The 72089-nt window shown below is 39.4% G+C and overlaps 2 long non-coding RNA genes across 6 annotated transcripts in view; one reads left to right on the top strand and one right to left on the bottom strand.

Annotated features, from left to right (window-relative positions):
* LOC137636990 (uncharacterized) overlaps positions 1-8601 on the top strand; it is a 32700-nt gene extending 24099 nt beyond the window's left edge. For all 5 annotated transcript variants that reach the window (XR_011043332.1, XR_011043336.1, XR_011043335.1 and 2 more), the window contains exon 4: positions 4588-8601. This is a non-coding gene — a long non-coding RNA (uncharacterized lncRNA). The remainder of the gene's footprint in view (positions 1-4587) is intronic.
* A 19310-nt stretch (positions 8602-27911) lies between these two features.
* LOC137636995 (uncharacterized) lies at positions 27912-71243 on the bottom strand. The gene is made up of 3 exons (XR_011043341.1): positions 71104-71243; positions 56721-56890; positions 27912-49164 (listed from the first exon to the last, which is right to left on the bottom strand). It is a non-coding gene; the product is annotated as an uncharacterized lncRNA (long non-coding RNA).
* Positions 71244-72089: the final 846 nt, after the last annotated feature.

Here is a 72089-nt window from a genome sequence, read left to right as displayed (position 1 = left end):
CGAAGTGGGAAGTCTTCCGAAACTGGTGCAAGTCAGTATCTGTATCCTCGACCAGTACCTCTGTAACTCAAATAGCTGACTTCCTTTTATACCTGAGGAAAGAACGATCTCTTTCAGCTCCCACTATCAAGGGTTACAGAAGCATGTTGGCATCAGTCTTCCGTCACAGAGGCTTAGATCTTTCCAACAATAAAGATCTACAGGACCTCCTTAAGTCTTTTGAGACCACGAAGGAGCGTCGTTTGGCTACACCTGGTTGGAATTTAGACGTGGTACTAAGATTCCTCATGTCAGAAAGGTTCGAGCCGCTACAATCAGCCTCCCTTAAAGATCTCACCTTAAAGACTCTTTTCCTGGTTTGCTTAGCCACAGCTAAAAGAGTCAGTGAGATTCACGCCTTCAGCAGGAACATCGGATTTTCATCTGAAACGGCTACATGTTCTCTACAACTTGGTTTTCTAGCCAAAAACGAGCTACCTTCTCGTCCTTGGCCGAAATCGTTCGATATTCCAAGCCTATCGAATATGGTTGGAAATGAACTAGAAAGAGTCTTATGCCCTGTGAGAGCTCTTAAGTTCTATTTAAGACGAACTAAACCTTTACGAGGACAGTCAGAAGCTTTATGGTGTTCAGTTAAGAAACCATCTTTGCCTATGTCAAAGAATGCTTTATCCTATTTTATCAGACTGTTAATACGAGAAGCTCATTCACATCTGAGTGAGGAAGACCAAGCTTTGCTGAAGGTAAGGACACATGAAGTTAGAGCTGTCGCAACTTCCGTGGCCTTTAAACAAAATAGATCTCTGCGAAGTATAATGGACGCAACCTATTGGAGAAGCAAGTCAGTGTTCGCGTCTTTTTATCTTAAGGATGTCCAGTCTCTTTACGAGGACTGCTACACTCTGGGACCATTTGTAGCAGCGAGTGCAGTAGTGGGTGAGGGCTCAACCACTACAAACGCCAGGCAGAGATGTTATCACTCAGGCCACAGCACTTTTGGTCTGTAACTTTAGTTTTGAGTACAGATTATCCCATTCATGCTTTCTTTTGGATTTCTTTGTAATGTGAATGTCACGAATTTCATAGGTTGTGTAGTGATAGGCAACAGTTTTTTTTATCCCTTTTTCTCTCTTTCCATATGGGGAAAACTATAAGGATATTTTTTCTTACCATTAATACATGTAACATAGTTTCTGTTATCATCACCAGGGTCATACAGTGAGAGTACATGTTCACACGGAGCCAATGATACTGTTCCATGGAATAGGAAGCCCTTAAGTAGAAAATTGAAACCTTTGGAATTGTAACTTATTAGAAAACTACAGATAGGAAGGTAAACAGATCATCTTGTGGCAATATGGATTCTTGGACAGTTGATAAACAGGGTTAAACATATGGGGATTATAGTTTGAGGGCCTTGAAACAAGCAGTTGCGTCTTAAATTTATGAAGCGCTTCGGGTTCTACGTCTTAACGGAAATCTTGTACACACTTGTGGCGTATTTAATAGAGGACCTTCGTCAATGGGCTGGTTTTTATCTTAATACCTTTTTAGAATAAAAATGGTGATGGTCTTCAAGAAAAAAAGAACACTAATTCCTAAATAGGTTCCATAGGTGATATGGAAATTCTGTTTTGTAGTACTTTATGACTTTAGAGAGAGTGGAAGTGGTTATATCCAAGTGCAGGTCAATTTTATAATGTGATATTATACATACATATACCAAGGCACTTCCCCCAATTTTGGGGGGTAGCCGACATCAAACAAGTGAAACAGAAAAGGGGACCTCTCCTCTCTACGTTCCTCCCATCCTGACAAGGGACTCAATCGAGTTCGGCTGGTACTGATATTATAACAAAAGGAATCCCACTTCGCACAGCTGTTTGTAAATGAAATGCCAGCTCAGTTTTCGTAGTTGTCTGAGGAAGGAATACCAGAATTGCTTTTTAAACTGTTTATAGAAGGAACATCAGAATTGACCCATTGCTCATAGAATGTATTACAAAATGATCACTGTTGTTTGGCTAATCCCAAAACACTGTCCTTTGTTGACCAGATATTCAGCTAAAAGGAAACAGAGAATGAACATTTGAAGGAAATGTGTCTTCCTCAAACCATGAGATGTCCTAGGGGATCCCTGATACATAGGGATAGAAGATCCATTGTCCGTTTGTAACTCCCTGATTGCTATATGAACTTTTCTAGACCTTGCATCCTGGGCGGTAGAAATTCAGTGTTGGATACCTTTGGAATTAGCAGGTATTAAGTATGAATACAGAGGAAACCATTGATGAGATTACAGTTGTGCTTGTTTAACTTGGGCAATCATATCGCAGGGGAAATTTTGATTCACTGATACTCAATTACATCTTTAAGAAAACAGAAAAAGAGTAGCAGGTTTTGATACAGTTAGCCACAACAACTGTTTCTCTACCCTTAGAAATAGTAAATGATAGATGATGGTATGAGGAGCAAGGATTCACCTTATTCCAAAATCTATCAATTAAATTTGATGGATCTTCATGCATGAATATGACAATCTTTCTCGAGGTGCTTATGTTACCGGGATATGAAGATACAGAATTTAATTGCTACAACCTCGGTTTTCCTTGAGAGTGTTGGTTACATGTGGTGATAGGTCATATGAGGTGAAGATAACAGAAGATTGTAGAAGGGATGTCATTGTGGATATTTTTCAAAACCTTTCAGTAGTCGTACCTCTGTCATTGGAAGCGAGATGAACAAATATTTGCCATACTACGAGGAAGGTCCCATGAGTGCATGATGGTGTATGGAATTAGGATGGGTCATAACTAGAAATGACACAGAAATAACCATGAATTCATAAGAGCATAAAATGGCTGGAAGTTCTCCACGATATGAACTCGAGGAAACTGGAATGCTAGCTTCTGGTTTGAGGAATCGGTTGCAATTGTGGGGAATAAATAGATTATTAAGTCTTTCTGTAAGGTATTAATGAAGATTTGTGTTAGGTAAATGCAACATAGTTTCCCATATCTTCAGTAGGGATAGACAAGGCCTTCCTCCAAGTGATCGCTTCACCAAAGTCCATACATTTCAAAATTGTAAAGGTCTTGTTAGATCTTGTCATGAGTGTCATTATACGGAAGCCTTTAGTATTATGCTCACTCTTCTGAACCCTACAGGATAGAGCAAGTTTCCCTCTTTCTTTAACCCTTTTACCCCCAGGCTATTTGGAAATTTCCAACCCTTAACGCCCAGGGGGTTATATTTTTTCAAGCACATTTTGCAGTACTGTATATATTTTTTGAATTGCTCTAACAGCCTTAATTTTCGTCATAGAGAGGTCAGGTTGGTCTCATTCTCTTGGAAAATGCCTGAGGTTTCTCAAAAAATTGTCAAATATTTGCAAAAAAAAATTTAAATAGCAGTTTTTTGCAAGGACGTACCGGTACGTCCATGGGGGTAAAGGGATGAGTTTTGTGAAACGTACCAGTACGTCCTTTGGGGGTAAAAGGGTTAAAAGTTTGCCGTCTATTATGTCTCCGTTCACTCACAATTAATAACAACCACCAAACACGAATGCACAGACTGCGATAGATCCGACACCCACTGCTATTGGTAAATCGGAGCAACTTGGGTGTGTACGCTAAGATGTATCTAACAGTATGCATAAAGCCCCAGGAGCCAGCCAGACCAAACCTATTCTGACTTCGAAAATAAACGGGCCGATGAGGAACAAGCAATAGTTTTCTAACAATGACATAACCAACATACAACGAGTAGATAAGGGTGCGAATGAGCAACCCTAACATCGTCGTTGCAACGTTTCGCTACAAAAAAGTTGTTGATTTAATTTTCATGTCTATATTTCCGATAGGGAACTCCCACAGTGATTCATTCTCCTTAGTCAGACCCACTACAGATTGGTACCTCTGCAGCTCTTCAATTTTTGAAGTGTGTATTCACGCCTTGGTTATACTTATCCCAATTTATTTCGTTATTTATTGGCTGGGAAATTCTGTCATGTGGCTTCATTTCTAAATACATGAAGAAAATTATGGCTTGTATACTATGAAACACTGATTCATTACCAAGGTGTAACTATTGTGGTCCGCATTTAATTTAAACCTTTAGGATTTGAATCTAGATTATGGTTATCATATCCAAGATACAAAAGGGCGTAATGTAATTCATTGTACAGTACCGTACGTTATTGCCTTTTGAATGGAGAGTGTAATGCTTATCCCAGAATGTTAGAATTTTCAGTTATTATTATTCTGGACTTTACAACTTACATGATAGATTTCATATGAAATAAAGATGAATTGGCAGACAAGTTAAACTTTAAATAATTAAATGACCTGTTTGTATAAAGATTGATGTATTCAAAAGTTCAGAATTATGTAAATAGACTCAGAATTATTAAGGTATTATTAAAAATATGCAAGTTTAGTAATGTATATTGCTTTTAAATGTATGAAAAAGTCCACTTGTTGAATGGAATTTGAAATATATATAAAATGCTTATTTTAAAATCTCTCCACATCTGTATTATTTTAGAACATTCTTAAAAGCACTAGAATAATTTATTTTCTTTTCCAGATTATCGACGTGCGTAGGAAGTTGAAGACCGACATCACCGAAGATTAATCTTTCAAGAAACAATAGACGGTGCTGCTACATGACCAGTATCTTCTTCTTTCCCACTTCTATGTGGGGTCGATGTTTCTGGCCAGCGTTCTCCATCTACTTCTGTCCCATACTTCATCACCGGTTAATCCCTTTGATCGAAAGTCATCATTATAAATCTTTTATATTAATTCACTATGCGCATGAGTAATGCATGATGGCCCTAACGTTTGGTAATTCAATGGTAATTCTCAAGTTATTTTGAGAAAATGAGTTCTTACTTGCATGGAAGTTGTCCGTATTCTGCTCAATGACCGAGTGGTTATATTGCATGAACTATGATTGATTATAGGTATTCATTTATTCATTATTGATTGGTTTGTCCTTTCCTAGGATCCAGGTCTTTTAACCTAAAGTGTTCTGTTACTATCTCTAGTAATTTCTATCTATGTGTTCAAGTTGAAGAAGGATCCTTTTTGAGATTTTAAAAATGGCTTCCCCGGGTCCGTTTAGCTTTTTACTTTTAATATTTCCTGAGCCATACACAGATACTCGTCAGCTTATGACCGTGACTACAACTAGTATGTCTGGCAATGTTGTTACGACATTGGTGAAAACGAGAAATTCAGAGCTTTAAATTGAGCTTTAAATCGCCAAATAGAGCATAATGTTAAAAAGCGCAAGTCAAAACACTTGAAAATTAGCATTTGAAATTGGCAGAAAATAATGTACAGTATTAAAATATTGGCAAAAAACACGAATCAAGACGTAAAATTTTGAGTTCCAAATGGCCAAATAAAACACGAATCGAGACGTAAAATTTTGAGTTCCAAATGGCCAAATAAAACACGAATCAAGACGTAAAATTTCTGAGTTCCAAATGGCCAAATAAAACACGAACCAAGACGTAGAAGTTTGTCGACTAAATCTAGAGACCGGTTGACAAAATCGAATGACGTGTTTCATCCGCGGCCTATGATCGAACGTAGATTTAAGCAAAGTACGAGTTTATTTTGAATGTAGCATTTGATAGATACTTTGCAAGGAAACAAAGATTTCTGTTCCTTCTGCTTTACAGTATATACTATATGTATTGTAAAGCACCTCTGAGAGAGAGAGAGAGAGAGAGAGAGAGAGAGAGAGAGAGAGAGAGAGAGAAACATTTTATCTCTCTCTCTCTCTCTCTCTCTCTCTCTCTCTCAGACGTGCCCCATGTGTCAAATAATTACCTATAATAGTTATAAAGGAACTATATGAAAACTATGGAATGCTATAACATATTGATGCTAAAGTAATATTCATTATGAAGATATTTTGAATACATTAAGATATTATATAAACAATACTCTGTTATCCGTATGTGCGCATTTTTAAGAATGCGATAATGTTGTCTGCTAAAACTAGAAATCAGCTGAGGAAATCGCAGTGCTGTATTTTAAACCTTAGTCTATAATAACTACAAACAAACTTTATTGTTATTATTATCATCATTACTAGCTAAGCTACAATCCTAGTTGGAAAAGCACGAAGCTATAAGCACAAGGAAAAATAGCCTAGAAAGGAAATAAACTACAAGAGAAGTAATGAACAATTGAAATTAAATATTTTAAGAACAGTAACAACATTTGAAAATAGATCTTTCATGAATAAACTATAAAAAGAGACTTATGTCAGCCTGTTCAACAAAAAAAGCCTTCCTTGCAAGTTTGAACTTTTGAAGTTCCACCGATTTGAGAACAGTACCCGATTAGGAAGATCATTCCACAACATGGTCACAGCTGGAATAAAACTGTGACAACACTGCGTATATTGAACCTTATGATGGAGAACGCATCACGATTAGAATTAACTTCATATCTAGTAGTACGAACAGGATGGTGCTGTCAGGAAGATCTGAATGCAAATGATGGTCAGAATTATGAAAAATCTTATGCAACGATGGTGCCAGAGATTAATATATAGATAAGAAAAAAAGAATTTGATAGATTGTAAGTTCCTGTCCATTAAGTTAAGATTGGATTCAGCACCTGAAGACCAGACAGGAAAACAGTACTTGAAAAATTTAAAATGAAAGAATTAAAACACGCTTCAGAATCGATTGATCACCGAAAATCTTGAAAGACTTCCTCAGTAAGCTAATTTTTTGTGTAACTGAAGAAGAGACAGACCTAATGTGGTTCTCAGATGTAAATTTACTATTAAGAATCACCTAAAATTTTAAGCCTTACAGAGTTAAGAAACTCATTAACAGTGCTGAGATCCAGATGTTGAGGAGCCACTGTCCTAAACCTACTTACAATCATACTTTGAGTTTTGTTACGGTTCAACTTCATGTCCCATAATTTGCACCATGAACTAATTTTGGCTATAACTCTATTAAGGGATTCATTAACCCCAGATCTACATTCTTGAGATGGAATTTATACAAAGAGAGTAGCATCATCTGCATATGCAATGAGCTTGTTTTCTAGGCCAAACATGTGTATATAGTATTAAAAGTTATGGACCAAGAACACTACCATGAGGAACACCAGATATTACATTCCTATACTTGCTATGGTGTCCATCATAAAAAACTTTGCTATCTATTACTTAAAGATTCAATAATGATGGTAAGGAAAGACCCACCGTCTCCCAACTGTTTGAATTTGAAAACATTGGCTTGATTAATACGGCTAAAGGCAGCATTAAAATCAAGGCCAATCATAAGAACTTCCTGACCACAATCAAGACATTTCTTCACAGCATTGTGGATTGTAAGAAAGCCATCACGTACTCCAAGACATTTACGGAAGCCAAATTGCAAACTAGGGAACAGATGATTACCTTCAGCAAACCTTTTCATGTTTTACCAAAAGACATTCAAGATCTTTAGATAATATGGGAGTTATGGAAATTGGGCAGTAATCATGTGGTCTTGAGCTACCACAAACACATTTACATAATGGCATAACATTACCAATTCTCCAACAAGTGTTGAAAGAAAGAACATCTTGCTAACTTGCAGAAAATGATAAATGAAGTTAAACTAGTTAGTTTAGCCTCTGGAAAATAAGAATGAGGAAGATCAAGTTTCAAATTACAATGCTTACTGTCTAAAATTTCAGTCAAGAGAATTGACTTTTCCTTTAGAGAGGGAGTGACAGCCATCTGGTTTAAGTAAAGGAGGAATTGCTACGTCTACACCAAATATTGCAGATTTAAGGGTACCCCACCGCTTATGTTCCTGCATTGTACAGGAAAGTATTTCTTTTATAGCTAAATTGTATTCCTTTTCAGTTGAAGCATAAACACTGAGGAAAAGCTCTAAAGTTAGTATAGTTATTCCAAGTCAAAGCTGATCTGTTACCTTTCTAAAGATGATAGGCTTCCTGCTTCTCCAAATAAGCACGCCAACAATCATCATTGAACTAGATAAATGATGTAGTAAAAACTGCTGGCTATCATCTTAGAAAAATTGCTTTTATAAAGAAGTACCTGGATGAACTTTCTGTAAGGAAACTAGTGAAACTGTGTTATTACCAGGATTGACTAATGTAACTCGATTTACTACAATTTACCAAAAGTGCAACTTAAGAAATTACAAAACATAAGTAGAGGAGGAAAATTGATAAAAGGTGCCCCACCCCGAGAAAGGATCACTCCTACACTAATTGATTTACATGGGCTCAATTAAAGCAAGAATTGAATTTAAGATATGTATAATAAACCCACCAAGTTATCAGAACCAGACATCCTAAATATCTAAGAGAATTGCTACATATTGTGCAGCCAATAAATCGTGTTAACGGGAGAAAAGTTACAGATGGTTTCAAATTATTGGAGTGTCTACTGTAGGCTCTAGAGCCTTTAAATATGCAGCCCCGAGACTATACAGTAAGCTTCCACTAGACATCCGAAAGACTGAAGATATTAAGGCTTTGAGAGAAAACTGAAGACTTTCCTTTTCTCTCCAAGTGCTTCGATAATGTGGATTTGATAATAAGCGAGCAATATTTGGTGTGAAATGCTGAATGCCTTGGAATGCACGTGATATAATGACTGTGAAGGTCCTGTAGAGAGTAGGGTTCCCCTGCTATATAGGACCAGAAAAGCAGCCTTTGAAGTAAATTAAAGTGACCAGGTTTTGTCTTTTACACGGAAAGGGATATGCCTATCAATTATGTTGACCAGATAGTCATTCAAAAGAACAGCAGGCTCAGCATTATTATGCAACTGTGACCAATTCAGTTAGAAATAGTAAATGCCATTCCAGTCTGCTTGAGATTCTATATCAATCTTACATGAATATGATACATCAGATAGGCTGCTCAGTCTTTACAACTAGTGAAATTAAGGCATGATCAGATGTCCCGACTGGAGAACCAGCCGTACTTGGTATAACGTCAAGGGAGTCGGTGTATACTAGGTTCAAGTAGTTATCAGACCTATGAATAGCTCGATTTAGAGGCAAAGTCCAATGCTCTAAAGCCATGGTGATCAGTAGGAGAAACATGATTTAACCACTCCCTATGGTGAGCATTAAAAGTACCAACAAAAGCAACATAGGCATTTTTATCATCTTTATCTTAGCCATAAGGGTAAGAAAAGACAATTGAAGATAGAATCATCTGTCTGGATTCCGGTAGATTAACACAAGTAGAAGTTGTTATGCCTGCCACAAACTTTCATTACTTGAATATCATATCAATCACATTCGTAGCAGGACTTATGTGAAGCAGGGTACTCAGTCCTAGTATACACTTTCATTTCCCTTGCCCTAGGAATGGCATCCCGTTTCAAAATTATTGGCATCTTAAAACCAGTTATAAGGAGCTCAGATGAGTGCCTCGTTTGAGAAAGTTTATGAGCATGAAAGAATATCATACTGTCTGGATGCAACTGTAAGGTTTTTAATATTGGCATGCAGACCTTGAATACAAGGGGGGACCCAAAAGTAATCGGAATTGTGTCATAGAATTTTATTCAACTATTGTTACATGTTTATAGTCTTATCACCTTCAAAGTACTCTCCATTTGAAGCAATGCACCGGTCCAGACGTGTTTTCCACTGTTGAAAGCAGTTCTGGAACTCTTGTGAAGTTATTCTTTTTAATGACTCCGTCGTTTTCTTCTTAACCTCTTCGACGTCTGCAAAACGTTTTCGTTTGAGGACTTTCTTCATTCGGGGGAACTAAAAAACGTAACAGGGAGCAAGATCGGGTGAATAGGGAGGGTGGGTAAGTAGGGTCATGCCATTTTTGGTCAGAAACTGTCTCACGCTCAAGGCGGTGTGCGCTGTGGCAAAGTGGAGGGTGGTGACTTCATCACGACAATGCACCAGCGCACACCGCCTTGAGTGTGAGACAGTTTCTGACCAAGAATGGCATGACCCTACTTACCCACCCTCCCTATTCACCCGATCTTGCTCCCTGTGACTTTTTTTTTGTTCCCCCGAATGAAGAAAGTCCTCAAAAGGAAAATGTTTTGCAGACGTCGAAGAGGTTAAGAAGAAAACGACGGAGTCGTTAAAAAGAATAACTTCACAAGAGTTCCAGAACTGCTTTCAACATTGGAAAACACGTCTGGACCGGTGCATTGCTTCAAATGGAGAGTACTTTGAAGGTGATAAGACTATAAACATGTAACAATAGCTGAGTAAAATTCTATGACACAATTCTGGTTCCTTTGGGTCCCCCCTCGTATTGCAATGCAATAGATGACACTGGAAAAGTCTTGGATGTATTGGTTCTGGGTTTCGCTCGATGTCTCCAGAAAGGATAAGAAATAAAAGCAATAAAAAAGATTCTTCATACATAAAACTAACTTAATAATGATAACAGAAACAATATGTACTGAAATATATGTAAAGTGATTGATACCATCCATAGAGTTGAGATAAAAAGTTGGATAAAATAGGTCAACATGGCTGAGCCAACACACCACGCAAGGCTAATTACCCTCCAGAATAGGTACTTCAGCTGAAGGGAGGACACTAAGGATGGCTTTGAAAGTGAATACTTGTGAGGTAGATAAAGAAACAGATGAGGCAAAGACAGCCTCTTGATAAACAAGAGGCTGTCTTTGCCTCATCCGTGGCTCTCCTATTAAGCCTACCCAACACACCATTTCAAAGAAAAGAGGAAGAGGAAACATAGAATAGTGTGCCTGAGCGTACCCTTAAAGAGGAAAACTACCCCAAGACAGTGGAAGCAATGGCCAAGAGTCTTTTCTTCCCTTTCTAAGAGGAAAGTAGCCACTGAACAATGACAGTGCAGTAGTTAACCCCTTGAGTGAAGAAGTATAGTTTGGTAATCACAATATCAGATGTATAAGGATAGAGGAGAATGTGGAAAGTATAGGCCAGGCTATTCGTTGTATGTGTAGGCAAAGTAAAAATGAGCCATGACCAGAGAGAGGGATTTAATGTCGTACTGTCTAGCCAGTCAGAGGACCCAATAACTCTTCAGCGTTAGTATCCGTGATTTGCTAGAACATATTTGTAATGATGTAATATTCGTTATGAAGATTTTTAAATAAGTTTAGGAGTTATATAAATGTTACTCTTTGTTATTCGTATTTGCGCATATCCTCGATACAGTAGTATAGCTTGAGATCAGCTAATCACAGCCAATAGTTAAAAAAGTCAGTACTGTAGTTGTTGATTGCTAAAATACTACCAAAATTGAAAAAAAAGAAGACAAAAAGAGTTTAATAAAGAACAATTAACATTTTAAAAATCATGATTTTTAAGAATGTGACAATGTTCTTTGCTAAAACTAGAGATTAGCTGACGAAATTGAATGACGTGTTCCAAGCCCAGCCTACGATCGAACAAAGATTTATGCAGAGTACAAGTTTTATTTTATGTGTAGTATTTAATAGATACATTGTAAGGAAACAACAATAGAGAGAGAGAGAGAGAGAGAGAGAGAGAGAGACTTTTCGTTATTGGTATGTGCCTATGTTCTCAATACATTATTGTTGGCTTGAGATCACCTGATCATAACCATAATGGATTTATAGATCTAAATTTATTGTGTCATATAATTGACAATTTTTTTTTTTAAGGAAACAGATTTTTTTTTGATAAACCATTTACTATAAGATGATTACAGCATCATGACACAGTATAACGTACTTATGGTAATTTAACAAATGTTGACTTACAGGCAGATTGGATTGTGACCTGTTTGTTGGAACCAAACACAGTCATATGTCGACGAGTATCTGTACACTTTTATTAGTTTTTTATGTTCAACCTTTCTTGAAGGAATATTATAAGATTTTACGCATGTCTTCCCAGGTCCATTTAGTTATTTTACTAGGTCATATACACTTTCATTAGATTTTGTGTTCAAGGCTTTGCTGAAGGACCGTTATAAGATTAAAAGCGCCCCCAAAAATCAACCGAACTGTAGCCATCAGCTGCGTCCGAAGGAATGGGAAGCAGGAATGTATAGGTGCACTCGAAGGTGATAGGAGGTGTAGCGGCTCCTTACTTATCCTTCCCCTTAGTGGATTAGACTGGGTAAGGTCTGTTTGGGGTGCAGATATCTATGGTTGTCTTAGGATACGTCCCTGATTATACACGATATCCTCGGATAGTCGTTTCCGGGGGTTAGAACCCCGTGATACCTGACAGTAATTCTCTCGTAATATCAATCGCAGAAATATTATACTGTAGAAGTTGCCAGAAGGAACTTCCATCAGGACGACATGGCTCGAACCCAAAGATAGATTTTTCCTACATCAAAATCCCTTAAAAATTTATGCAGGACCAATTAGCTTTTTTCTTTAATAATATCCTGAGCTATAAACATTACTTGCTATTCCCAATCAGTTACCTTAGAATGCTGTTTTGTGTAGATTATACTCATCTAGTTACCAGTAAATAATTTTAATTTCTAAGGCATACAGGTATTAGATTATTTTTCAATGAGCTTAATGTCTATTTACTGTCTAGTTTCACACCAATCTTTTTTTATTAGTAGGGAAATGGGGTTTTGATAGAATAAGAAGAGGCAGATTTGGCTGAAAGTATTTTAGGTCATAAAATGGATTTTTACTTAGGAAAAATCTATTTTTAGACTCGAGCCATGTCGTCATGATGGAAGTTCCTTCCGGCAGCTTCTTACTGTATAATATTTTTGCGAATGATATTACAAGAGAATTACCGTCGGGTATCACGGGGTCCTAACCCCCGGAACGACTATCCTAAGATATCGTGTATAATCAGGGACGTATCCGTTGATAACCATAGATATCTGCAGCCCAAACAGACTTAACCCAATCTAGGAATCTAAGGAGGAGGATAGGCGAGGAGCCGTTACAAAGAATTGAATAAAGAAAAATGTAAGAGGAAAGGAATTCTTTGGTGCCAGTAAGCTGAGATTGTACTTATGATTATATCTATGGTTGAATTTCTTGTGAAAGATTGGAATGATAGAATCCGTGTAATTCATGAGAAGTTTTTCAAAATTTATGTGGTTCTTGTTTCATAATTTTTCCATTTGGTAACAATATTACTGGTTGAGTAATTGTAATATTTTAAAGGTTTAGAGATGCCAGCGAGTTTAATTAAAGATTTTTGTTGATTTGAATGGATTAAGTAATTTTTCATGTTAATTGTACGTTTACGATTATGAATATTTCCTATTTATAAGTTACTGAAAATTATTCAAAGTACAGTATATTAATTTATATTGAATTAGGGTATGTTTTGATTAATTTTGGATAAATACAGACAATTATTTTTTGTGAGCTCTCATAGAAAAAGCAATCAGGATACCATAAAATTTGATTTTTAAGATCAGCAGGTTACAATTAATTTCACACTATTCTTGCAGTTTTGTAGTTCTTAGAAAGAGAAGAAGCACATTCATAGTTTTGATTTTCAAAATTAGGTAAAAAAATTTCACAAGACTTAGGTTTGCCTCGAAGAAACACTCATAAGCACTTGGCAAAATCAATTTTAGAGATTGCTGTGGCCTGATTGGTAACATCTCTGCCTGGTGTTTGCCAGTTGCGGGTTCGAGTCCCACTCAGACTCGTTAGTGCCATTAGTGTCTGCAACCTTACCATACTTGTGAGCTAAGGTTGGGGGCGTTTAGGGGAGCGTATAGGTCTATCTGCTGAGTCATCAGCAGCTGCTCCCTGGCCCTCCCTGGTCCAAGCTTGGGTGGAGAGGGGGCTTGGGTGCTGATCATATGATATATGGTCAGTCTCTAGGGCATTGTCCTGATGGCTTGGGTAATATCACTATCCCTTGCCTGTGCCATTCATGAGCGGCCTTTAAACCTTTAAATATGACAAATATGGAAATTTGTATTTTGCCTAACTATACAGACCTGAAGTTCTTTACTGGGAGTCAGTTCGTGCTGTATCTATTCGTAGTAAATCACCAGGACTTGTATTTTGTGTCGGAACACTTTTATAACAACACAAGCAGCAAAACACAGTCAGAAAGTATTTTGTATTAAAGAATGTCATATGATATATGAAGTTAGGACTTCATAACGCCAGTGTTCTTTACTACAAATTTAATAAGTTTACTTATTTTTTTACATTCTGCATTTAGAGCACACCCTATTACAGTTCATTTCTTGTTTAAAACAGTTTATTTCTTTTTTTCATTGTCAATCTGGATTTCAAAAGCACCTCTGTATGTTGAGAATTTCAAGGTATGTTCATACTCATATACTACTAAGCACTCTTTTATTAATTTACCATTTTTAATGATGTTTTATAAAAGCTAAGTTGATAGGGAACATTATTATGAGTGCAAAATTTAAGTCTGTAATCCCTTTCTTTTGGCCACTGTTAAAAGTTCACTGGTATTCTCTGTACATTTTAAGTCTGTTGTTTTTTTTTATGTTTAGCTTTTTTATTATTATCAGACAGAGCACATATTGCTTTGCCAAAAAGTTTGTTTGTTTATGAAGCATAGATTCAATTTCAAATTAAATTTGATTGCTTTAAAGTTACGAAAAAGAATCCTTCAAGTTGGCAAGATGCATCTATGAAGGAAGTCAATATTTTTTTGCAGGATATATTTATCATGAATAGCTTAACCAGAGTTCTTAATCAAATATCTAGGCTATTTATTATTCAGTCTAGAGTAGGGAAATAGTTATATGATATGGATAATCCAATACTGCTGAAGGGAAGTCTGGAAGTGTCATTATTAACCAGTTTTAATTGAGACTAGTTTGATTAGCGGTTCGAATGATCTGCGACTTTGCAGTCTTCATTTTTTACTTTCAAAATCCTTTTTAAACATTTTTGACATGGTTCCCTTACCTATTTTTTGGGAATAGAAAGAGTATTCATCCTTTGTTAGGTATTACAAATGTGCTCTGCCTGTTAATAATCATAGTAGAATTTTATATACATAAGATGTTCTGTAGTATCTCATTGCAGCTTTGGCCAAATCCTTGAATTCTATTGAAAAATGTTGGTGGTTTCATGGCTGTGAGCATTTTTATCTTCACGCAGACCACAAGAGGAACTTTTTTCTTCTTTTAGTCGGAAAAGGAAATGATAGGTGACAATGAAAGTCAGAAATTCTAACTTCTTGCGATCGAATTTCCAAGTGGGAATGACATCAAGGAGAGCAACCTCTTAGTGTTGATGAATTTGCCTAATGAGTCTAATGATCTGTATAGGTTTGTTTGATTTTTGCTAGATATCAAAGCAGATTCAAGTCAGTTTAACGACGTGTTAATTGCTGAAGCATAGTCTGTGCCAATGGGTCTTTTTATATATTTTGCCATCCATCAGAATGACGTATTAGTTTGGGCGATACTTTAATTTAATTTTGATTAAACGTTCAAGATGTTTTTGTATAGATAAGGTTCTGTCACCATGCTTGAAAATTATGAACATCTTGGTTGTTTCTGTATAGATAAGGTTCTGTCACCATGCTTGAAAATTATGAACATTTCGGTCTGTTTAGACAGAAAACGACATCATTAGCACAATAGTTTGATCTGAATATATTTGGCAAAAGTATTACTGTACTTACCTGAATCTTTCATATCAATTTGTTTTAACCCTTTTACCCCCAAAGGACGTACTGGTACGTTTCACAAAACTCATCCCTTTACCCCCATGGACGTACCGGTACGTCCTTGCAAAAAAATGCTATAACAATTTTTTTTTTCATATTTTTAATAGTTTTTTGAAAAAATTCAGGCATTTTCCAAGAGAATGAGACCAACCTGACCTCTCTATGGCAAAAATTAAGGCTGTTAGAGCAATATAAAAAAAATATATACTGCAAAATGTGCTGGGGAAAAAATAACCCCTTGGGGGTTAAGGGTTGGAAATTTCCAAAGAGCCTGGGGGTAAAAGGGTTAATGGATATTGTGTAGTAGTGTAGAGTTTAGAAAAATATTTTTTTAGGAGTTTTAGAGTAAAATACTGAGGTTCGAAACCATTTCAGGGAATTTCTTGCCTACTGGCTAGTTGTAGTTTATGTTCCGAATGCTTAGACTTAATAACGGTTTGATGATTATGTATAGTTCATGTCGGCTACCCCCCAAAATTGGGGGAAGTGCTTTGGTATATGGATGGACAGTCTGAAAGCCTCTGTACAGTAAATAGATTTGGTCATTGCTGCTGTATGGGTCTGTAGATATATATAAACTGTATATTATTGTATATATCAAATGATTTTGTGACATAATTTGATTATTGTTAAAGAGAACTTTCATGTTTACAGTCAGTTATTATGTTTTGAAATTGACGTTGTAATTTCTTTTGATATAAGACTGGGTTTCTAAATTTAGTTTAAATTGAGGATTATTTTTCATAGACTTCTATGATGGGATAGACTTAGGAACAGTATCTAAAAAAATAAGTAGACATGAAGGTAGCATAAGTGAAAAGACCCAGAAGAATATGGATCGAGAGAGCAGATGGATACTTGAATCTATTCACATCTAGCACAAAAATTCGATTATGAAGGAAGGAAAACGTTATTTGATAAATTCTCATTTGACTTGTATTGATGAAGGTTTAGTTTACAATATGCAATTGTAATAGTAATGATTAGTTAGGTAAGAATTATGCATATAGGTGTCCAATGTTGAATTTGTGTTCCTAGTTCAGAGTAAGCATTCCTGAAAATATTTCTGTTGGTCAGTTTTGTGGATGTTTATAGAATAAGACCGAGGTGAACGTTTGTAAATGCTTTAGACCAGTGGTTCCCAAACTGGGTGGCGCGCCCCACTAGGGGGGCGTGAGGACGATACAAGGGGGGCGTGTTCAAACTTTTTTTCGCTCACTTTGAACCAAATGTTTCGTTTTTAGTTACTGGAATGTACTATTATTTGTTTGAGTGGCTTTCATTATTAAAATGTAATACAAACAGAAATCTGTTTTCCTGTACAATGCTAAGAAATAAATGTAAGAATCATTTCATATAAAAAAAAAGAGGAGTGGGGGCGTATGGGTCTACTGGAAGCAAAAAGGGGGCGTCAGGTAAGATAGTTTGGGAACCACTGCTTTTGACAGTTAGGGCGTAAGGTTCTGAAATATAATAAGTAAAGGTACAGCGGATTAATCATACCACCGTTTGATAAGTTCACTTTGCAAATTGATGAAATGTCTCACCATCGTTCGAGTTAAACACGATTCCAGTCTTATAGTCAAAAGAAAGTCTTTTTATGTAACTGACATTGCCATTGTATCGAAACTAAGGATGAAGTTCTCTTCCAGGTGTAGATGTAGTTGAAATTTGGAACGAATAAAGGCATACTGTGCCCACACCTGAAGGGGCTGACCTACAAAACTGCCGGGGTGCTACTTACGACGTCCCTCCCTGCTTGCCGGAGGCCATACAGTCGTCAAACTTTCCCAGAGCTACTCCCATTGCAGATGTGGTATATGTGTTTTTTGGATTGGAAAATTATTTGACAACTGTTTGTACACTGGGAGCATTCTTTCACTTTGTCGTCTTCCAGTTGATTAGTATTTGCTGTAATGGATTATCTTTATTAAGTTTGATAAGAATGTAAAGTTATAGCTTAAGATTATGCTGAAGTTTTTATCCTTTCGATAAAGTTTACTTAGATACGATTGTAAAAGGTGTTCTTCAAATGTCCTAGGAACAGAGGTAATCTTGAACTCCGAAGGACTTGATAATTTTGAGTCACAACTGTAATTTGCCCAACTGTCAGAGTTTATAAGTTCCATTTCACTAACATGAAGCAAAGTTGCTTTTTGAAATTATGACTGGTTGAATAATTGGATTTATATTTTCTTTAGACTTTCATTGAACAGAGACCATCTATGGCAATGCTGTTTTGTATTACTCTTTATGAAGTTAGACCAGTCTTATTAATTCCATACTTGTATAATGATGGACTTAAAGAAATACAGTACCTGGAAGGTATGTAAATATGAGTACAGTAGCTGGGTTTCTTTGCCATAGAAGTGAGGGGTTCTTCCTTATCAGATATCCTCTGGGGGTGGTTGAGTTTTGCTGTATAACCTGATTTCTATATTGATTATATAAATTAGATTGTAAGTCCATCTTTTATGAAAATAGTCTTCTGAAAGCTAAAGAATTAGCCTTTGGGCTTCCACGTTACTTTTAGAATGAAAACACTGGGATGAACTTTAGATATTCCGCTATTAAGATGCTGATTTGCTAAAATATCATTGTTTCAAATATGACTTTATTTGTCGAGCAATTAGCCCTGTATGTATAAGTAAATGGATTACAGTAATTACAAATGATTATTTTACTGCTTTTTTTGTGAGAATTGTCTAAATATAAACAGTGTGTGCATAATTGAACTTGAGAATTCTGGAATGTAGTGTGACTTTTAGGCGAAAACGTAATAGTTAACCTATTCAATTTTTTTACCATTGCATTTGAAGAAACAAAAAGCACGAAGGATGTGAATTAAAGAGTTGTTAATTCAAGGGGCTTTTTGATTTACGAAGGACACAGAGGAGTTCAGGCACAGTTTTCTCTATAAGGTTTTAAAAACTAACTGGAAAGGAGACCGGTATCACCTTGTACACGATCGTTTTTCACCGCATGCGTTGTTCCTCTGTGGGCGATCGAGTGAGGGAAAGTGAACAAGCATCTTTGTTGCGTCATTTCATCCCGAGGTGATGCAATTACTTTACATTTATGAAATTATCTTTATATATTTTGTTATTCCCTGTTAATGTTTATGCTAATTTTGAGTAGACTCATTGTTCCGAAGGAAGTGGTTGTTTTTTCGTTTCCTGGAAGCGGCTTGGAAATTGTGGTCCTGTGAAATACCACGAAAGCTTAATATGACATCATTGTCATGTGCTGGAGTATCTCTGTCGGTATCTCTGTTGTGTAGTGAGAGCTTTTCAAAAGGCAGTTTGTGTTTTTTCTTGAAAATTTTCATAGTAATGTTCCCTGAAAGATTGGTTTTATCCAGCCCGCTTTGGTTGTAGATTTTTTATGCGCTTGTATATCTGCATAGAATATGGAGGGAATATGATCATCCTTAATATGGCATTGTTTTTTTGGTAGTCAATATTAGAGATTTTTTCGTCCCATGTTTCCCGAAATTGGTAAACGGGAAAGTCTGATGCTTTGGGAGATCGAGTTAATCCATGGTTCTACCAAATAATAAAATGTATTGGAATCCCGTAAGTTTGGCCATACCAAAAAGTGTAGATTCATTTTGATTTTCTTTTCATAAAACTATAAAAAAATTTCAGTATGATTAGAATGAAATTCACAGTTTATTAATGGCTAATTTCATCTTATGGCATAAGGGCTTGAACCTAATGGTAAAGGATTCCAAAATACACCTTTTGCTTTACTATTGAAATGAAGATCGTATTGAGAGCATGAAAGATTGTTGAAACTAAAAAAAGATTCTGTAAATTGTGCAATGTTCTGCGTAGAGTATCTGTTGAGAAGTTTTGTGTGGTAATGCTGAACTTATTCCTCTTTAGGAAAGCTCCTTGTTGATTCATTTTCTTAGTCACTAAATTAAGAATCAAAACTGATATTTGAGGCTACTTTTGGGAGACCGTGATGGAAAACATATCTTCTCATTATCCATGGGCGCTGTATTTCAAATGTCAGCCCTTGCTCAGGGATTTTGTATTAACATCTGCCCTTTATGGGTTGTCTTGTCTTAGAATCCAAAGGTTGTACAGCAATGATTCCTCTCCTTATTTCCAAGAATATTTTCTTAGTTTCACAAATTATAAAACTGTTTTCGCAGGGTTCACTGTCTCCAACGACGACCTGGAGTTTCTTGCTTACATTGCATTTCTAACTCTGTTCAATGCTTTGAAAGGTTTAGTGAGCCCTTTAGTGACGCAGTTCCGGTAGGCCCTGCTGCTTCCTCCGGTGCCTTGGATTGACCCCAGAGGTAGCAGCAGTAGTAGGGGATTCAGCGTTATGAAGCTTCATCTGTGGTGGATAACGGGGGAGGGTGGAGGAGGGTGGGCTGTGCCACCCTAGCAGTACCAGCCGAACTCGGTTGAGTGAGGCTGGGAGGAACGTAGAGAGGAGAGGTCCCCTTTTTTGTTTCATTTGTTTGATGTTGGCTACCCCCCAAAATTTGGGGAAGTGCCTTGGTTATATGTATGTGTTCTTTCCTAAATTCACCCTGTATTATATCTTTCTGAGGTTGTCTGCAGCCTCTCTTAACTGGATTTATACTCTCATTTTACTGCTTTTTTCAGTTAAAACAATGTGTTTATTGCTAAATCTATTCTAAACTTCTTTCCCATTTATTTGATTAATTTCCTTTGCACGTATTTCCTGGTCTTATTCCACTCCGGTCTGGGGAATTTATTTTTTATTCAGTTCTCACAGCTGATTTTGATTTTCTTATAAAGGTTTCATTTTGTGTTCTATGATCCTTTGTCCAGTATGAAAGGTTCATTACACCATAGCTTTCTTTTTGTAAAGTATTTATTTTTTGGTTCTAATAAATCCATGATGTATTTTACTCTGTAAAATATGTGGATGCTCCTTGCAATGATGTATCACTGCTAAATTTCTTTCTGGCAGATCTAAGAAATTTACCTTATGTTTCCATTAGAAAAGTGGCCAAAGATGACTTAAATGTATCTTGATAAGCTTTTTTTTTAAGACATGTTTAATCTTTCTATACTCATGTCTTGTCTGTCTGCTCTGATGTAAATGCTGCCTGTGTTGGATGGTCTTATTTCTCTGGAAGATTTCTTTCCTCTCACATGTCATTTTTAAAGCTTCTCATCTTATCAGTTGCCTCTTTTGTTTTTTTAATGGAAAGCAAAGCTTAATTCGCTTCCATCTGATGTCACTTCCTTTGGGCATTCGTCTTTTAACTGTTCACCCGAGCCACTTTTGGAGTCTGTGTTATTTCTTGATGTTTGGTCCCTCCGTATAATGAAGGAAACTATTATTTTACAAACTTCTAATTTCACTCTCAGGAAATCTTATTTCCCATGTCTTTAGTGTCCATTATTTCTCATAAATTCCAGTGCTTCTTTCTTATCTGGAAATACTTTTTGCTTTCCGTACATATCAAAAGGTGTTTTCTACCTGTGTTGGATCAAAACATAGCAGCACTTAATTTTCAATGTGTTTGTTTGTACTTGATTTGTAATTGACTGTATGAAAGGCTTGCACTTTTGGTCAGTGTTTGGAACCGACTGGTTTCTGTTATAAGATCAAGGTTGTCTTCTAGTATTGACTCCTGAGTAGCTCATATGCTCCGACTTAAGCATTGCTTTTGGATTGGGTGGGTAGCTGGTTGAGCTCTCCAACTCCCTCGTACATTCTTGTATAAACTTCATAGCTATGAGTCCTGGCTGAAGTTTGATGATATAGAAAGGGGATTTTTATTGCTGTGAAATACTCTATAACACAATGAGACAGGTGACAGGAAGTTCTTTTCTTCTGGATAACTGATCAAGAAGTTTCATATGTTGTAGGAATAGTAGATGGGTTAAGCCTTTCTCATTTGGAGTCAATCAGGAGGAAGAAAAGCCAAAATTTTCCCATAGAAGTATTTTATACATAGCTCCTTTACAGTTATTGATTGTCATTGTAAATGTAATGGATGGCGTTGACTTTGGTATGCAGTTTTAGAATGATGTAGAATGCTGTCTTTGGTGCTATTACTATAAGACAAAAGGTGTCAGGTCACTGGAGTGGCGTTTAGTTAATTTTTCCTGTTGCTGGTTTTTTATGGATTTATTTTATCCTAATTTTTCAGTTAATCCATAGCTGGTTACCTTTGATCGAAATCTAAGTATGTTTCTTGTGTCTATAGTTGAATAGCTTATGCCTCTTTAACACTTGGCAAATATCGTAACAGGTACTGCCATATTGCACTTTTGTCTTTCAAGTAAAGGATAAAAGTAAAGATCTTTATCTATTTGCAATGATAAAGTTGACTTTGTTGTTAAGTGACGCCCAGTGTAGGTCAGGTTCATAGCTTTTTGTTATTCCCTTAGGCCTTAGAATCAAATCTGTTTTCAACCTTTCTGTCAAGTATGTTGATTATTTGAGCCCTGTTTTTTTTCAGTGAATATATTATTCATATTCTCTGCTATGAAAAAGCTATTCAGTTTCCTTTTCTTTGAATAGGCTATTCATTTCCTTTTCTTTGAATAGGCTATTCAGTTTCCTTTTTTTTTAATAGGCTATTCATTTCCTTTTCTTTGAATAGAGTATTCATTTCCTTTCTTTGAATAGGCTATTCATTTCCTTTTCTTTGAATAGGCTTTTCAGTTCCCTTTTTTTTTAATAGGCTATGCATATCCTTTTCTTTGAATAGGCTATTCATTTCCTTTTCTTTGAATAGGCTATTCATTTCCTTTTCTTTGAATAGGCTATTCATTTCCTTTTCTTTGAATAGGCTATTCATTTCCTTTTCTTTGAATAGGCTATTCGTTTCCTTTTCTTTGAATAGGCTATTCATTTCCTTTTCTTTGAATAGGCTTTTCAGTTCCCCTTTTTTTTAATAGGCTATGCATTTCCTTTTCTTTGAATAGGCTATTCATTTCCTTTTCTTTGAATAGGCTATTCATTTCACGTTCCCCGAATAAGTTATTGAATTTCTCTGCCTTGAGTATGATACTCATTTTCTGTTCGGTGGAAATCACATTTCCATTACCCCTACAATGAGAGGTCAGTTGCGTTGCATCGGGCGCTGTTTCACAGGGTTTTTACTTCATGCCTTTGCAGTTATCAACCATAGTTATAGGCAGTGGGTCAAGTTGAATTAATAGTCCAACTGCAAACCTGTAGTTTCCACTCATTGGCAGTGGTCATAGCTTTTTGGTAAGAAGCAAGACTGTAGGGCAGCAGCTGTCCTTTTCATAATTTTCTACGGAACACAGGACGTACAGTGGTGGCATTCTTACACCTCTACCATGGAAATTTCTCTTTCCTGAAAATGCTATTCATTAATTCTGTCTTAGGTCTAGTTTGTGAGTCATTGTACTAATTCCAGGTTGTTGTGTATGTCTTATCGATAATAGATTCCTCTATTAGTCTCGTGGTTGTTACTGGGTGCGTATTTGTCTGCAGCCATTTTGTTTCATAGAATTAAAAGGAAAGAAACTGCTGCAACATCATACATTATATCTTATCGCACCATTCTTCTACCCATTGAGTGCTGTATCGTTTCCTGTTCTTAGATCCATGTCCGAACAGGTCGGCCCCTCTTGATGTTATTCCTTGTCCTACCAGTTTTTGTTCTTCATGGTAAGGGAGGATCCATAACCTACGTCTTCACTAGGGTTAGGGAGGGCATTGTTAGTTGGTCTGACTGTCACTCGCTCTCCATTTATACAGTCTATATTTTGATAGGGCTGAGGTCTCGAGTTCTTTCACTGTCATGAAACTCTTCCGTGATTTCAGACGTCTTGTTTTATGATAGTTGTAGAGTGGGAGCCTGTGATCATTTTCTTGTTTGGTCTTCTCCCATCTAGATAGGGCATCTCGACGGATGCCAGGTGGCGTGATGTTGGCTAGTCTGTGCAAAGCTGGTAGGGTTATTGCTATTAGTGTACTAGTGATTAGTCTACAAGCTTTCATTAGATTAGTATTCAGTCTTTTAGTGTGACTTGATCTTTCGCACACAGGCGCACAATATTCTGCTGTGGAGTAACTTAGCGCTAAGGCTGTTCGCTTTAAAGTTTTTGCATCAGCTGAGGAGGTTATTTCTGGTGGCCACTTTTTTCTTGAGCTTGTTAACATGCTCCTGAAAAGTCGGTGTTTTATCAAGAATGACACCAAGTCCACCGGATGTGGGTGGTTTTGCAGTTCTTTGTTTTCCCATTTTAGTTTCAGTTTTCTGTTTGGAGGTTGTTAAGATGGAATGAGCATACAGGGGTTTTCATGCATTCTGACTTAAATTCCCATTTTTTTGTAATAGTCTGAGAGAGATGATAATGCCTTCGTCAGTCTTCCTTTTGTGACTTATAGGTCCATGTCTGTGTTGCAATGCAGAGATCGTCAGTATATATAAACCCTCAAATGTCCTGGAGTCGTGATAGTTCATTTGTGTAGATGTTGAATATTAATGGGCTTAGTACAGAGCCCTGCGGATCAACCATTTCAGCAGGTTTTGGTGAATAGTGCGCAATTGGTAACTTTTTCGCTGCTCTTTACATATACCAAAAGAAACTTATTACTATATCTTCTTTGGCGAAGTACTGTGTATTTAATTGTGATGTGAAGCCATTTCTAAGGTCATGTGAGGTCTGCAAACTTGGTGAGGTTTTAGAGTGGCAGCTTCACTACTTGACTCCCTAGTCTTTCCCTACTGTTGTGAAGCAGTTCGCTTGCTTGGAGCCTTTTGAGGTTAATGTCTTTCAAATCGTCATGTAAAGGGATCAAGTTTGCTATATTTTTAGCAAGTCTATTTGCAAGCATATGCTCGTTGCCAATACCTTCACTCCTATGTGTGTGCTAGGTCTTCAGTGCACAGTAGTTATTTTGCTTGTTAAATAAAGTGATGCATTGCAGAGCAGTTAACCTCCTTCGTTTATTCTCTGCATTTTATACAGTACTTCCTCATTTTTACCCATTGCCGTTTGGCCCAAATTCAGAAATCCAAGTCTTTGGAGCAAGACTGAAGTTCATTCTTACTTCAAGGTATGAGTAAAGGATCTTTTAAGCTGGTTGTTGTATTTTGATTGCCTTCATGTTGTTGGCATCAACTTGATTTGGATGATCTTTGTACATTTATCTGCTATTGGGGACAGGGACTTTTGCCTTTCCTCTTGAAAAGAAGAGACTTAAAAATACTACCTTATTGACAGATTGAATGTGAATCTGTTATTGTGTCATGGCACAATTATTACCATTTGATTAGTCTGTGTTCATGAGACTTTTTATCCTCTTTGCTTTGCATACTTTGCCAAATTGGATGCTGATCTTTTTGTACAATTGCTAGTATTTCCTCCATTTGTATGTTGACGTTTGATGAACATAGTACAAATAGATGATTTGGTTCATTCCTAACAGTTTACTTTCTGCATTGGTAGACGATATTTTTCTCAAGTGGCGTAGGTCGTATCTGTTCGGATTTTGCTGTTGTGTCAGAAGATATGTGAGGTATTCAAATTGATACAATATCAAGGAGAACCAAAGATTGAAGATAGCCATTTGCACCTAGACGCATAATTACAGAGGCACACTGAATAAATTTTGCCTTTTGGTTTACAGAACATGCAGGAAATTACTTAATATGTACAGATGGTTTTGTATAATGTAAAGGTCAGGTAGTTAGTTGCCTGCCAAGGGAGGTATTTGACTGCTGCTTTATGGTATCTAAGACCACCTTAGTGCCATATGCATGTCTCTCAGAGCCTTGCCTAGGCGGGCACGCTGCCTGTGCTAACTCGTCCGTGCAGGGGAATGCAACACTAGTTCGATCTGCCGTCTCGCTGGGGTGAAGTTAGCGGGCGTCAGGGTAGTACCCTGCACAGATGTCATCCCCTTTTCTGAAGTCTTTCGCTCATCAAAGAAGCAGCGTGTGAATGGTGTTTCTCTGACGTGTATTCGGTCTTACCGCTTTCTTGGAAGTTTTTGAAACCTCGTATAATGAACTGTGCTCGAAACAATGACTCGTGCCTTCAGCTGTGACTTGTCACTTTCAAGTAAATTAAAAATGTCTGAACATTAATGATGATTCATTCACATTCAAGTTTCAAGTTGCCTTTTATTTCAACTGATGCAATGGTATGAATGTAGAATTCAGGTTAACTATTGTGTAATTCACGTGAATATACTGCGTGATATAATTCTTGCGTTTGACCATGCACACACTGGTTATTCTGGACAAAGTAAACGGATACATCTGCATGAAAAGTAGTGAAATAATCTCTGTAATCAAAATATTTGGTTGTAAATGCAAGGAAAATCTTTGCTCAAACCTTGAAGTCACATTTAAAATGTATCTTAGTTTGGTAAAATTGTCATTTATTGAGTCAGAATATATTCCGCTTATCCAAGTAGTATCGATCTAAGGGAAACGTGGAAGTTATGGCTAGTGCCAATGCTTTCTGAATATATTTTCTTAAACTGGACTTTTATTCTATGGTATGCATTCCATTATAGAAATTGGGCTATACAGCAATGAAATTTCACCCCTAGAAGTGGATATGAAGAGGACACTTTTCAATATGGTATTGCTACCCAGGTACTTATCTTGAGCATCATACTTTCCAAGCACAGTATTCTCTCAGACCATTGTGGAGTAGGAGTTACTTAGACTGTCCCTTTCAAAAGGAGTATGAAACTGTATAGTCAAAGATGGTCTTAGGGCATTGAATGGGTAAAAAAATATAAATTTAATGTCCAGTCATAAATAATGCAAATTTGCTTCAGTTAGTTAAATGGTACTTATAAAAATCTGGCAATTGGCTAAATTACAAGTGTGACTTGAGAATTTTATCAAGTACTTCTGGGTTCAAGATTACTTTTCACTGGAACATTTTGATCACCTTTAAGAATTTCATCTAAGTCAAAACTTTATGTTAAGGATAAAAAACTTCTCAGCATTGTCTTAGTTACAATTACGTTCTTATCAACTTCAAGATACTCCATTTCAGTGAATGCTAACCAAAACTGGAAGATGACCAAGTGGCAATACTTCCAGTAGCAAATACAGTTGCCAAATACTCAATTTTCCTTTCTTAAGACACATTCCACAGCTGTTAATGGGATCCTTTGACTACTGTATGAGTTCTCTGGTCTGCAGGGCAGCAAGGGATGGTCTCAAAGTGCCATATAAGCAGTTTTGTAAGGTCAGCCCCTATTTTGGGGGGGTACACATATATAGGAAAAAATAAAAAAAATTAAAAAAATATTTTTTTTTATATATTTATAAGAAATATTTTGTATGATGTGAAATAAAAGATTCTTGGCAAATTATATTTTTTTATTGGTCCTCTATGTATTTTTATTATATAAATATGAATTTTTTATACATGATGCATAATAGAAAAGCACTAAACTTTAAAAACATGTCATGATAAAATATTGTTGACACCAAGTATGAATAATTCAGACAATTATTGATGAATCACAGTAACATAAAATTATAATTTGAACAAATTTAAAAGTTTAGGAGTGTGACAATCCCAAATCATTTTGAGATAAACTGTTCTCATTGATTTTGACTTTATCCTTTGAAGAAGTTTAATTTCTTGAAGTTCGAGAAATGCACTACATAATCCTTTTACTGTAGTTGCGATATCGGTACGGCAGCATGTGAACTGCTGTACCAATATCGCAGCTATAGTTTAAGGATTACGTAGTGCATTTCTCAAACTTCAAGAAATTAAACTTCTTCGAAGTGACCAAGTCGACAACAATGAGACGGTACATCTCAAAATGATTTGGGAGTGTCACACTCCTGAACTTTTAAATTTGTTCAAATTAAAATCTTATATTACTGTGATTCGTCAATAATTTTGATAATTATGAACAGTACATCTCAAAATGATTTGTGATTGTCACTCACTCCTGGACCTATACATTTTCTTCTATATATTCTCCTTAAACTACTGTATAAAAATGGTCAAGACATCTATCTAAGGTTCTGTACAGTTAAAAACTTATAAAAAAAAAAAAAAAAAATGTGAATCAAAAGTTTAAGAAAACATGAGCAAATAGAAAGACACACTTCTGCTAAGGGCAGAATTGTCCTAAATTTAAACTACGTTCTAATTTTCTTTGCATTTTCAAGCAGTTTGAGTTCAGCCATAAGTTGGGCTTACCATAGAACACTAAAATCAACATTACTAAAACTATTTAAAAGAGCTTCAACAATTTTTTTTTTCATAGGGGTTTGAGGAGGCTTTACCCTGAGGCAAAAGGGTTCATGAACTTGGTAGAATCATTAGTTCAAGGACTCAAAATCACAAATCTTTAAGTAATTTGTATTTTTCCTTAAACAAACCCGAGATATTTAATATGATTCTAGCACAGCTGGATCTCGGCCATTTAACTTTTATCGAAACGTGTTAGTAATTAAAAGCCGGGAAGCCTCAACCCCCTTGCCAGTACACTGAGCAGTCAAGTCACTTTGACTGCATCAGTAATCACAAGCTGGTAGCAGGGAAGCCTCAACCCCCTTGCCAGTACGCTGAGCAGTCAGTCACTTTGACTGCATCAGTGATTACAAGCCGGTAGCAGGGAAGCCTCAACCCCCTTGCCAGTACGCTGAGCAGTCAGTCACTTTGACTGCATCAGTGATTACAAGCCGGTAGCAGGGAAGCCTCAACCCCCTTGCCAGTACGCTGAGCAGTCAAGTCACTTTGACTGCATCAGTAATCACAAGCTGGTAGCAGGGAAGCCTCAACCCCCTTGCCAGTACGCTGAGCAGTCAGTCACTTTGACTGCATCAGTGATTACAAGCCGGTAGCAGGGAAGCCTCAACCCCCTTGCCAGTACGCTGAGCAGTCAAGTCACTTTGACTGCATCAGTGATTACAAGCCGGTAGCAGGGAAGCCTCAACCCCCTTGCCAGTACGCTGAGCAGTCAAGTCACTTTGACTGCATCAGTGATTACAAGCCGGTAGCAGGGAAGCCTCAACCCCCTTGCCAGTACGCTGAGCAGTCAAGTCACTTTGACTGCATCAGTAATCACAAGCTGGTAGCAGGGAAGCCTCAACCCCCTTGCCAGTACGCTGAGCAGTCAGTCACTTTGACTGCATCAGTGATTACAAGCCGGTAGCAGGGAAGCCTCAACCCCCTTGCCAGTACGCTGAGCAGTCAAGTCACTTTGACTGCATCAGTAATCACAAGCTGGTAGCAGGGAAGCCTCAACCCCCTTGCCAGTACACTGAGCAGTCAAGTCACTTTGACTGCATCAGTAATCACAAGCTGGTAGCAGGGAAGCCTCAACCCCCTTGCCAGTACGCTGAGCAGTCAGTCACTTTGACTGCATCAGTGATTACAAGCCGGTAGCAGGGAAGCCTCAACCCCCTTGCCAGTACGCTGAGCAGTCAGTCACTTTGACTGCATCAGTGATTACAAGCCGGTAGCAGGGAAGCCTCAACCCCCTTGCCAGTACGCTGAGCAGTCAAGTCACTTTGACTGCATCAGTGATTACAAGCCGGTAGCAGGGAAGCCTCAACCCCCTTGCCAGTACGCTGAGCAGTCAAGTCACTTTGACTGCATCAGTGATTACAAGCCGGTAGCAGGGAAGCCTCAACCCCCTTGCCAGTACGCTGAGCAGTCAAGTCACTTTGACTGCATCAGTGATTACAAGCCGGTAGCAGGGAAGCCTCAACCCCCTTGCCAGTACGCTGAGCAGTCAAGTCACTTTGACTGCATCAGTGATTACAAGCCGGTAGCAGGGAAGCCTCAACCCCCTTGCCAGTACGCTGAGCAGTCAAGTCACTTTGACTGCATCAGTGATTACAAGCCGGTAGCAGGGAAGCCTCAACCCCCTTGCCAGTACGCTGAGCAGTCAAGTCACTTTGACTGCATCAGTGATTACAAGCCGGTAGCAGGGAAGCCTCAACCCCCTTGCCAGTACGCTGAGCAGTCAAGTCACTTTGACTGCATCAGTGATTACAAGCCGGTAGCAGGGAAGCCTCAACCCCCTTGCCAGTACGCTGAGCAGTCAAGTCACTTTGACTGCATCAGTGATTACAAGCCGGTAGCAGGGAAGCCTCAACCCCCTTGCCAGTACGCTGAGCAGTCAAGTCACTTTGACTGCATCAGTGATTACAAGCCGGTAGCAGGGAAGCCTCAACCCCCTTGCCAGTACGCTGAGCAGTCAAGTCACTTTGACTGCATCAGTGATTACAAGCCGGTAGCATGGAAGCCTCAACCCCCTTGCCAGTACGCTGAGCAGTCAAGTCACTTTGACTGCATCAGTGATTACAAGCCGGTAGCAGGGAAGCCTCAACCCCCTTGCCAGTACGCTGAGCAGTCAAGTCACTTTGACTGCATCAGTGATTACAAGCCGGTAGCAGGGAAGCCTCAACCCCCTTGCCAGTACACTGAGCAGTCAAGTCACTTTGACTGCATCAGTGATTACAAGCCGGTAGCAGGGAAGCCTCAACCCCCTTGCCAGTACACTGAGCAGTCGGTCACTTTGACTGCATCAGTGATTACAAGCTGGTAGCAGGGAAGCCTCAACCCCCTTGCCAGTACACTGAGCAGTCGGTCACTTTGACTGCATCAGTGATTACAAGCCGGTAGCAGGGAAGCCTCAGCCCCTTGCCAGTACACTGAGCAGTCGGTCACTTTGACTGCATCTGAGACAATAGGGGTTGATGGCAGGAAGCAAGTTGAACAACTCCGGCTTCTAGTTAGGAAAAAATACAAATTATTTTGTCCTTTGATTAGCAGACTCATCCTTAAGAGGACAGAGGTCCACTTACCAAACTAATTGGCTAACATCCTAAGATTGACGATCTCAGGTCTGATAAGGTGCGGAGAATAGCATTCCAGACAACTTGTGAGCCAGGGTTAAGCTTAGCATGAGGTTCACGACCCAGGAAATCAAGGGTGTTGCAGAGCAAATATCTTTATTATTACTAGCTATTCCAGTGCTAGTTGGAAAAGCAGGATGATATATGCCCAAGGGCTCCAACAGGAAAAATAGCCCAGAGAAGAAAGCAAATAAGGAAACAATGGTGTGCCCGAGTGTACCCTCAAGCATGAGAACTCTAACCGTCAGTGGGAAAAAATGGTACAGAGAACTATGGCTTGACTTTGAAGTGTCCTTCTAAAAGAGCTGCTTACCACAGCTACAGTCTCTTCTACCCTTACTAAGAGGAAAGTAGCCACTGAAAAATTACAGTGAAGCAGTTAACCTCTTGAGTGAACAAGAAATTTTTGGGTTTTCTTAAGTGTTGTCAGATGAATGAGGAGACTGATTGTGTAAAGAATTAGGCAGACTATTAGGCGTGTGTGTGGGCAAAGGAAAAATCAGCCGTAATCAAAATGAGATCCAATCCAGTACTGTCTGGCCTGTCAAGGGACCGGATATATCTTTGGACGAGTTAGTTTGTGACGATAAGCATGAACAAACGAGGGCTTTGCCCATAAACATCCACCTTCCGATCGTGTGGAGCAAGCTGGAATGAATACTGTACTTCTATTTAGTAAAATAGAAAAGATGCTGGGTGAAGGTGATGATTATTTGTATCATCATCGGTCTAGCCAACTAGGATTCCAACTGCTATACCCCTGGAGAGAAAAAGGGGCCAGGCACTCTCTCTCCACCTAGAAATAGGTTGTAACTGCTATTTTCGATGTGATACTTTTGGTTCTGTAACATCAATCACAAGTCCGAGGGAAAACATGTCTAACGACCTGCGAGTGCTTTCCCGCAAATAATGAGCAGCGGTGGTGGTTTGACGCTTCCATATTCCGGGGTCTAAAACTTGAGCCACCGATAGATTCTTCTTGACGATTCGTACCGACTCCACTGATGTTATGGGGGGAAAGGGGCACCATAATTCATTCTGGTGCTCCAGGGGATCTAGGACTCAGCGCTCTTATAATAGCCCCCAGCAGCCAAAATGTGACTATTTTTGGCGACCACCTTTTTCCCTCTGCCAGGGTTTACAAAAAGGTTCTGTAATCTGCATAAGGCAGTCTGGGTTCTTTTGAGGTAGCGCTCTTACAAAACACAAAAGTAACTCATCTGAATCGTTGGTTACATCCCTAGGAGAGGATGCTTTTAAAGATTAAAATTCTCGAATCCAAGATTGATGGATTTTGAGTCTGTTAGTCAAAAGCAAACGATAAAAAAACCTGCCTCTGGTGTTCCAAGTAAGAGAACAAATACGAGAGTCCACGTAACTTGCCTATTAACTTCGATGAAGCCATGGTTGAGTACCTATCCGAGGCCTTACATCAATGGTTTGTAAGAAGCTCTCATTTTAGCGACTGTAATACCTTGGTTACACTTCAACTCACATGGAAGAAAGGTCTGCTTCATGGATAATTCCCAAGACAAGGAAATATCTACAATATTCCTCTCAGTCTCAGTACCAGGCTAAAGGGTGAACAATACCCTTTCATTGTGATACTTAGAGGTGCTTTTCCTTCTGTGGTTGAGCTGAAAAGTCTGCCACTACTGAAATAGAGGCTCTGAGAGATGTATTCCTTTGACAAAACCAACCACAGATGATGGCCCACTTCACTTAACGTCGGTGGAGAATTTCCTGGGGCAGTAAAACGTTATTGCAGTCCTGCTCAAAATGCCTCTTTCTCGGAAGAGATGCTGGATACCTTCCAGCCGTAAGTGATAGGGAATCCACTGATTTGCGGAACATCTGCAAGTGGAGTTGACAGAGCAGGTTGGGCCACTGCGGAAGTTCTCTCAGAATCTCTACTAGCAGATGCAGAAGGTCTGCGTGCCATTCTGCTTGATGCCACTTTGGAGCTACTAATATAACTTCAGATCTTTGGACGAGTACGCTTTGTTTATTATCCTTTGAGGAAGGCAATTAAGGCTGTCCCATGGGTGTTGGAATGCATCCTCGTACAGTTTCCTGTCGAAGCTTGTAACAAACATGTTGATTGTTAAGGAACCCCACAAAGTAGGGAACTTTGTCATTGCTTGGGAATGTAAAGACCATTCTAACCCAACTACCTGATATTTTCGACTCGACGTGACCGTTATGAAATTCCTTTTCCTGGGAATGAATCAAGCTGAGGGAATTCATGCATTGTGGATTGCCCACTTGTGTGCTCCCACTGCCATTTGACAAAGAGTCTGTGATGCTGTGCCTTCTTTCTTATCGTTATACTGCGTCACTAAGGGTTGCATTGTCGTTCATCAAGGAAACCGAGTGACCTACTAAACCACCTACAAATGTAAAAGCCATATAGGCTGCTTTTAACTAGCCCATTGATGCGAAGAGTTTTGTCTCCTTGGAACCATTAACCTAATGTCAGTTGGCCCTTGAGATGAGCCTACCACCCTTTCTTCGACTCATATGTAAACAGGAAAACTGGAGGAGACCACTCTCCTTGAGAGTTCTGAAAGAGCTTTTCCTTGTTCAGCCACCAAAGCAGATCAACTTTGGTATCTTGTTCTATTGGTACTAAAGTTCGGGGACGGCTTGCAGTTTACGAGTCTTTTTAGGCCCCATTGTACCGACTTTAGATGGAGCATACTGTGAGGAACCAGTTACTCTAGGGATATCAAGTCGCCTAAAAGTTGCTAACATTGTAGGGCTGGTAGCTGTGACTATTGAACTTTATGTAAAGGCTGAACCTCCTTTTTGAAATGGTTTACCCTGTCATTGGATGGGAAAATCTTTCTTGCTACATCAGCATAGTCTATATAAAACAAAACCTAAAAATAGTCCATTAAACAAATACAACATAAAAGATTTCACTTTAACTGGAACTCTTCCTATATGATGCAAAGAGGAAACGAATAAAAAAATAACAACACATGGAAGAGGACAGACATCAAATGTCCTGTTCATGCATGTACAAAATTATCCAAAATAAGTGTGTGTGTGATCCTACCTACTCGGGGCAGCAATAAGCCAGCTCATTAAAATCAGCTGCTGAAGATTTTGCATATATTCAATTATCATCTTTAAAATTAAGAGAAAGTTTAAAGATAATAACATTGATAACTGACAGCATCCTCGAGGAACAGCGTGTATTTTCACATGATTTTCCAGAGCTTATTATTTGCAAATGTGGCACAGTGTTTAAGACACATTGTAGATGCTGCTTGTAGATACAGCTTTGTACTGTGTATTTGCGGCTGTAAAGGTTCATGCTCCTGGATGAGGATAGTACCTAGACAACATTTATTTCCAGTATTTGCCTTAGATTTTGACAAAGCATTATGAATCTTAATGCAATGTGAAAATACCACTATTCTCAGGTATATCATTCTTTGTTTTGGAGAAAGCTTGGACTTCTCTAGATTCATCACAATCAATAGATTGCGACAAAACGAGAGCAGTCTGTCTCGACAATAAAAAAGTTGGGACTGATTCTGCTAGTATCAGCCAGTTATCCACATATCTTGTTGGCATGAGCCCATGCTCAAACTAATGTAAACCCTCAGGTGAATACCTGAGGGGCTGTGGACAACCCAAACTAGAGAACTATAAACTGGGGAAATTCTTGCTTCCTACGACAAAGCGTAGAGCAATTTATGGGGATTTGGAAGTAAAAGTCCCGGAGATCTAATGAGATCATAAAATCATTCTTCCTTACATGTTTTGACTGTTTGGAAAGTTTCCATCCTGAAATGAATCTGGTGGATAAATTTGTTCAGAGCTGACAGGCCTATTACGGCTCTTCATCCATCTGAGGCTTTCAAGACTAGAAACAAATGGCTGAAGAAGCCCAAGTACCCGTCCTTGACTTCTTTTATATGTCCTTTAGAGAGCATAGGGCAAGGAACTTCTCCGATTTTTTGTGATATGAGGACTGACTCCATGGAGTTGGAATGAAGGGAGGAGAAGAGCTGGTGAACGGGAGGTGGTAACCAAACCTAATAACGTCCACTGCTCTGTCCCGTGAAGCTGGCACCTCATGCATCCCCCCAACTCTTGAGGTAGCCAAGTGGGGAAATTCCCAGCCATAGCGTAAGCGAGGGCCTCATCTGCCTTTACATCTTCGATTTTGGCATCGAGTCCGATGTAGAAAAGGCTGACCAAACTCAATCAAGTTCTGCAAAGTTTAAGATTAAAACTATTCCTCTGCTTAGGTCTTGATTTTTGCCCCATAGTTAGCCGAGGAGGAGGAGGTGACTTTGTACGGATGTTCGAGGAGGTGGTCTGAGGTCTCTTCTGCAATATTGCTTGGTGGAGAAGTGAGTCTTGGTTGAACTTCCTCCATTCCTCATTGTAAGCTTTACCTGTTCCAAAAAAAAAGGGGCGGTTTCCAAAGGTATAGCATTTCTCTTTATTTAAATATTTTTCAAACTTGAGGCCACCACATCTCGCTTCTTTAGGACCTAGTTGGCCCATTCGTTGCCTACCTGATGGACCAAAATCTCCATCAGATTTAGCCCCTGATAGAGTGAAGGCTTTGAACTGGTTCTCAGAATCTGTTAGGTCCTTGCTCGTGCATAGGAACCCAATTGTTCCTCACAAATGGTTCAACCAAGATGCAGCTTCAGAAGCTGTGAAAATGATATGTTGAGCTGCCAACCTTACAGCTGACATAGACAGGGTCAGGATAGTGACAGCTTGATCCACGCAAGTGAGATGGTCGGGATCCTGCGTTACGTGATGGTTCTGCATAGCAAAGGCTGATGGCAAGGTCTAAGAAGACCTGCCTTACAAGGTGATATCAACAAGGTCTTCTATGCAAGACTATGTTCTTTGCCGTCATCGAGCAATGGTCTCGTTGTCGTTGATCCCTCTTTAAAGCTTTTGGGGAGCCTGTTCATAGATAAACGATGAGTCCGAGTCAAGACATTTTACGTGCTTACATATATATACTGCTTATGCATATCTCTAGTTGAAGCCTTGCGCTGTTCTAGACTTGCAAAATCAAGAGCTCTTCTCATAGCTGGAGGTGCTACAGCATCTCTTTTGGGAAGAAGAACTAGTTCCTTTCAATACCGAATTCCTCGTCAACCCCCTAAGGTGTAGGATAAACAGTGAAGGGTGAAGTATTAGCCGGCTGCTTGAAATCACGTTGAAGGTCAAAATCGTGAAGTTATCAAAACTCCTTAGTGGGATTAAGAGCTAAAATCAGCCATTCTTTGGATGGGGTACCCTTTATTCCAAGAGAAGTCCAAAGGCGTTGCATTGCGTCATTAAATGTATTTATATTACTATTAGTGGGCTCTTCTTGAAGCAGAGGCTCACCTGTTTCGCTCTGGAATTTGACCAAGAGTTAATTCACCGCCACTCTTACCCGTCTTGCCACCACATGACTGACAGTGAAAGGTCAGAAGGCACTACCAGGGGTTGAAAGAATAGGTTTAATTGCTTTTTTAGACCTTGAGGATGAGCCAGTGGAGAAAGAATTGTGTTTATCCCTCTTCTTTCTCCTCCTGCCATATACTTGCCACTGGGAGGTTGACCGCTCGCTACATTCCTCTCAGGGGATCGATCTCTTACGAAAGTGCCGCATCAGGCAAACACATACAATCTGAAAGAGAAAAAAAGGAGCAAAAGCCAAGTTTGTACGAGAGCCAGAATAAAAGCGACTCTTCAGTTTACCGGCAAGGGGGTTGAGATCCCTTCTACCAGTTGGTAACTAGACACCTCGTTAAAGTTAGATGGCAGAGTTTCAGCTGCACTAGAATCATCTCCTAATTAAAGGACTCCAGTTTACATTCGTATAGTAACAACTAACAACTAAAGATTCTATGAAATTGAGAAGTTCCCTTTCATGGACACTCCTGCCATTAGGTAATCATCCTCCGTACCCTATACAAAAAAATTGTCAGGGCTCTTTTGATACCAGTTTTAGTTATGCTGATTTTAGTATTATATGGAATGTCTGATTTACAGCTGAGCTCAAACTGGTTGAAAATACTGTACAAAGAAAAATTGGAACCTAGTTTAAATTTAGGACAATTCTATCAGTAGTAGAAAGAGTTTCACAATCTAAATTAACTTATGCTTTCTTTGACTTATCATTTACATTTTACTTTTCTTTATAAAATCTACAAATCTCAAGAATACAGTAATTTGTATTTTTCCTAGCTATACAAGACCTTGTCATTTTAATAGGGTAAGCTCTTGGTGCACTTTCGTTCCAACAATGTAGAAGAAAACCGGTGGGCATGGCAACAGTGTATGGTTGCACCATGCTTCCATCCACACATCAGCAAAGTGATGCTAGTGTCGTCATGTTAATGGGGCAGTTCCTTAGGAGGAAGTAAGTCCCAATGTCAGAAAAAGGTGTATGTTTGACCCTTGGCTCAAAAAGGTCATGCCCGGCTCTGATAAGAGGTAGGGGTATACCTAAATCCTCAAGTGACATGAAAATCAGTGTTCATCCGTGCCTGACAAGGAAATCAATATACTGCACTTTGTAACAGACAATCATGTCTTATAAAATCGAAGCTAAATTTTATAATGAATGATTGAAGGTGTGCTCAACTGCTTGAGTGTCCACCAGTGCTGATGCTCTCACGGCCATGAGATTCAGGATGGGATGGGGTGAAAGGTTAATTGCATTCGGCTCCCACTTCAGGTAAGAATAAGTAACAGACGAGTTGACACTGGGATAACTGTGCTGCAAAGCATAGTTTCTACACCAACTATTGGACAGCCAATACAGGGTCTAGAGAACAGGTGTCTAGAGTCTTATAGTGAGCAGAAAAGGTAGTCTTCCTCTTCCAAGATCCTGCGATACCAGGTGGTATTTGTACACGAGTCCTGGGAGAGGCCCTGTTAGATACTTCTCCCAAGGGTTTGTAGAACTAATAATGGTCTCCTTGGTTAAAGAAAAATTGTATTTTTGGTTACTCCTCTTCTTTCATCTGGTGTTGACAAATAGGTTGGAGACAATGGGTTTGACAAGATATAGTCTTTATCAAATAGAGATGGACTGCCCTAACAGATCATAGTAGTAAATCCTCAAAGTCATCATCCACCCCCTTGAATGATGAAAAGGAGCTTCAAATTGGTTGTTACAAAAAGGGGGACTTTGGGTCTTGTGGGAAACTATGGTGGTGGCAAGCCCATGAATATTGTGAGCCCTGAGAGGGGCACTGGTCAATACTTCTCCCTAGGGTTTGAAAGCTCTCATAATAATATCTGTCCATGTCTACTGCGTGATTATTTCAGAAAGCTAAAGTTGAGGCAAGACCTAGAATGCCATGGGGTTTGGGAGGGGCACCAGTCAGTGCTTCTCCCAAAGATGTAACCTCTCAATAATTTCCTGTAACCAGAAATGGATTGTTCTTGCACCCTCTCTTCTTGTTTCGACTTGTGCCAACAAACAAGATAAGGAAGGACAGGTGGCAGGGAACAGCCCACTTTCAAGGTATAAGTGAACTGCCCTTACAAGACAAGTAACAAACTGTTCAGATCATCAGTTACCTCCTTTGACACCCATATTGTTAAGGAATCAAATTTGGTATCATTAATAGCAGGATTTTGGACCTTGGTTACAAATTCTGATATGAAAGTAAATGACAAATTTTTCCACCCCCATGATGTTTGAAACAAGATAAGATAGATCATGTAGCTTGCTTCTTTCTTAGATGAAGCTAGAACTAAACAGTAGACTCTCTAGTATTAGGTCTTAATCTGAAGTTTTGCTGTGGAGAGCAAAAGGTGTCATTACAGTTCTTGTGGGAAACATAGTTACCGCAATACCACGTATATCGTGCTTAGGGAGGGCCCCAAGTGGACGCTTTTCCCGATGATGAACATGCTCTTATAACTAATAAGAATAGCAGTCTAGAGTGGTGCAGTGTTCTGTAAATGACGCTAGTCACAGAGGTGGGATCATTTTCCCTAGAAGACATCCACAGACAACTTGCGGAGGGATCTGAAAGTTGCTTCAGAAGTCTCAAAGACCCAATTTCTAGAGAAGGTTCTAGATAACTTTCAACTTTGAAGAGATAGTAACAAAACTGCTATGTTGAACTTCTTTATGTGCAATTATCATAGCAGAAGTGGCCAATCGAGAAGATCCCTTGAAACTCCTACAATTAGATCTAGAAAGTTCGGGTACCAATCTACCTGAAGCCATTCCATACCAGGTGGTCTTAGGATCTGAAAGATCAAGCAGAACAGGGGGAAATCTTGAATGTCTATCCCATCGGAGAGTAGATGGCCTGCATCTGAAACTGAACGGGAAAATATGCTGCCAATTTGATTCAGGTCATCAACAAACCTATTAACCCTTTTACCCCCAGGCTCTTTGGAAAATTCCAACCCTTAACCCCGAAGGGGTTATTTTTTCCCCAGCACATTTTGCAGTATATTTTTTTTAAATTGCTCTAACAGCCTTAATTTTTTTCATAGAGAGGTCAGGTTGGTCTCATTCTCTTGGAAAATGCCCGAAGTTTCTCAAAGAATTATAAAAAATATGAAAAAAAAAAATTTATAGCATTTTTTTGCAAGGACGTACCGGTACGTCCATGGGGGTAAAGGGATGAGTTTTGTGAAACGTACCAGTACGTCCTTTGGGGGTAAAAGGGTTAATATTCTAGGAACTCCAGAAGATTGGTTTTCTCTTGGCACCTAATGATTCAAAGACAAATCGGCTCAGACTGGCTAATATCACGTTCCTTTTCCCCAGGATGCAGAAGGTCGAGGTGAACGACATTCACTTTATGTCAGATGTTACATATCCACTGACAATTAGCAAAGAAGGTGGGACACAGGCTCTCCTTGCTTCTAGACATACATCCGTACAGTCATGTTGTTGCTCATCAACACTACTGAGAGACTACTGATGGTTGCCATAGAGTGGTGCAATGCTAAATACGCCAGTTTCAATTCTAGAGTTTATGTGGAGCAACTCTCCAACCTCTGACCTTGTTCCTTCTGAAGGTGGGTACCCTATTTAGTGTGAAACAAGTAAAATAGCAGGTATGATCTGCTGCCTATTTCCTTTTCAAAACTCTTTGCTTAGATCTAAAATAACAAGCATAGCAGAAGTTACGTTAGGATTTCCATGTCTGGATGGACCTGAAAGGGCATAGGTTATTATTATACCCAGCTAAGCTACAACCCTAGTTGAAAAAAAGAGGATACCATAAGCCAAAGGGCTCCAACAGAGTGAGTAGCCCTGTGAGGAAAGGAAATAAGGAGGTAAATAAACAACGATAGTAGTAATGAGCAATTAAAATGAAATACTATGAACAATAATATTAAAATATGACCTTTTGTATAAAAAAAAAAAAACTCCTGTCAGTCTGTTCAACATAGAAACATTTGCTGCAGGTTTAAGCTTTTGAACCTCCACCAATTCAAGTACCTGATTAAGTCCACAACTTGGTCACAGCTGGAATAAAACATCTAGAATAGTGTGTAGTAGAATAGGCATGATCATTAGAATAAACTGCCTGCCTAGTATCACCAACATGATGGTACTGTTCGAGAAGATCTGAATGCAAAGGATGGTCAGAATTATGAAAAATTTTATGCAACATGTAAAACAAACTAGCTGAACGACAGTATCAGATTAATATCTAGATCAGGAATAAGAAATTTAATAGATCATAAGTTCCTGTCCAACAAATTAAGATGAGATTCTGAGGCTGAATACCTGAGAGGAGAACAACACTCAAAACAAGGCAGATTGAAAGAATTAAAATACTTCAGAATCGACTGATCACCGAAACTCTCAAAAAACTTTCTCAATAGGCCAATTTTTCTGTGAAATTGAAGAAAACAGACAATGTCTCTCAAAAATAAATTTTTCTATTAAGAATCACAACTAAAATTTTAAGTTAAACAGATTTAAAGAAACATTATCAATGCAGAGATCCGGATGTCGAGGAGCCACTGTCCTTGACGTAATTACGGTACAATCATACGTTGAGTTTTGTTAGGGTTCAACTTTGCCCCATAATTTGCACCATGCACTAATTTCAGCTAGATCTCTACTAATGGATTTAGAAACCACAGGTCCACATTCAGGAGATGGAATTGATGCAAAAAGAGAGAGAGAGAGAGAGAGAGAGAGAGAGAGAGAGAGAGAGAGAGAGAGAGAGAGAGAGAGAGAGAGAGAGTAGCATCATCTGCAAATACAGCAAGCCTGTTTTCTAGGCAAAACCACATGTCCCGTGTACTCGTATATAGTATGAAAAGTAATGGGCCAAGAACACTACCCTGGGTAACACCATATATCTCGTGAGGATGGAAAACTTGTTCTTGATACATCTATACAAGTTGTTGCTGATCATGAGATGGCGATCTCGTGTCTCACTTGTGAGCAAGTCCAGCCGATTGTGCATTTCCTCACTGGTGAGTATAAAAAGCACACTTGCTTGTACCTGAAAGCAAATGTGGGACTTGTTCATGAGTTTAAGTGCAGAACTAACGTTGCACTGGCTCTAGGATGATACGACCAGGTTTGTAATTCCTGGTGAGGTGTACTTGAAAACGAAGTGGTCTTCCTTGGAGAGAAGCTGGCTGCTTCCTTTTGGGGGGAAGACTTACCTTTACAACCTCTGGAAATCAAAGGATCAGAATTGTCATGAATGAGGTTAGGAGGATAGTAAGCTCCTCCTGTACTTGGTGAAGTTATTGATCTGTAACCTCTCGGTTTGATGTTGCTCAGGCAAACACTTAGGCGATCTTTTTAAAATTCTCACTGGAGGTGTTCTTGCATCATGGAAAAAAAAAAGAGAGAGAGAGAGAGAGAGAGAGAGAGAGAGAGAGAGAGAGAGAGAGAGAGAGAGAGAGAGAGAGAGAGAGAGAGAGAGAGAGCGCTGATAAGATTCATCAAGGGTGGCGAGACCAATGTAAGTTGTGCCTCTTTCCCTGGTTGCAAAAGAGCTGAAGACACGGGATCTACATCACTGTGTTTGATCTCGGGTTCACTAAGCATGATAGGTGATAACACATCAACAAAGTCTGGGAAAATATGGCCATCTACTAGGGGTATCGGAGTTTTAGGAATCTCCGATAAGGATGGATCTGAAAGAAAAAGGTCAGGAGTTGGGAAGGAAGGCTTCTGCTTCTAGCTCTAAGCAGAGGAAGACGCAGAAGGGGAGCGATCGCTCTTTAACTTTCTTTTTCCAACGGCTATTCGATTTCTCCCATTGAGAGGGTGGCCAATCCTGGTAAAATTCACAAGTAGAGATAAAGGAGCATTGCTTTCCCAAACACCCAGGAAGCAAAGGATGGGGATGTACCTCCATTCAACTCACAAAGGTGCCATAAGGACAGGTTCTCATTCACTTGAGAAAATCATAATCACAAGTGTACTGAAAGTAAAGAAAAAGAACAAGACGAAGCATAGCATGGACAGAAGTCGAAGCAGCTTCAGATAGGAAAGGCGACCCTGATAGAGTTAGTGTCTAGCTCCAGCAATAAAAGCCGATGTTAAATATTTCAGTCGTTTACTAGATGTGCCCGGTGTTCGGCCCGCTACACCCAGTTTAATAGACAGCGAGTTAGTGCTTCCATATGCACACAAATCTTCCCCTGCCAAAGAGGGTATGTAGTCTTGATGAGCCACTAGACTTCAGAGAGAATTTTATGCATTTGAAAACTGCTTAATTAGGAGTATCATGATATCTCTATTTTGACTAGATGGTTCAGGTGGCACATATATTAGGATGCATGGGGATTGTTTGTGGAACTGCGGACACAGCATTACTCTGGCGCTATTGCTAATAAGTTAATAGGACATAACCTATTGACCTTTCTGTAAAAAATGATCTATTTTTTCCTGCAAGACAACACCTCTCTCCCCGTGGGGTAATAAGAAGGGTTGTGAATAAGTTTTTACTTCCTCAAAGACAATGTACTTGTAGGAAATATTTGTTACGCAGCCTTAAAATTGACTTTGTGTACTCTTTGGCATACACTGTTGTGTAGCACTTGGATAGGCAAAACTTACTGGGTAGAGAAGTCTCCCTGATCTGCTATATCTAAAATAAAGAGCTGATTACACGAGCTTACACTCGGTATTTGCGTCTGATGATGCAGGATCAAATACATTTGGATCAGGGCTAGGAGAAAGGACATTACTTCCCTTTCTTTTTAAGCTTGAAAAGCTGCATAAAATAAAAAATATACATTATATTCCTTAAATATAATACCTATATAAAGGCTGGGCTGGAACATGAATCCTTACAACCTCCTTCTACATTTATACATCCCTTTTACCCCCAAAGGACATACTGGTACATTTCACAAAACTCATCCCTTTACCCCCATGGACATACCGGTACGTCCTTGCAAAAAACTGCTATTCACATTTTTGCATATTTTTGATAGTTTTTTGAGAAACTTCAGGCATTTTCCAAGAGAATGAGACCAACCAGACCTCTCTATGACGAAAATTAAGGCTGTTAGAGCAATTTAAAAAAATATACTGCAAAATGTGCTTGGAAAAAATATAACCCCTGGGGGTTAAGGGTTGGAAAGTTCCAAATAGCCTGGGGGTAAAAGGGTTAACTTCCATACTGCGAACCTCAAATAGAATTCACATCACACCTTTTTCACCTGCCTATAAAAAGGATGGTGATCAAGCTCTGCACGGCTCACGAAGGTGCCGCACGGGCGACCTCAAGACCATCGCAAATTCCCACAAGCACTTGTTTGACACATAAGAAAAAGTCACGATCTAGGAACAAAGCAAGCAGACATGCGATTGCTACGGCCACCAAAAGCGAAGTGACGCTAGCATCGCCTCGCCGATGCGTGGGCGGAAGCACGATGCAACCATACATTGTTGCCACGTCCACCAGTTCTCCTTCTATATGGTCAGAACAAAAGTGCGCCAAGAACTTACCCATTTAAACGACTAGTGTTTGTATTTGCGTAAGAACAAATAAGTTTTTAACATTATAAAACCTTATGATGGACATACGTCTGAAACAATGTTATACAGGTCTTCTACTTACAAATATTCAGATAAAAAAAAGAATTCAGCTGAAATTATGTAAATTAATTCAGTAAGCAAGACAATTTTTGCAATATGAAACGACTATTTTCATACTTGTTAACCTTTCCAGCTGAAAATTATAGACGTGTGTTAGGTGAAACGTACCCTAAGCCAAAAATTTAACAAAATTAGACAAACAAATTCTTGGAACCAATTAAGTTTTTAACTTGAGGAGTTTCTATAGTTTGAAGATAATAAACACATGAAAATGACTGGTTGAAATCAGTACAGATATAGTTCAGATTATATAAGGCATTTCTCTAACAGATTCAAAATCTTAAATCAACACTCAACCACACTAAAAACTTTCAAGTTTGTTACAAATTACATATTTAAGAACATAACAACATAACCCAATTAAATTAGAGTTAATCATCACATTTTGGCGAAACAAAGTCGATGGAAACTCATATTACAAAACAGTTACAAATAACATTTTTGTGAACATTTTGTGAGTGTCAAAACCGAAGTAACATCCTATTTTGAGATCTGAACACTTGCATCATTCTAACAAAAATGTTGCTCAAAAATATTCAAATAAAAAAAATTTTGAATATCACAAAATCAAATTTAAAGCAACTAATAATATGCTTTGAAATAAGAGCCAAATTATAATAAAAAAGATTAAAGTTTTTATGATCAAAATGCAAATATTTTACATATTTTAAACGTGAAAAAAGTGACAATTTTACTTTCAAATGTGAAAAAAACCAAGTTGAATTTTGGTTAGAAAAGACCACCTTTGTGATCATGACTGCTATACTTCAGTGGGTTGGTTTCCCCAAGACTGAACGTTTGATAAAGAAATTGCTACTTTAAAACGCCAACTACTTTAGGTTTTAACCATAAAAAGGACTTAATTTTTCTTCACCTAGTTAAGCATAAGTCTCCACTAAAGGCTTCAAACAATATACAACCTACGTCTACATACATGATCCTATTGTTTAATAATCATCAATATTGAAAAAAATGACAACCATCATTTAATATATAAAATAGCAGACAAAATGTCTGGGTATAAGCATTCGGCTTCAAAACCTTTAAACAAATCGACCAAAGGAAAATCTTGGATTATGTTCTAAAGTTGAATTTCATGGAATGTGTGCAGTAGACTTGATGTTAACCCTTCTACCCCCAAAGGACGTACTGGTACGTTTCACAAAACTCATCCCTTTACCCCCATGGACGTACCGGTACGTCCTTGCAAAAAAATGCTATTTAAAATTTTTTTTTTGCATATCTTTTATAACTTTTTGAGACACTTCAGGCATTTTCCAAGAGAATGAGACCAACCTGATCTCTCTATGACAAAAATTAAGGCTGTTAGAGCAATTTAAAAAATATATATTGCAAAATGTGCTTGGAAAAAAAAAAAAACCTTGGGGTTAAGGGTTGGAAAGTTCCAAATAGCCCAGGGGTAAAAGGGTTAACACAAAAGTCTCAAACTTGTAAAAATGACGACTACAATTTAAGACATAAAATAGCAGGAAAAATATCTGGTAATAAGAAGCCGAACTTCCAAATCCTTATACAAATTAACCAGTGGAAAAACTTTGGTAAATTTCTGGTTGTTTAGGTATTTTCATTGTTAATTTTATCACAAACATCACACCCACACTCAGCAAAGGAACATTTGAAATAGTACGACTTTCTTTTCAGTTAACAATGTTTTAAGATGAAAAAAATATAAATATAAAGAAATTACTTTGGAAAAAGGAATTGAAAAAAAAGTGTATAAGAAAGTTTGAAGTAAAATGGAATTAAAGTCATGTATGTAATGATTTTTAACAAGATTTTCATTTCAAATAATTTAATTTTAAAGATATCAAAAATGGTCGTATGTTTAGTTATTTTCTTCCGAATAAGACTTTACAATAATTTTCTATGAAAACAAACCTCTATGATGCAAAAAAATCTTATTGTCAAGAACTTACGACAATCAACCAAATGTTTTCTGATTTTGATCAAATGAGTTTCTACAGAAATATCCCAATATGATTTAGTCATTTTTATTTTTCCCGTCAACAAACACAAGCCCTTTAACAGGAGTATAATTCAAGCAAATCTGGAAACTCGGCTGTGAAAAAATTATAACGAGGTGTCGGTAGATGCTAGCGGGTGGGACAGAATCCCCACCCACCAACTTTGACCTACTCACCTAAGAATTGCAGGGCAGTTCATGCGGGAATTATATCTTTAACAAAGCAAGTTTGTGTACGGTACTTTCCAAAAGTACAAAAAAACCCTTATCCATTATCGGGAGACTTATCCTTAGGAGGGAGGAAGTTTCTATAACCAAACTTGTTGGTTTAAAATCCCTTGATGTCTAACACTCAGCCCTGTAGAGGTGCTAGTGTTGACTGCAATCAACCAGAGAAAACTTTCTTAGGTGATAAGCTAAGTTTCTGTTTATAGGGACAGTCAGGCATGAACTTATCCTTTCAGGACACACCGTCTGAAATGTACAGCTTCAAAAGCATCGAGGATACATACTTCTATGCTGGTCCCAAATCCAGATAAATGGCGAGAGTTGGCTGCAGGAGAGGCCTCCGCTTATAAAGCAACCGGGATATACCCTGTTCATGGGAAGCCGGGAGCCTCACCTGACCCAGCCGAAAAATGGGCAAGGGTTACCACCTCAAGACGAGCGTGGTTGAAGGCGGAAGTCCAAAATTATAGAATTGAAACCATGACCAGAAGTAGAGATGTGGCAAATGTAATGGAGAGAATGAAAATTGTTATCTTGTGGGTGCTAGAGACAAGGTAGAAAGCAAACAAGGTAAGATAGATTGGTAGTAAAAGTAAGATTATATATAGAGGAAGATGTTGAGTGGGTGTTGTCCTTAGTAAGCAAACAGAAAAATTTGATTCAAGTGGAAAGAAAGAGTTGTCCATCCATATACCAAGGCACTTCCCCCAATTTTGGGGGGTAGCCGACACCAACAATGAAACAAAACAAAAAGGGGACCTCTACTCTCTATGTTCCTTGCCCCCTGTGGCCGCAGGGGCATATAAAAATTAGAATAGCGCCAACGTTATCCCTGCGTTTCATAAGAGGCGACTAAAAGGGACGGGACGAGGGGGCTGGGAACCCCCTCTCCTGTATAAAATTCCTGCGAGACATCGACAAGAAAGAGTTGTAGAATAATGAAAGTAAAACTGTGCTCTGGGGAACATATCTAAATGTAGCCAGTGAATGAGGAGGAAATTAGGAATATATTTTGGAAGGAAATGACTGAAGTGGTAACATCAATAGACCTGGAAAGAAGACCAGTTATATGTCGTGACCTGAATGGACACATTGGAAGTAGTCGGGGAAAATATTAGACTTCAGGGAGGTCATAGTATGGGGAATTTAAATGACCTAATAGTAGATTTTGCATTCTCTTTTATTATTATTATTACTAGCTAAGCTACAATCCTAGTTGGAAAAGCAAGATGCTATAAGCCCAAGGGCTCCAACAGGGAAAAATAGCCCACTGAGGAAAGGAAATAAGGAATTAAATAAACAATATAAGAAATAATGAACAATTAAAATAAAATACTTTAAAAACATTTGATATGGCAATAAACAACACCTTTTTTGCAAGTGCTGTCATGATTATAAAACATATAGTGATGGGAGACAGGAAACAGATTTTCTGCTGTGTAGAAGTAACCATTTGGCAGAAGTAAAGAACTGCAAAATCATAAAAGGTGAAACTTTCAGCCGTCAACCCATCAACATAGCTTAGTTATTTCAGATTATTGGATACAGAGAGAGAGAGAGAGAGAGAGAGAGAGAGAGAGAGAGAGAGAGAGAGAGATCTAAGGAAGCAGTCCTGCACAGCATAAGACAAGCAGACGATGTGAGCATCTGGTGGGTAGAAAATAGCACAATGTTATTGAGAACAGATGAAGAATTACTTGGGAAAACATCAGATTGAGAATCACTCAATAACAGAGAGAATCAGTGGAGGAACCCAGATACGCAACGTAAAATAAAAACAAAATGAGAAGCAAGGAGATATAACATTTATTTCTCTTATTTCATTTCCATCTAAGCTGCCCTAATGCTGTTGCCAATCATTATAAAAAAAACTCAATGCTTGGTAAAAAATCAGTACAGAGGATGAGAATCCACCTTAAGATCTGATTCTTCATCACAGGCATAAGTGCGCTCTGGGCACAATCACCAAGTTCAACCCTATATGAAAATTCTCTTGTTCGAAGGAATGATACACTCTTTTGCACATGATTGTACATGAGAGGAAGGGATCAGAGGAATATTCTACTGAAGAGTGAGAACGCTTCGCAAAGCGCGAGTGTCTACAGTATTTTCTGTAGGTTTGTCTCAATCTTTTTTCAGAACGACCCCCGCGATCCAGCCTCGGAAGGATGTGTGTGTGCGTAATGCTGTCAACTAGTGACTGTTCCCATCGGGAACGCGTGGTGCCCTTTTCACATTTGTGTGAATGGGAGGCCACTGGTTGGGCACAGGAGAAGCACCTCATTTCACCTCTGGGAGATGGGTAGTCACCGGAGAGACCACTTCCGAAGAAGAGGTCAAAATGGCATTGGAAGGGGACTACTGTAGGCGAGGACCTGTTGACAAACTGCACCTAAGTAGTCTTGACCACGTTAGAGGGGGTCACGTCAAGCAAGGATTCTTCTGCAGCAGTTGTAGCAGCAATGAGAGACTGGAACGTCCTAATGAGGTCTAAAGGCCACAGCATCTTCAGAGCCAAGGACATGGCCACGACACTGTCAGGCTCGATATGGGGTGAAGGATGGGGTTCCCCTAATCCATGTAGGCATCAGGCAAAACCACCTCCAACACCACTAGGGGAAGATCTGGGTCATTCTGTAGCATAAATTAGGGCAAGAGAAGAGACCTAGTAGATTTATTTGGCCTAAAAGAAGACAGAGGATGAAGAGTCACGCTTTGCCTTCTTCCGACTCTTGCTGTATTCAACCAATTTGTAGTGAAGACCTGTCATTACACTCCTCTGAAGGGGAAGACAGTGAATACACATGCCCTACAGGCAAGAACACAAGAATGGGAGTGAACATAGCTTCTGCTTGTGAAGGTGCTGCACTTTTGGCCCGCAACTCCAGGGCGAAACCAGATGGCCACACATTGTTTCTTCATTTGGCAAACAGCATAAACACGCTGTAAAGAGAAAAGATTAAAGCAGCCAACTTAGCGAGACAGTACTTCTATACTGCTCGGAGCCAAAAGTCTGAAGTGTCTTACCGTCTGTAACTACCGACACTTCATTACAATCTTTTAACAGCAGAGTTTCCAGCTTCACTGAAATCATACGCATATTAAAGGACGAGAGTTTGTATCCACTGAAGTGAAAACGTTAGGTGACTGAAAAAAATTATGGCAATGTCTACAGTACTTAAATTCTAAACACCAATACAAAAGGAGTGTTGAAAGAACTAGTACTTTGTAAAACAGAAGATTTTCTTGAAGACACACTTGAAGAACTCTTAGTACAGAATAGTAGCATTCCTCAGCTATTCTTTCTTGACAGTTATTTCATACCTGCAGCTTGTTTGAAGAGCTACCTGTAAAAAAAGAAAGGTTTTAAAAAGTGGCCGTATTTGTTCATTCACAGTCAACTTCACTTATTATTAGCCAAACAGAACACCAACTCACAATGAACAGGCTAGCAAGTGATTCTTATACAAGATTACAGTAAATGAGAGAATAACCATAAAAATCTATCACACTAAAGAATCAATTAACTACTGAAACTTCACCCACTACAATCTACCCTAAGTGAAACTTATGGAATTACAAAACATAGTAAACAGAGGAGCAACACTCATAAAAGGTGTCCTACCCTGAGTGATCACTCCTATGCTAGTTGAATTACACTGGCAGTTGAACCTAGAAAATTTTTTTAGATACAGTGAACCCTCGTTTATCGCGGTAGATAGGTTCCAGTCGCGGCCGCGATAGGTGAAAATCCGCGAAGTAGTGACACCATATTTACCTATTTATTCAACATGTATATTCAGACTTTTAAAACCTTCCCTTGTACGTAGTACTGTTAACAAACTACCCTTTAATGTACAGAACACTTAATGCATGTACTACAGTACCCTAAACTAAAACAGGTACAAATATTAAAGGTGATTTTATATCATGCATTTCCTAAACATGCTAAAAAGCATGATAAAAAATGGCAACCAATGTTTTGTTTACATTTATCTCTGATCATAATGTAGAAACAAACTGGAGGTAGAGCTTTGCTTATTACCCAGACATATTTCCCATACTTTTCCCTTAGAACTACATCACATCTTCCTACTTTCGATATATAGATATATATATATATATATATATATATATATATATATATATATAATATATATATATATGTGTGTGTGTGTATATATATATATTTATATGTATACACATATACATACCTACATATATACATAAATACATGCATACACATATATATATATATATTACTGTATATATATGGGTTATGGAAAAAATCCGCGAAGTGGTGAATCCGCGATGGTCGAACCGCGAGGTAGCGAGGGTTCACTGTACTATATGTGCAACAACCCATCAAGTTATCAGAACCAGAAAACCAAAAATCCAAAGGAATTTCTAAACATTGTGCAGCCAATGAATCATGTGGACACAAAAAATAGTTACAAATGGTTTTAAATTATTGGATCCAAGATGTATATTTACTATAGGTTTTTAGAGATTTCAAACATAAAGCCCTAAAACTATACAAGCTCTCCACTAGACATTCGAAAGACTAAGATACTAACCCTTTTACCCACAATGGACGTACTGGTACGTCTCACAAAACTCATCCCTTTACCCCCCATGGACGTACCGGTACGTCCTTGCAAAAAACTGCTATTTACATTTTTTGCATATTTTTGATAAGTATGAGAAACTTCGGGCATTTTCAAAAAGAATGAGACCAACCTGACCTTTCTATTACAAAAATTAAGGCTGTTAGAACAATTTAAAAAATATATATTGCAAAATGTGCTTGAAAAAAAGAATGCCTGGGGGTTAAGGGTTGGAAAGTTCCAAATAGCTTGGGGGTAAAAGGGTTAAGGCTTTCAAAAGAAACGGAAGACTTTCGTGCTTTCTAGGTGCTCTGATAACGTGGATTTGACAATTAAAATACAATACGCTGTGTGATACTCTAAATCCATAAGAATATATTCGACAAACAGATCTTGTAAGCCTTGTAGTGCGTAAGGTTCCCACGTATAAGCACCAGGAAAATAGAAATTAAATTAAAACAGAAGAAAAGTAAATGAATGAATGATCAGCAATTCAAAATTAAGACGTTCGAGATCACAATCCCATCAAACTCAAAAAGATCAAGACAACCAAAAATGAAAATGAGAATTTTGTTGTTGGACAATGCATGACTACAACACCTCAATAGGATTAAAATTGGATTGAAGAAACTTGGCCCATATGGAGTACAAAGAGGTAAGAGAGCAAGATGGGAGAAAGAAACGAGGAATATTTGTCCCTCAGAAGGGTAAGAATTAAGTGGGGCTAGAGACTAAACGCAACAGATCCCCCAAAATGGAATTAGTTAACAAGAGCCATCAAAAGCAAGTGAATTAACAGATTGGAAGGCAGAAGATGAAATTCATTCAGAGAACTAATTTCCCTCAGTCCAGTGTCTACGTTGTACTAGCTGCTGAAAGATGTACCATACCCACAACAAACAAGTATCTAAAATACTTTTAATCAACAACCAAATTGAATGGCTTGTTGATTGAGTTTAAGGTGCGATGCAATACATCTTCGCAATCCATGTTTACCAACGGTTATATAAGCAGATGAGAAAACTTTGGTTGCGGAGGAAATGACCCCCTAATCTTGATGAAGTCACTGGCAGCAGGGTGACAAATGTGGTTTAAGGCGAGGTACAAACTGTCTCTTCGGCTACTACTCCTGATGCCTGGCGGATGATCTTACTGGAATTAGTATTGGACCAGCAGGGGTCACTTGTCTTGGGAAGATAGGCACTGCGCATCAAAAGGAACTGGCTATCATTTGATGAATCTAGCCAATGAATCCTCCGAGGCCCTTTGCGTTAATAGGTGTAGGAGGAGATGATGAGTTGTTATTATTTAGCCATGTATTGAGGACACAAGCAGATAACGCATGCTTGAAATACAGTATATAATTATTTAAAAAAAAAAAAAAAAAAAAAAAAACAGTATCAAAACTTGCAGTACTACAATACTGACTGTTACTTGTGCATTGCAGTAAAGTAAATACAGTACTGTACAAAGTCTGTGTGCACTTTAGCCAAACTTACATGTCCAAACCTAATGAAAACTCTCATTTTCAGAAATTTCCATTATGTGTAGTTAACGGGCAGCATGAAAATGCAAAATGACAGGATGAGTAATGAGCAAATGGTTTTGTGAAGGCGGAAATTTGAGAGAAAATTGTGTAATGTAAAAAGACATTATGACTGAATTAAACCATTTACACCTCCAAGAGCTGAACAGTTCAACTTCCTTTTCTTGCGAATATGTCTTACTCAATTAATTGGAGTAACTGTGTCGCTATTTATACCTACTGGGATATCCAAGGTACCATAACTCTGCCGACTGGCTTCCTGAAAACCAATGGTCTGACATGAACAATGCCCTCGTTTCAGGCTACAAATTTGTGTACGATTATATCAGTAGGTTTCCTGTAAATCCTACATTCAATGTAGAGTAGGTTTATTCAATCGTGGTCATATTGTAGTGAAAATTTTATTTACTATATTACTGTAATCTTTTCCATCCCTTTTTACCACAGAATTTTTTTCTGGAATGGCTTGCTTATATAACCAATGGCAAACATGGATTGCTAAGATATACTGCCTAGTAGGAGATGAATGGAAAAGCATCGAACTAAACGCTCAAGATAGAGACGACTGGCAAAACCTAACCTAGGCCCTTTGCGTCAATAGGCGTAGGAGGAGATGATGATGATGGTCAATGGCTTGCTACAAATTCATGGACTCCCCTGGTTACACATTGCTACTCACTACAGCAATTACGATGATTGACGCAACCATCATTTACAAATCAGACAATTCTATAAGTTTTCTCTTGTGCCTTTATAGCACTAGCACACAATCACAACGTGCATCGCAATTTGCAATGCACCTATCAAGTACAAGTACAGTATCTGATAATGTAAGTCCTTGTACCAAAATACAATACCTTATATAAATCATATTCCAACCCAGAGACGTATGGGAGCACCGAAAGGGGAGAGGATATGCAACGGCTCCTCACTTATTCTTCCCCTTAGTGGATTAGACTGGGTAAAGTCTATTTGGGGGTGCAGATATCTATGGTTATCTTAGGATACGTCCCTGATTATACACTATATCTACGGATAGTCGTTCCGGGGGTTGGAACCCCATGATACCAGACTGTAATTCTCTTGTAATATCACTCACAGAAATATTATACAGTAGGAAGCAGCCGAAGGGAACTTCCATCAGGACGACATGGCTCGAGCCCAAAAATTATATTCCAAGTTTCCTATTTTACCACAAAAAGATATTACAGTTTTCAAAGGGCATATGGTTGCATTCACTAAAGTGAGGAATTACATTACATAACAGCATGTGAAAACTATGTACTGTACAGTTAACTGTATGAATTTTGGTACACCTCACGAGAGGTTAAAGACACATCCAGTCAACTGGAAATGTTAAAACGTTATCTATGGAGGGAGGCTCTGATTCCTGAACTATAGGCCCAATGACATTTCTTATTCAACTATATCATACATCATCTTGGAATAAATATTCCAATACTATTACGTAAAAGATATTTCTGTCACGAATATTACTACCTATATGGTAGAGGTACCACTTACATCTCTAAGCTTGCCAGCATGTTTACCATAATTAAATTTAATAAAAATTAATGAAAATAGATTTTTAATTCAATAAAAATATCAATCACAATGCTATATACTGTAGTAAGTATAATTTTGGTAGTTATTTTCAGTTTCTATCTATTCCATACTGCCTTGCTATCAGAACTATAAGGGCTGTAGCAATCTGTTTTCCAAGAAGGGTTGCACCTTGAAATACCTTCAGCATTAATAATAAAAGACTATTATAGTCCTTAGTTTGCTGGTGTAGATTTGACAATACAAAGCCTCACTTTTCTTCCCTTGATTGCTACAGTGTTTTTTTTTTCCAAGAAACCTTTCAAAGACAACATATTTAGCTGATAAATCTAGAGTGATAGAATATTTCCACAGTCCTGCATTTGGAGTATTCTTATTAAAGGCATGGATGCGAGAATTATTCCACATGCCCAACGGTCATAAAAAGCACCACTAACAGTGCCTTGAGTGAGCAACCTCCAAGATTGTTCTCTGTCCTCAGCATACCACACCATAATGGGCCCAAAGTGAAACCAATATCTTTCTCTAAATTATTCCTATTCCTACCACTCGCTTTCTACTCTGGACTTTGTAACCATTACTTGAATATGTCTTCCCCTACTACTATATGTACTAGAGACTAGCCATCCCAAAACTCTGCCTCTATCTTAAACAGATAATGCATGCAAGAATCTGAGGCACTTTACTCAGTTACCTCAGATGCTTTATCAAAAGAAAAGTTCTTGAAATTTAATGTGGTCCCTCCACTTTAGGAAATGCAAGCTCTTGAGTGTTTATACCCTCGTGATGATAGAAGACCCGAGTAAGACTGCCAAGGCTCTTTTTTATAAGGGTTGTGAAGAAAGTCCAACACCACAGAACGTATTTCCGTACGATCCCAAAACTTCAATGCAATGTTCAGTTTCAAAAAGATCTTAGTTCTCCAGGATCATCCTGCATAATAATCTGTTAAGAAGGTATTTCTAGGTCAAGCACAGCCTATGAAATGAATTTGTTCTTGGCCATGAACTCGCAAAGCAAGGAGTAAACACTTTGAGTAGCAGAAACTATAAATCATTCTAAAAACAGTAATGTCAAAACAGATATGTCATATATAAACTATAAAAAAGACTTATATCAGCCTGTTCAACAAATAAACATTTGCTGCAACTTTGAACATTTGAAGTTCTACTGATTCAACCACCAGATTAGGAAGATCATTCCACAACTTGGTCACATCTGGAATAAAACTTCTAGAATACTGTGTAGTATTGAGCCTCATGATGGAGAAGGCCTGGCTATTAGAATTAACTGACTGCCTAGTATTACGAACAGGATGGAATTGTCCAGGGAGATCTGAAGGTAAAGGATGGTTAGAGAAGAGGTAATTTGCTCTCTCCTTCCAGCATGCAATTCTCAAAGATTTAAGTCAGTTTCCAGCAATTCAGAAACTCTTGACAAGGTGTGAATCCCATTCTTACCATAATGGCGAGCTGCTCATTCCTCTGAAAGATTAGCTATCACAGTCGAGCGGTTAGGGCTGTCGACGGTATGACCCGCATTAGATAGCCTAGGCGCGGAAGCAATATTCCCGATGGGTGGTGAACATACGCTTGGTCCAAGATTGGGTGGCAAGACTATTATGGGACACCAAGCCCATCACTAACGTCAAATCCGAAGGGTCTTGCCCCTGAATCCCTTTGTCAGCCTTATGCCTGCTTTTCTCCCCAGCCCTCATAACTTTCATTCCAACTTTGCAATGAATAGTCCTGTAACACCAAAGCTAACTCCCTTCATACCTCAGAACTCAAAGTACGATTGTAAGTACGTCAAGGGCAGTTGCTACTCTACATCTGGATCTCAACATAGATAATGTTTCTTTAACACTGTATGACTTGTCTCCTTCAACTGCTAAAAAAAATTTGGCTTATTGAGAAAGTCTTTTATGATTTTCGGTAATCAGTTTATTCTGAAGAAGTGTTTTAATTTTTCTAATTCTACCTTGTTTCGAGTATTGTTCTCCTGTTTGGTTTTCAGCTGCCGATTCTCATCTTAATTTGTTGGACAGGAACTTACGGTCTATCAATTTTCTTATTCCTGATCTAGATATCAATCCCTGGCACCAACCTTCAATTAGTTCGTTATGCATGTTGCATAAGATTTTTCATAATTCTGACTATCCTTTATATTCAGATCTTCTTGGACAGTACCACCATGTTCGTAATACTAAGTATGCAGTCAATTCTAATAGTTAGGCCTTCTCCATCATGAGGCTCAATACTACACAGTATTTTAGAAGTTTTATTCCACCTATGACCAAGCTATGGAATGATCTCCCTAATCGGGTAGTTGAATTGGAAGAACTTCAGAAGTTCAAACTTGAAGCAAATGTTTTTATATTGAACAGATTAACACAAGTCTCTTATTATAGTTTATATATGACAGATCTGTTTTAATGTTGTTACTCTTCTTAAAATATTTCATTTTAATTTTTTTTATATCTTTTCATAGTTTGTTCATTTCCTTATTTCCTTTCCTCACGAGGCTATTTTTCCTTGTTGGAGCCCTTGGGCTTAAAAGCACCCCGCTTTCCAACTAGGGTTGTAGCTTAGCTAATAATAATAATGATAACAGTAATAATAATAATAGCATGGCAGGTGAAAAATGAACAAGCCAGCACACTGTTTGGATAAGGAGAGCTTACATTTTTTTTTTTTTTTTTTTTTTTTTTTTGAGTCAGGGCTGTCTTTTCCAGAGGACGATCAGCAACGAACTTAGGGAAGATTCACTGAAATACCAAATGCATATGAATCTAGAAACTCTGGTTCCATAGAAAAACACCACATGAATTTGCTTGATAATTTATCCGAGACTCAAGCACCAGCCCAAAACCGAAGTCCAGCAACTCGGTAACTTTGAGGCAGATATAGTTCAGTAGATCAACCTGGATAAAACTGAAGTAAGATACTAAAAGCACACATAAGGCCTCTTTAATTCTGGGAAGTAGAGACATACAAAACTGCCGCTATCATACAAACACCACAAACCGACCTAACCTAACCTAGTAGTTCCCAGGTCACAAACCCTAGCTAGGGGCAAGCCCCGGACCCCCTTCGTAGGTCTCTCTCCTACACAAAAAAAGTGATCTGAAGCATTTTAAATGATATCTTAACCACATTGTAATAATAAAAAAGTTACTCAGGATTACCTTAATATTCATAGTCACTGAAGTCTAAATCCTCGGGTTCTTGCGCCTTCAACCTCTTCCGGGGTGGAGGGCTAGGTGCAAGACTTAATTTGCGCGACTATAAAACAGTCCACCTGAACTAAGCTTTCGTTTCTGTGCGCTTATATCATCACGAATGTATCTGTGGATACCTGTGGGTAGAAAGATGAAATATACATTATAATGAGGAAAAATATTTATAAAAATAAAGTACAATAAAGATTTCTAATTCCATTTACTGTCCCAGAGTAAAACCAGAAGAATGTTCTACACACAATAATCTTGTATAATACAGTACAGTGAATGTTCTGGGCCCAGTTCTGTATTAAGAAAATAACAGCAAAAATATCTTTATACATATATGCATACAATAGATATATATTTCCATCTTATCATCTCCTACGCCTACTGATACAAAGGGCCTCATTAGATTTTACCAGTCGTCACTACCTTGAGTTTTAAAACCAATACTTCTCCATTCCCGATCTCCTGCCTCTCATACCTGGTGGAGCCCAGTTAAACATTTGGCGGACTAATTCCCCAAACCATCTCCATCTACCTCTTATGTTTCCATCTAGCGTTTGAATATGAAACAGATTTATAAATTTGGGGCATTTGACGTTGAACTGGCGTCCGAAAGTTAATTCAGAATAGGTTCAACTGGGCGAATCTCCCGCTGGTTAGACTGAAGTAAGACTAGGAGAGGTTGGATGGCAAGATTCAAAAGAACTATATGGAACAAAAGTTAAGTAGAAGACTGAAATGTTCCTCTAGCAATGCCTGCACTCCCACCTACGGGAGTACATGCCTGGTGATTGCCAGACTAGGGTTTGAGTCCCGCGCAAACTTGTTATTTCCTTTGGTCGCTGCAACCCCATCGCCCTTGAGAGCTAAGGATGGGTGGTTTGGGGAAGCCTATAGGTCTACCTGCTGAGTCATCAGCAGCCATTGCCTAGCCCTCCTTGGTCCTATCTTGGTGGAGAAGGGGGCTTGGGCATTGATCATATGTAGTACATATGCTCAGTCTCTAGGGCATTGTCCTGCTTGATAGGGCAATGTCACTGTCCCTTGCCTCTGCCATTCATGAGCAGCCTTTAAACCTTTACATGTAGATAACACTAATAAATAAAGGACAGTAATGGCCGTTATATAGCCTAGTAGCTGCTTTGATCATAGCTGTCAAGATGGAACATAAGAAAAAGTAAAAATTCATTGCTTACATCAGATATATAGAGCAACATTAGGCATGATTAAAAAGACTGCCCAAATAGTAAAAGCTTTTTACTCAATAGTCAGACGTTATAAGGTAATGTAGAACGAAGTGGGCAAAAAAAAAAACTAATCTTTTTTATGCATGTCATCATTATTATTATTGTTATTATCATTATTATTACTTGCTAAGCTACAAGTTAAAACTTGCAGCGAATGTTTTTTATGTTGAACAGATTAACATAAGTCTATTTTCATAGTTTTTATATGGTAGATCTGTTTTAATGTTGTTACTGTTCTTCAAATATTTCATTTTAATATTTCATATCTTTTCATAGTTTATTCATTTCCTTATTTCCTTTCCTCACTGGGCTATTTTCCCCTGTTGGCGCCCTTGGGCTTAAAGCACCCTGCTTTCCAACTAGGGTTGTAGCTTAGCTAATAATAATAATAATAATAATAATAATAATAATAATAATAATAGCATGGCAGGTGAAAAATGAACAAGCCAGCTAACTGTTTGGATAAGGAGAGCTTACATTTCTTTTTTTTTTTTTTTGAATCAGGGCTGTCTTTTCCAGAGGATGATTGGCAACAAACTTAGGGAAGATTCACTGAAATACCAAATGCATATGAATCTAGAAACTCTGGTTCCATAGAAAAACACCATATGAATTTGCCTGATAATTTATCGGAGACTCGAGTACCAGCCCAAAACCGAGGTCCAGTAACTCGGTAACTTTGAGGCGGATATAGTTCAGTAGATCAGCCTGGAAGAAACTTAAGTAAAATACTAAAAGCCCACATAAGGCCTCTTTAATTCTGGGAAGTAGAGACATACAACACTGCCGCTATCATACAAACCACAAACCGACCTAACCTAACCTAGTAGTTCCCAGGTCACAAGCCCTAGTCGGGGGCAAGCCCCGGACCCCCTTCGTAGGTCTCTCTCCTACAGAAAAAAGCGATGGGCAGCATTCTAAATGATATCTTAACCACATTGTAATAATAAAAAAGTTACTCAGGATTACCTTAATATTCGCAGTCAATGAAGTCTAAATCCTCGGGTTCTTGCGCCTTCAACCTCTAGCAATGCCTGCACTCCCACCTACGGGAGTACATGCCTGGTGATTGCCAGACTAGGGTTCGAGTCCCGCGCAAACTCGTTATTCCCTTTGGTCCATGCAACCCCATCGTCCTCGAGAGCTAAGGATGTTTGGTTTGGAAGAGCCTATAGGTCTACCTGCTGAGCCATCAGCAGCCATTGCCAGGGCCTCCTTGCTCCTATCTTGGTGGAGAGGGGCCTTGGGCACTGATCATATGTAGTACATATGCTCAGTCTCTAGGGCACTGTCCTGCTTGATAGGGCAATGTCACAGTCCCTTGCCTCTGCCATTCATGAACACCCTTTAAACCTTTACATGTAGATCACGCAATAATAAATAAAGGACAGTGATGGCCATTCTATAGCCTAGTAGCTGCTTTGATCATAGCTGTCAAGATGGAACATAAGAAAATGTAAAAATTCATTGCCTACATCAGATATATGGAGTAACATCGAGCATGATTAAAAGGACTGTCCCTATAGTAAAAGCTTTTTACTCAACAGTCAGACATATAAAGTAATGTAGAACAAAGCAGCCAAAAAACTCTAATCTTTTTTATACATGTCATTATTATCACTATTATTATTATTATTATTATTATTATTACTTGCTAAGCTAAAACACCAGTTGGAAAAGCAGAATGCTATAAGCCCAAGGGCTTCAACAGGGAAAATAGCTCAGTGAAGGAAATAAAGAAATAAACTACGAGAGAAATATTGAACAATATGAAATATATTAATAACAGTAACATTAAAATAGATCTTCCATTTATACTATAAAAACTTAAATAAAACAGAGGAAAGGAAATAAGATAGAAAAGTGTGCCCCAGTGTACCCGCAAGCAAGAGAACTCAAGAGGTTTAGACATTTTTAAGAGATATTTATCATCATTTAATGTACTGCAGAGTGACATTTTAACTAAGTGTATCTTCAAGCAAGAGAACTCTAACCCAAGACCATGGCACAGAGGCTATGGCACTACCCATGACTAGAAAACAATGGTTTGATTTTGGAGTGTCCTTCTGGAAGATCAGCTTACATTAGCTAAAATCTCTCCTACTCTTACCAAGTGGAAAGTAGCCACCGAACAATTATCGTCCAGTAGCTAACCTATGAGTGAAAAAGAATTTTAATGCACTGTAATTGTTCAGTAGCCACTTTCCTCTTGGTAGGGCAGAAGAGAGACTGTCGTTATGGTAAGCAGCTCTTCTGGGAGAAGGGCACTCCAAAATCAAACCATTGTTCTCTAGTCTTGGGTAGTGTCATAGCCTCTGTACCATGGTCTTCCACTGTCTTAGGTTAGAGTTCGCTTGCTTGAAAGTACACTCAAGCACACTATTCTATCTAATTTCTCTTCCTTTTGTTTTGTTAGTTTTTAAAGTTTATATAGGAGATATTTATTTCAATATTGTTACGCCTTAAAATATTTTATTTCCTTTCCTCACTGGGCTATTTTCCCTGTTGGAGCTCCTGGGCTTATAGCATCCTGCTTTTCCAACTAGGGGTGTAGCTGAGCAAATAATAATAATAATAATAATAATAATAATAATAATAATAATCCAATACATTATCCTACATCAGGATAAATGCAGATGATGAAGGATCATAATCACAGCAGCATTCTTGGCCTCACTAAAGAGGGCAGGGGACACTACGTCAATGAATTCGTTCACAAAGCTTTGTTCACCATCCTTCGGTACCGGAACTCCAACAACGAAGGATCGGACAAGGGAAGTTCATGACTTGAAAAAGACACGATCCCTCTAAGCCTTCTTTTCCCTACAGCAGCTGAACTTCTCTCATTGCGAGGGCGACTACTCACTGCAAGAACCACAAGGCCAATTCGTAAGACATCTATGTCGACTCTGCTCATGAAGGGGCTACAAGGGTGACCTTCAAGGCCCGGAAAAGTTGTCAAAAACCCTTGCTTGACACTCTTACTAGTTACAAGAAAACATTGATAGAACACTGTGAGGTCAGTAACGGACGATTAAATGTTATCGTTACAAAGAGCAGAGCTAGGCAGAGTGAGCACGCAGCCGTTAGTATCCTGACACCGAAGTGCGTGGTGGGCCCAAGAGGCAGCCATACCAGACCCTAGATAATTCTTCAATCTGGTCGTAACAAACCTGTGTTCAGAACTAAGCCATATAAATGGAGAAGGTTTATATCCGCATGGCAACAAATTATCTTTCATATCCAGATATATAGTAACAGGTATAATCAAAAGGCCTGTTCCTACAGTAAAAACCTTTTTTTTTTTAAATACTCAGATTCATAAGGTATTCTAGAGGTAAAAATAAGGTCAAATCCTTTTAACGCATGCCATTACATAGGCTTAGACCTTTAGACACTGCAAGGAGAAATTTTACCGACACGCCTACCCAGACGTCATTTACAAATCTTAACACTAGAGCAGTGATTTATTCAAGATCGCTTGCTTCAAGCATGCAGTTCCATATCAATACTTACAGACAATGACATTAGCTTGATTTTTCTTTTTAAACTGTGTCTGTTTTTAAATGACAGCTAATTCATGAGCAAGTTCCTGGATTAATGTTTTAAAAGAGCCATTTCCCCCGCCCAATCTCGTTTCAGTTCCGTCCGATACAAGAGGACGACTCTCCATGAGAGGTGTTCAATATGTTATTTTTATTAATAAAATAAATTTTTGAATATACTTACCCGATAATCATGTAGCTGTCAACTCCGTTGCCCGACAGAATTCTATGGAGGGATACGCCAGCTATCACAATACTAGAAGGGGGTGTACTTACCAGCGCCACCTGTGGCCAGGTACTCAATCATTTGTTGTTGACACCTCCTCAATTATTCCTCGGTCCACTGGTTCTCTCTGGGGAGGAAAGGGAGGGTCGATTAAATCATGATTATCGGGTAAGTATATTCAAAAATTTATTTTATTAATAAAAATAACATTTTTCAATATTAAACTTACCCGATAATCATGTAGCTGATTCACACCCAGGGAGGTGGGTGAAAACCAGTGTACATGATTAAAGGATAGCTAAGTATCCCAAATTTCATATAACAGTTATCTCAAATAACAATGAAATAATAAGTACCTGGTAAGGAAGTCGAATAGAACCGTTACTCTGCCTTTTATTTAAAGTTCGTCTTCCTTACTGAGCGCAGCGTTCCTCTTGGAGGCTGAATCAACCCAAAGGTGCCAAAGTACAAGGGGTTGCAACCCTACTAAAGGACCTCTACCAAACCTTTAACCCAGGCGCTTCTCAAGAATGAAAGACCACCCGCCAAATCCAAGGATGCGGAAGGCTTCTTAGCCTACCGTAACAACCATAAAAACAACAATAAAAGTATTCAAGAGAAAGGTTAAAAAGGTTATGGGATTAAGGGAATGTAGTGGCTGAGCCCTCACCTACTACTGCACTCGCTGCTACGAATGGTCCCAGGGTGTAGCAGTTCTCGTAAAGAGACTGGACATCTTTCAGATAAAATGATGCAAACACTGACTTGCTCCTCCAATAGGTTGCATCCATAATGCTCTGCAGAGAACGGTTTTTATTAAAGGCCAACGAAGTAGCTACAGCTCTTACTTCGTGGGTCCTTACCTTCAGCAATGCAAGGTCTTCCTCCTTTAAGTGAGAATGTGCTTCTCTGATCAGAAGCCTTATATAGTACGAAAGCCCATTCTTGGACATGGGTCTCGAGGGTTTCTTGATGGCACACCATAAGGCTTCTGACTGTCCTCGAATAGGTTTAGACCTCTTCAGATAATATTTGAGAGCTCTGACAGGGCAAAGAACTCTCTCTAGTTCGTTACCTACCATGTTGGAGAGGCTAGGTATTTCGAACGATCTAGGCCAAGGACGTGAAGGAAGCTCGTTCTTTGCTAGGAATCCGAGCTGAAAAGAACATGTAGCTGATTCGGTTGTGAAACCAATGTTCTTGCTGAAGGCATGAACCTCACTGACTCTCTTAGCTGTTGCAAGGCAAACGAGAAAAGCAGTCTTGAGGGTAAGATCCTTGAAGGAAGCTGACTGGAGAGGTTCGAACCTAGATGTCATAAGGAACCTTAAGACTACGTCTAGATTCCAGCCTGGAGTGGAAAGACGACGTTCTTTAGACGTCTCAAAAGACTTGAGAATGTCTTGAAGGTCCTTGTTGGAAGACAGGTCCAAACCCCTGTGGCGGAGGACTGAGGCCAACATGCTCCTATACCCTTTAATCGTAGGTGTTGAAAGGGATCTCTCATTCCTAAGATGAAGAAGGAAGTCAGCTATTTGGATCACAGAGGTATTGGTAGAGGATATTGAATTGGCTCTACACCAGCTTCGGAAGACCTCCCACTTAGACTGGTAGACTCTACGAGTGGAAATTCTTCTAGCTCTGGCAATCGCACTGGCTGCCTCCTTCGAAAAGCCTCTAGCTCTAGCGAATCTTTCGACAGTCTGAAGGCAGTCAGTCGAAGAGCGTGGAGGTTTGGGTGCAACCTGTCTACGTGTGGTTGACGTAGAAGGTCCACTCTTAGAGGTAGAGTCCTGGGGAAGTCGACTAGCCATTGAAGTACCTCTGTGTACCATTCTCTTGCAGGCCAAAGGGGAGCAACCAGCGTCAGCCGTGTCCCTTCGTGCGAGACGAATTTCTGCAGAACTTTGTTTATAATCTTGAACGGAGGGAATGCGTACAGGTCGAGATGGGACCAGTTCAGAAGAAAAGCATCTACATGAACCGCTGCAGGGTCTGGAACAGGGGAACAATAAAGCGGAAGTCTCTTGGTGATGGAGGTGGCAAACAGATCTATGGTAGGTTGACCCCACAAGGTCCAAAGTCTGTTGCACACACTCTTGTGGAGGGTCCATTCCGTGGGAATGACCTGATTCCTTCTGCTGAGGCGATCCGCTGAAACATTCATATCGCCCTGGATGAACCTCGTGACCAGTGTGAGGTTTAGACCTCTTGACCAAATGAGGAGGTCCCTTGCGATCTCGTAAAGGCTCCTCGAATGGGTCCCTCCTTGCTTGGAGATGTAAGCCAAGGCTGTGGTGTTGTCTGAATTCACCTCCACCACTTTGCCTAGCAGGAGGGACTTGAAGTTCAACAGGGCAAGATGAACTGCTAACAGTTCCTTGCAGTTGATGTGGAGTAATCCTTGTTCCTTGTTCCATACTCCTGAGCATTCCCGTCCGTCCAAGGTCGCACCCCAGCCCGAGTCCGATGCATCCGAGAAGAGATGAAGATGGGGGGTCTGGATGGCCAATGATAGACCCTCCTTGAGAAGGAGATTGTGCTTCCACCACCGGAGAGTGGTCTTCATCTCTTGGTTGATAGGGATAGAGACTGCTTCTAGAGTCGAGCCCTTGTCCCAATGAGCTGCAAGATGGAATTGAAGAGGGCGGAGGTGGAGTCTCCCTAGCTCGACAAACAGGGCCAGAGATGAGAGGGTCCCTGTGAGACTCATCCACTGTCTCACTGAGCAATTGCTCCTCTTCAGCATGCTCATGATGCACTCTAGGGCTTGGTTTATCCTGGGGGCCGATGGAAAAGCCCGAAAATCCCGACTCTGAATCTCCATTCCCAGGTACACAATGGATTGGGAGGGAATGAGTTGAGATTTCTCTATATTGACTAATAGACCTAGGTCTCTGATTAGATCTAAAGTCCAAGAGAGGTTCTCCAGACAACGACGACTCGTGGAGGCTCTCAACAGCCAGTCGTCTAGGTAGAGGGAGGCTCTGATGTTCGATAAGTGCAGGAATTTCGCTACATTCCTCATCAGATGAGTAAAGACCATAGGAGCTGTGCTTAGGCCAAAACACAGGGCTTGGAACTGATAGACAACCTTTCCGAAAACGAATCTCAGGAAAGGTTGGGAGTCTGGATGAATGGGAACGTGAAAGTATGCATCTTTCAAGTCCAACGAGACCATCCAGTCCTCCTGTCTGACCGCTGCTAAGACCGACTTGGTCGTCTCCATTGTGAACGTCTGCTTGGTGACATACTCGTTGAGAGAGCTGACGTCCAGCACCGGTCTCCAACCTCCTGTCTTTTTGGCTACAAGAAAGAGACGGTTGTAGAAGCCCGGGGATTGATGGTCCCGGACTATAACCACTGCCTTCTTCTGCACAAGTAGCGACACCTCCTGTTGCAATGCTAGCCTCTTGTCCTCTTCTTTGTAGTTGGGAGAGAGGTTGATGGGCGATGTGGTCAGAGGCGGTTTGAGGCAGAATGGAATCCTGTAACCGTATCTCAGCCAACTGACAGACTGTGCGTCTGCACCTCTCTTCTCCCAGGCTTGCCAGAAGATCTTGAGTCTGGCTCCTACTGTTGTCTGGAGAATCTGAGAGTCAGTGCTTTCCCTTAGATGTCCTGGGTCCTTTCCTAGACTTGCCCCTGTGAGAGTCTGGACGGGAGCTTCCTCGGCTGGGGGCTCTACCACGAAAGGGCGGTATGAACCTAGTGGCCGGGGTATCAGCCACTGGGGAGCGATAAGTCTTGGGGACAGAGGTGGTAACCTTAGACTTACGAGCCGATGAGGCTACAAGATCGTGCGTGTCCTTCTGTATCAGGGCAGACGACAAGTCCTTAACTAGCTCCTCGGGAAAGAGGAACTTTGAGAGTGGAGCAAAAAGGAGCTGTGACCGCTGGCACGGTGTAATGCTGGCTGAGAGGAAGGTACACAGTTGTTCCCTTTTCTTCAACACCCCTGATACAAATAACGACGCTAGCTCACCCGATCCATCCCTGATAGCCTTATCCATGCAGGACATAATTAGCATGGCAGAGTCTTTGTCCGCAGGAGATGTTTTCTTGCTGAGGGCTCCCAGGCACCAGTCGAGAAAGTTGAACATTTCGAAAGCTCTGAACAACCCTTTCAGAAGATGATCCAGGTCTGAGAAGGTCCAACAAACCTTCGAGCGTCTCATCGCAGTCCTCCTAGGCGAGTCCACCAGACTTGAGAAGTCAGCCTGGGCAGAGGCAGGTACTCCCAAGCCTGGTGCTTCCCCTGTGGCATACCAAACGCAACCTTTCGAAGCGAGCTTCGTTGGAGGGAACATGAAGGAAGTCTTGCCCAGGTGTTGTTTAGACTGAAGCCACTCCCCTAAGATCCTTAAAGCCCTCTTGGAGGATCTAGCTAGGACAAGCTTAGTATAGCTCGACTTAGCTTGTTGTACGCCTAGCGAAAACTCAGATGGAGGAGAGCGGGGAACAGCAGAGACGAAGTGGTCAGGGTAAAGCTCCCTGAGTAGAGCCAAGACCTTTCGAAAATCAACAGACAATGGAGAAAGCTTAGACTCCTCCACGTCTGATGAGGGATCAAGGTGTGCCTCCTCATCATCCGACACTTCATCAGCAGAAGGTAGCGAAGCAAAAGGACCAGAATGCTGAACCGCAGAGTCAGAACGGGTAGGAACAATAACAGAGGTTTCCTCATCTTGAGGGAAAACCTGAGGTACAGACTGCATAGGCTGAACAACAGACGGAGCAGAAGGCAGGTGCATGGGTGAAGGAGGTTGACTCCTAGCAAGAGTTGAACCCAAGGATTGCACAAGCTGAGCGGAGGACGGAGGCGGATTAGTCCGTTCCTGTTCCTGAGAGATGAGTGGAGCATGAGAAGGTTGAGGCTGCGCAGAACAAGGTAAAGTTCTCGCAAGCTGAGGCTCCTGAGGCGCAAGTCCATGGTGTAGAGGAGCTTGCCTAGATGAGGGTTGAGCTCGGTGCAGCGCTGGTTGAGCAGACAGACTCACGGAGGGGAGAGGTTGTTGTACCCCAACCGAGAGTTGCACCACTGGTGGAGCAGCAAGGGGAGGAGGAGGAAGAGTGTAACTCTCCTGATCCCAAAGCAAGGGTTGCCTTAAAGAAGGCTGAGGCTGAACAACACTGTGAACAGCAAACTCCGAAAGTGGCTCAACATCGTACGCCTGGCAGATGGTGCTGCGACCAGGCGGAGCAGGTGCAGGCTGGGCGAGCACAGGCGGAGCAGGTGCAGGCTGGGCGAGCACAGGCGGAGCGAGAACAGGTGGAGGGAGTGTAGGCGGAGGAGGAGGTGCAACACTCTCAGCCCGACACTCACGCATCAAGTCCGAAAGCTGAACTTGCATGGACTGAAGCAGGGTCCACTTGGGGTCGGCAGAAACGATAACAGACTGAGGTAAAGTCACAGTCGGGGTCTGTATAGGCAGAACCTTACTCCTCTTGGGCGGAGTACAGTCGACCGATGACAGAGGCGAGTCGGAGCTGAGCCAATGACTACAACCTGGCTGAGCACTCGCTGACTGAACTCTACGTTTAAGCGGTCTCGAGACCTGAGACCAACGTTTCTTCCCTGCATGGAGATCAGCGGACGAGAAGACGGGCTCGATCGTCTGCAGGTGGGAGTGACGGTCTAAGGAAGACACGCCCGCAACCACCGAGGATAATTCTGTGCGCCTAACAAGGCCTGTCGAACCCTTAAGCCCTTCGACATTGCTTCTCCCCTGGGCATGGGAGCTTGCAAGAGGTCCCGGACTGGGAGGACGACTGGCTCGCACAGAAAAATCCTCACGCACCACACTGGCACCACTAGCACTTGGCACTGCACAGACACTAGCACTCGTCACAGCACTGGCACTATTTCCACCCACTGCACTCTTGACCTTCAGTTCTTTAACCTCGGCCATCAGAGACTTATGGTCACTTACCACTGATTCTACTTTATCTCCTAAAGCCTGAATAGCACGCAAAACAGTTGACATATCAGGCGGAGGGCACACAGTAGGTTCGGGGGTAGCCACTACAGGGGTAGGAAAAGGTAGGGGATCATGAGGTGAGGAAAACATAGAAGAGTGAGAAGAACTTCTCCTAACTCTAGTTCTCTCTAACTTAGATGAATATTTTAAAAGACGTACAAAATCCAATTCCGAAAGTCCGGCGCACTCCTCACACCGATTTTCTAATAGACAGGGCCTGTCCCTACAGTCAGAACAAGCGGTGTGAGGATCTACCGAGGCCTTCGGAATACGCCTATTGCAAGACCTACATCGTCTATGGGTGGGAGCTTGCGAAACGTCAGACATCTTGTTTCAAAGAGTAAGTCAAAGGGTGATCCAAAAACAAGCAAAAATTCATTAACCGATTAATCAGTATTTATATAAAAGCTATCTAGCTAATATAAAAAGGATTCCAGTATGCGACAGCCGTTAATCTAAGAGAATACTTCACCAAATATCCATGAATAAACTCGAAGACCATGAGCGTATCCCAGAACGTCTAGCCGGAAGCACGACAGAGGAATAATTGAGGAGGTGTCAACAACAAATGATTGAGTACCTGGCCACAGGTGGCGCTGGTAAGTACACCCCCTTCTAGTATTGTGATAGCTGGCGTATCCCTCCATAGAATTCTGTCGGGCAACGGAGTTGACAGCTACATGATTATCGGGTAAGTTTAATATTGAAAACTATACATTACATAAATTTTTTGTAATTTCATATGTTTCAGTATTCAAATATACAGTATTTATAGCTCCCTATATTCTAGGTAGTAGGTTGGCCATGGCACCAGCCACCCGTTGAGATACTACCACTAGAGAGTTATGGGGTCCTTTGACTGGCCAGACAGTATTACATTGGATCTTTATCTCTGGTTACGGTTCACTTTCCCTTTACCTACACATAAACCGAATAGTCTGGCATATAGTTTACAGATTCTCCTCTGTCCTCATACACCTGACAACACTGAGATTACCAAACATTTTGTTTTTCTCGCGAGGGGTTAACTACTGCACTGTAATTGTTCAGTGGCTACTTTCCTCTTGGTAAGGGTAGAAGACTCTTTAGCTATGGTAAGCAGCTCTTCTAGGAGGACACTCCAAAATCAAACCATTGTTCTCTAGTCTTGGATAGTGCCATAGCCTCTGTACCATGGTCTTCCACTGCCTAGGGTTAGAGTTCTCTTGCTTGAGGGTACACTCGGGCACGCTATTCTATCTGATTTCTCTTTCTCTTGTTTTGTTAAAGTTTGTATAGTTTATATAGGAAATAGTTATCTTAATGTTGTTGCTATTCTTAAAATATTTTATTTTTCCTTTAATCCTTTCCTCACTGAGCTATTTTTCCTGTTGGGGCCCCTGAGCTTACAGTATCCTGCTTTTCCAACTAGGGTTGTAGCTTAGCAAGTAATAATAATAATAATAATACACAGACATATAAAGGTTTAAAGGTCGCTCATGAATGGCAGAGGAAAGGGACAGTGACGTTGTCCTATCAAGCAGGACAATGCCCTAGACGGACCATATTCGTATGATCAGCAACCAAGACCCTCTCCACCCAAGCAAGGATCAGGGAGGGCTAGGCAATAGCTGCTGATGACACAGCAGATAGACCTGGAGGCTCCCCCAAACCACCATCCTTACCTCACAAGGACGGCGAGGTCGCAGCGACCAAAGGAACTAACGAGTTTGAGCGGGACTCGAACCCCAGTCTGGCAATCACCAGGCAAGGACGCTACCACCGGGCCACCACAATTAAAATTTCAACAAAATACGACTTACAAATAGCTTCTTTGAACCTAATAAGTTTGAAAATTGATGACTGTGTATATACCTTAATTCTCATCAAACTAATTAATGGAGACAGTGGAAATTGTCAAGAAATAACATTAAAAAATATTTGTCGTATATAAATACATCAAAATGTTGGGTTTCATAGCTATAATTTTACCTAATATATAAACTATGAAGACTTATTTGACCATCTTCCAGATTTTGTTTCAAAATTATTGGAATCCCCCAGATTTACTGGAATTCCCTAGGTAAATACTGGAATCCCCTACAATATCACAGCAAATTCTTAGAAATCGATAAATAATAGTCGTTATTATTAAAATACGTTATTTTTATGTTTTCAGCATTTCTATTTTTTATAAATTTGCAGGTAGAACCTTGGTTAGGAGTTGTGACCTGGGAAGGGGGTCTGGGGCTTATCCCAAACTAGGGGTTGTGACCTGGAAAGGGGTTCCGGGGGCTTATCCCAAACTAGGGGTTGTGACCTGGGAAGGTTTGTGACATGGAAAGGGGGTCGAGGGGCTTGCCCATGGCTAGGGGTTATGACCTGGGAAGATTTGTGACCTGGAAAGGGGGTCCAGGGGCTTGCCCCCGACTAGGGGTTGTGACCTGGGAAGGTTTATTTCCTGGGAAGGGGGTCCGGGGGTTTGCCCCTGACTAGGGGTTGTGACCTGGGAAGGTTTGTGACCTGGGAAGGGGGTCCGGGGGCCTGCCCCCACTAGGGGTTGTGACCTGGGAAGGTTTGCGACCTGGAAAGGGGGTCCGGGGGCTTGCCCCCCACTATGGGTTGTGACCTGGGAAGGTTTGTGACCTGGGAAGGGGGTCCGGGGGCTTCTCCAAGGCTTGGGGTTGTGACCTGGGAACTACTAGGTTAGGTTAGGTGGGTTTGTTAGGTTCCGTACCCTTTTATATATTGTGTAAAGGGTATATAGAAAATATGCTTTAAAATAGACATTTTTATTTAATGAATTTATTAAAAAATAATGTATTTTAATAAAAACAACTATTATTTATCGATTTCTAAGGGTTTGCTGTGATATTGTAGGGGTCATAGATAAATATATCAAAATGTTTGGGTTTTACAACTATAATTTAATCAAATGTTCTGTACATTTCTATAATTTCACCATATATATACAATATGAAGACCTATTTGACCATCTTTCAGATTTTGTTTCAAATTATCGAAGAATAATTTATACTTTCAGACAGCTGATGGTAAAATTAATATACCAAAGAGGAAATAAAGTTAAATTTAAATCAATGTTTCTATTCCCGAAGGACAGCTATGGCTTCACCCCCCCCCCCCCCCGACACACAGGGCACGCCTACCTTATACCTAACTTGACTCTTTTCGTCCAAGCTAATCTATACGAATAATTAACCGTGAAATCTAATTAACAATGGCTAATTAACTTATGACTTTTGCACTGACTTGACAGACACCTTTGACCAACCGAGGCAAATTTAAATGAGGTGGCAGCTTCGAGCTGTCACAATTTCTTAGGAAGATTTTGAAATAACTTACGTTATGTTATCTTTAGCAGGGAAGTAAGTAACACAATGTGCTGTATCCTTTAAAATGGAGACACTATGAGTCCTAGATTATAAGTCCGTGTCTAATTCCTAAGGGCGTCTGGTGAAATCAACTGGAGAGATAAACACATGTGACAGGAGACGGACTGGAAGGACATTGTTGCCAGATGGTTTAGTGCAAAAATCCCCAAAACTCATGATAAAAAAATGCCCATTTCCATAAATGAAATTTTTCTTCTGATTATGTAGGCTTTGCTCATAGAGAAATTACTCATCATACTTCATATAGAATGCAGTTAACTAATTGCAACAATATAAAGATATACTACCAAAAATCCCCAAAACTCATGATTAAAAATACCCATTTCCACAAATATATCTATCTTCTGATCATGTAGGCTTTGCTCATAGAGAAATTATTCATCATACTTCATATAGAATGCAGTTAACTAATTGCAACAATATAAAGATATACTAATTTTCGTTTCTTCTTCATAGAAATTTGTACTAAATACTCAAATCTAGGAATAAATTCTCATATCTGGCAACACTGCTGGAAGGGCGATGTTTTCCAGTTTATCACTATTATTATTAATATTATTATTATTAGCTAAGCTACAACCTTAAAATAGATCTTCCATACACTTTTTTATAAGATGGAGAAAGATATCATTGAAAAGAGGAATAAAAATCCCATAATTTTGTGTAACAGAATTTAGATTTTTTCCTTTTTCTTTTTTCATGACGAAGAAAATCAAGAAAAAAATCAGTAAAAAAAGAAAAAGGAAAATAGAAAATCTGTCAGAATTATTCGAATTATAAAGAAGTTTTGATGGTATGATTTTCAATACAATTATTGTCATATTTGAGGAGAAATATGTACGTAATTTCTTTATAATTCTGATTTTTGCTAATAAATCAAAAAGTTTTTGATCAAATGACTTGAAATTTTTACATGATGAAGTTATTATATCCGTC

This window comes from Palaemon carinicauda, unplaced genomic scaffold, assembly GCF_036898095.1.
Source record: "Palaemon carinicauda isolate YSFRI2023 unplaced genomic scaffold, ASM3689809v2 scaffold48, whole genome shotgun sequence".
Taxonomy (NCBI): Eukaryota; Metazoa; Arthropoda; class Malacostraca; order Decapoda; family Palaemonidae; genus Palaemon; species Palaemon carinicauda.
The sequence above is the reverse complement of the archived record's forward strand: the minus strand, read 5'-3'. Positions and strand labels throughout refer to the sequence as shown.